The sequence below is a fragment of the Cupressus sempervirens genome, chromosome 9, assembly GCF_028749045.1.
Source record: "Cupressus sempervirens isolate cs-2001-9-10 chromosome 9, ASM2874904v1, whole genome shotgun sequence".
NCBI lineage: Eukaryota > Viridiplantae > Streptophyta > Pinopsida > Cupressales > Cupressaceae > Cupressus > Cupressus sempervirens.
This window is the reverse complement of record NC_143126.1, coordinates 539717826-539789914: the sequence shown is the minus strand read 5'-3', so window position 1 is coordinate 539789914 and position 72089 is coordinate 539717826. Positions and strand designations below refer to the sequence as shown.

The window sequence follows — 72089 nt, the reverse complement described above, 5'->3', positions numbered from 1 at the left end:
GAGGAGTTAAGTCTAGTTAGAATGACTAGCATTGAAAAGGCCACATGATGAAGACACAACCCAAGACAAAAATGAACACAATAGGAAAAGGGGAATATTATTATCAAAAGTAATCTACTACTACATTTACTACAATGAAAAATATACCTAAAGACATTCCCTATAGGCTTACAATGTTGTATGATCCTAGAGAAAAAAACCCTCCTCCAGTATCTTCTCCCAAACTCCACCAAAAACTTCCTTTACAATGCTAAAAATGTCCTTAAGTAAACCAAATTAGGTTTAGGATTAATAATACATTTTAGCATATGCCATTTGGTATCCACCTCCAAAATAGAAGGTTCTAGAAAATACATCAGAAGTTAGTGTAAAATTAGAAAAATCTAGAAATGGTAGTCCAACTTCCGGGAGGCATAACTTTTGGTCTAGGACTTCGATTGAGGAACTGTTTACATTTTTGAAAATTTGTCCAAGCGCTTTATAGCCCTATGGGTGAGTTTTTCTTGTTCCCCATTTTTGGGCCTATACGAGGCCATTTGGTTTCCCAAATTTGACTTTGAAGTGCTCTTAGGAGGTCTCCAGGCAACTTAAAACTGCAATAACTTTCAAATCGTAAAGCCTTTTGACCTAATTCCTTCTTTGGAGTGTTTTAAATTACAAGTATAATAATCCTCCAAATTACACCCTCTAACTCATTATAATTATGGCTCAATTACAAAAAAACCTATTTTCTAATTTGGCATGTATCCCAAGGTACTCAAAAATTCTAACCCAGAAAACCAATAGTGGAGCTATGAGAGTTGGAATCTTTATTTGACCCAAATGGGTATCCAAAAATGAAAACACTTTAAATGGAAACTAACACTAAGAATATTTTTGGGTGATGTAGGGTTGGCCTTACACCACTGGATGCTCTTGCATCATACATCCAAGGTAGATTGAAAAGTGACCCAGTAACTTTATAGCTGGTAGAGGAAAACCCAAATGGGCAACCTCTATTGTGGATATCCAAGTTAAGTCTTCTATTGGTTGTCTTTTCCACTTCATTGGGTATTCTTCATACTACCTATTTCTGGTACTCAACTACCCATAATTTCTTCAATCTCTTTCTTTGTAGAAGTAGGAATTGGACATGGCTCCAACATCAACTCCTCATCTGCATCATCATCATGATATTCTGTTAAGTCTACAATATTGAAAACAGGAGAAATGTGAATCCCATCATCATGCCTTCAAATGCCTTCAATGCCAAGGAAGGACAGATAGGAGAGTTGATGGTCAAGCAAGGGTTGCTCATGTGGATGATGATGAACCATCATCACATTCAGAGGATGCAAAAAGAGGAGAGGTTCTAGTTAATGAAAGGGTCTTACTGATCAGTGAGACTGAACTTAGACAAAGGAGTTTGTTTCATACTAGGTGCAAGTGCAAGGATAAATGTTGTGATGTGATTGTTGATGGTGGAAGTACTGACAACTTGGTGTTAGAGGAGATGGTTTCAAAGCTAAAGCTCAAAAGGGAGAAACACCCCCAATCCTATCATATTGCTTGGGTGTAGGATGATCATAAGGTCTTGGTTAGTGAGCAATGTTTGGTAAAGTTCAAGATTGGGAGTTACCATGAGGAGGCTCTTTGTGACATCATTCCAATGGATGTATACCATTTGTTGTTAGGAAGGTCGTGGTAGTTTGATAGGCATGCTATACATGATGGTCATGCAGATACATACTCTCTAGCAAAGGATATATTTCGCCACAAATTGAAGCCCTTGGTAAAGGAGGCTGAAAAGTTATGCAATAGTGCTAGGGTATGTCTTGTTAATGGAAGAAATTTTTTGGATGGCATGAAACATCAGCATATGTGTTATGCTTTAATTCCTAGAAAAGATAAGGAAGGTAGTAGTGAAATTCCACTTGAAGTTTTAGGGCTATTAAGTGAGTATGGAGATGTCATCTTTGATAATGTTCCAGAAGGGTTGCCTCCAATAAGGCAAATCAATCATCAAATAGATTTAGTCCCTGGAGCGAGTTTTCCTAACAAGGATGCTCATAGCATGACTCCTAATGAGACCAAGGAGCTAAACAGACAAGTTCAAGAGTTGTTGAGGAAAGGTTTGATTCAAGAGAGCTTGAGACCATGTGTAGTACCTGCAATATTGGCACCAAAGAAGGATGGAGAGTGGAGAATGTGTACAAACTCTAGGGTCATAAATAGAATAACCATCAAGTATTGGTTTCCTTTTCCAAGAATGGAAGATCTTATGGATTGTTTAGGTGGAGCTTAGTACTTCACAAAGATAGATCTCAAGAGTGGTTATCACCAAATATAGATACGAGAGGTAGATGAGTGGAAGACTGCATTCCAGACCAAGGAGGGTCTATATGAGTGGTACTTTTTGTTTAGCTTCTCCTTAACTTGCAAGGAAAACTAATATGCCTCTTCAATGCTAGTCATTCTAAATAGACTTAACTCCTAAATGCTAGGTCTTAACCCACTAAGGTAACGGGCAACCTTCTCCTTCTTTGCTTCTACATGTCGTGCCCTAATAAGGACTTGGTAAAATTCCTTTGTGTATTCCTGGATAGATTTTCCTTCTTGCTTTGACCCTTGCATCTTTTTGAAAAAATAAAGCTTGTAATCAACAAGAATGAACTGCTTCTTTAGTTTGTCCACCATGTGATCCCATCTTATGATTTTCTCCTTTCCTCTTCTATTTCTTTCCAAATGAATCTCTTACCACCATATTTTTGTATGGCCTTTCTTTTTTTCCTTTGTAAACTTAACCTATCAGGGTCCCTGATATCCTCATACTCAAAATATTCCTCTAGCTCATTGATCCAATCAATTAACTCATCCAGGTTTAGATTTCCAGAAAATATGTCGACGTCAATTTTAGGTCTTTTTCCAAGCTTGGAAATGGCCCTAAAAGGCTTTTCCTCTACCTATTTTAGGACTTCTCCATATCCTTCCTCTTCGTACCCAATATTTCCTTCTTCTTCATTTTATTCCTCACTTTCATCACCTATGGCAACTTTCATTCCTCTATGAATCTCCTCCTGCAATACCTGGACTTGTCTCTAGAGGGATCTAACCTTAGGAGTAACAACTCTGACCCTTCCACCATGCTCCCTTCATGAAGGCATCTTCTTGCATCAAAACCCACAACCACACAGTCCTGGTGCAAACTACCTCGCAGTTGGTGCTTTGTCTACACACTCAGGAAAACCTACTTTGATACCACTTGATGAAGACACAGTCCAAGACAAAAATGAATTCAACAAGAAAAGGGGAATACTATTATCAGAGATGACATCTCTATACTCACTTAATAGACCTTAAACTTCAAGTATAATTTCACTACTACCTTCCTTATCTTTTTTTGGAATTAAAGCATAACACATATGCTGATGTTTCATGCCATCTAGAAATTGTCTTCCATCAACAAGACATACCCTAGCACTACTCCATACCTTTTCACCCTCCTTTATCAAGGGCTTCAATTTATGGAAATCCTCCATCTATTGTTAGAGAGTATTTATTTGCATGACCATCATGTATAGCATGCCTATAAAACTGCTACGACCTTCCCAACAATAAATGGCAGACATCCATTGGAATGATGTCACAGAGAGCCTCATCATAGTAACTCTCAATCTTGAACTTTACCAAACATTGCTCACTAACAGGACCTTATGATCATCCTACACCCAAGAAATTTGATAGGGTTGGGGGTGTTTTCCCTCTTGAGCTTTAGCTTTGAAACCATATCCTCTAACACCAAGTTGTCAATGCTTCCACCATCAACAATCACATCACAACATTTACCCTTGCACTTGCAATTGGTACAAAACAAACTCCTCCTTTGTCCAGGTTTAGTCTCACCACTCAATAAAACCTTTTCTTTAACTAGAACCTCTCCTCTTGTTGCATCCTTTGAATGTGATGACTAAGTATCATCATCCACATGAGCAACCCTTGCTTGATCGTTAGCTCTCCTATCTGTCCTTCCTTGGTGTTGAGGGTATTTGAAGACACAATGACCTTCTTCATTACAATGAAAATAGGTACCACAGAAGCCTCCTCTTCCTGAACCTTGTCCATTTCCTCTACTTCTTCCTCTCCAATCTCCAAATTTTTGATCACAGGAGTGGTTGAAACTCTCATTCCTTTGATTTTGACTAGTACCCACATCTTCATTTTTCTTCTGGTTATCATTTTGGCCTCCAAATGACTTGCTACCACCCCTTCCTCCTTGATTGCACCCTCTTTGCCTTCCATCAAACTTTTATTTAACTTCTCCTCAACTCACAAGGCAAACTAGTATGCATCTTCAATGCTAGTCATTCTAACCAGACTTAACTCCTCCTAATGCTAGGTCTTAACCCACTAAGGTAATGGGCAACCTTCTCCTTGTTTTCTTTTGCATGCCCTGCCCTAACAAGGACTTGATAAAATTCCTCTATGTATTCCTTGATAGATTTTCTCACTTGCTTTAACGCTTGCATCTTTTTTAACAAATCAAGCTCATAATCAATAAGAATAAATTGCTTCTTTAGTTTGTACACCATGCAATCCCATCTTGTGATTTCCTCCTTTCCTATTATATTTCTTTCCAATTGAATCTCTTGCCATCAAATTTTGGCATGGCCTTTCATTTTGGCCTTCACAAACTTAACCCTATTAGGGTCCCCAATATCCTTATACTCAAAATATTCCTCCAGCTCATTGATCAAGTTGATCAACTCATCTGGGTTTAGATTTCTCGAAAACATGTCAATGTCAATTTTAGGTCTTTTTCTAAACTTGGAAATGGCCCTAAAAGGCTTCTCCATCTCCTTCCCCTTCCTCCCCAATATTTCCTTCTTCTTCATTTTCTTCCTCACTTTTGTCGCCTACGACAACATTCATCCCTCTATAGATCTCCTCCTGCAATGCCTTGACTTGTCTTTAGAGGCCTCTAACCTTAAGTGTAACAACTCTGACCCTTCCACCATGCTCCCTTCATGGTGGCATCTTCTTGTATCACAACCCACAATCGCATAGTCCTGGTGCAAACTACCTCACAGTCAGCATTCTATCTACACACTCAGGAAACCTTGTTTTGATACCACTTGATGAAGACACAACCTAAGACAAAAATGAATGCAATAGGAAAAGGGGAATATTATTATTAGAAGTGATTTGCTCCTACATTCAATATAATGAAAATAAACCCAAAGACATTCCCTATAGGCTTACAATGTTGTATGATCCTAGATTAAAAAAACCTTCCTTCAATACCTTCTCTCGAACTCCACCACAAACTACCTTTACAATGTGAGAAATATCCTTAAGTAAACCAAATTAGGTTTAAGGTCAGGAATACATTTTAGAATATGCCATTTCCCATCCACTTTCAAAACAGAATGTTCTAGAAGACACGTCAAAAGTCAGTGTAGAATTAGAAGAATCCAAAAATGGTAGTCCAACTTTCAAGAGGCATAACTTTTGATCTAGGACTCCCGTTGACAAACCGTTTACATTTTTGGAAAGCTCTCCAAGTGCTCTATAGCCTTGTAAAACAAAAATTCTTGTCCCCCATTTTTCAGGCCTATACAAGGTTGTTTAGTGCCTCAAATCTAACTTTGAAGTGCTCTTAGGAGTTCTCTAGGCAACTTAAAACTACAATAACTTTCAAATCGTAAAGCCTTTTGACCTGATTAAATTTTTGGAGTGTTTTAAATTACAAGTATGATCATCCCTCCAACTTAAACCCTCTAACTCATTATAATTATGGATCAATTACAAAATAACCTATCTTCTACATTGGCATGTATCCCAAGGTGCTCAAAAACTCTAACCCAAAAAATTGATAGTGGAGCTATGAGAGTTGCAATCTTTATTTGACTCAAATGGGTATCTAGAAATAAAAACACTTTAAATAGAAACTAACAATAATCATATTCCTAGGTGATACAGGATTGCCCTTACACCACTAGATGCTCCTGCATCAATGAGAATCACCTAGATCCAATGAGTGTTAAGTGTTTCATTTATTCTCATGAGAGATGGATTTGTGTTGAATCACTAGTCATGATACATGGGTAAATGAGTTTGACTCAAAAACCACATAGTTAAATCATGATAACAATATCTTAATTTGACTTGTTATGGAAACTATCTCCTACTTACTATATTTTGTTATGTCAAAATCATTTTTATTACTTCTATTTTCTGGTTGCAAAGTTAAATTTTCCTTATCCTGCTGCTTTTTTCAGAGCTCTCAAGCTATTTTTGCTTCTTTATTTTTGTTATACTCTAAATATGTTCAACATACCATTGTTATATTTGACATAAACTTTGATTTGTTCGAATGACCCCTCAAAATTATTTTAATGAATGGTTTCTATTAAAGAAAATAATGATATTTCAGATGAGTCATCTAAACAAGACAAAACATTTATTAGATTTTCGTGATCTTGAGATAACATTCTTCTATCATATTAAAAAAAAAAAATTGAAGTTTGATTTATTTAAATGACTCATTTAATCCATTCTAATTAATGAGTTCTATTAAATATGAACGTGTGATTTTAAATAAGTTATTTGAGCAAGACAAAACATTTCTTAGGTTTTCATAACCTTGAGATATCATTGTCCTATCATATTTAACCAACGAATGTTCAACCTTTTTTTGTTTAGGATTCATGAGAAACTATATTGATAGATGAATATTATTGAGAAATATAGTGTGATTTCAAATGATACATCTAAATCAATCAAAACTTAGAATGAACTACTTAACCTGAAATCCACTAGTCACAACAAGTATATAATATCCTATTTTTCATGATGAATAATAAAATTTATATCCAAGTTGTTGAAATTATATATATATATATATATATATACAGTAAATTTTTGGGATCTTTATATGATATTTATATTTCTTTTGTGTTATAAGATATAGTCTGTGGATATCAACTTGGAACATAACAACAATCGCACATTTGATGCCATGATTTTAAACATGGAAATCCTATACAGGAAAAAAACCACTCAGGATCGACAACCCATAAGATTTCACTCTTCTGAAGTGAGCTTTGTTAGGAGACAACATTGTTAAAAGTTTACATACACATTGTTAATGTGACCTGGTTATAGGATTTACACCAAAAGATGACCTAGACCTTATCACTCCTTGATCTTGTCTTAAGAGTAGTTTTCTCTAAAAGATTTACAAACATCATTAATTTATTTAACCATATAGGATTTCATAGACTTGTGATGAAGGGTGCTCCCTTTAATTTAATACCATAAACACATAACAAAAACAAATAAATAACATTAATTTGCAAAAACAAAATATGGGCTTCTTGTTATCACTGCAAATGTGGAATAACTAAATTCAAGATTACAATATGCTAATGCACATGGGCACCTTTATTATAGTAACATGCAAGACAAAGTTGCTAACTATCACCCAGAGTTGTCATAGACAATGTATGAGCATTTCTTAAATAGCCAATTTTATGTTGCTTGAGAAGGTTCTAGACACTCAAACTTAATACCTAGGGTCGACAGACCTTAACAATACATATAGAGTCGACCTAATACATTTTTGATAATTATTTTGGATGTTTTGGTCAGCCCAGCTTTGAAAGGCCATAACTCTCCAATCATTTCTTTGATTGTCTATTATAACCACTTTTCATAATCATAAGCTTCTGATCTACATGCTCAAATCAAGACAAGCACCTGTCCATTGAGTTTTCAAGCCCAATCTGAGCACGTTTAGGCCTTCAATAGTGAGCCTAAAGTTTTTATTAAAAAATTACTTACCAAAAATACATAATAAATCCATGAATACTCATATTATGGTACTGGGCATCAATTGGTAGGCTGATATATCTAAGATGAACATCCACCTCTGAAATTAGGACATTCTGAGCTCGTATGATTGATTTACTAAGTAGCAAGCCTTTAGAAACAACAACTCTATATTGAGACAACCCTTATTCAAGAAATAAAAAGGAAATATTTTTGGGTGATGCAAGATTGCTCTTACACCCAAGATGCTCCTGCATCAAACACTCAGGATAATTTGAGAAGTGACTTCGTCATGTCTTAGGTATTTAAAGGAAAACCAAGATGGCTAACCTCCTCCCTTGCTAGCCATGATGAATTTCTACTGGCCTCCCTTTCCATTTGACCAAGTATTCTTCATAAATTTATTTTTTGTACTTTTTCCAACATGACTATCCAATATCTCCTCAATTTCCTTTGTAGTTGAACTAGTTGTTGGAATACTCCATTGTGCTTCTACAACTTTATCTCCTTCATAATACTCTGTCAAATCTAAAATGTTAAATACAGGTGAAATATTCAATTCACCAAGTAACTGCACTTCATAGGCATTTCCAAAATCATGTCTTTTCACTATCTTGTATGGTCCAAACTTCTTCATTTTCAACATATTATATGTACCCACTGGAAAAAGCTCCTTTCTCAAATGAGCCATGCCTTCATCTCCAATATGAAGTTCCTTATACCTCATTTTCACATCTACCTTAGCCTTGTATTGTGTATTCATCTTGGTAATGTGCTTTCTCACCTCCTCTTGGATATTCTTCAAATATTCAACAAATTCTTCTGCTTCAGCACTACTTATCTCTCATTTATCCAACCGCCTCAATTCAAAAGTATTTCTAGGACTACTCCCAATACAATCTGGAATGGTGATTTACCAATACTTCTATTGACAAAATTATTCTATGCAATTTTTACCTGTGGTAAAATTAGATTCCATCCCTTTAGCTTATCTACAACCAAACATCTCAACAAATTTTCCAAACTCCTACTCACCACCTCTAGTTTTCCATCAGTCTATGGATGATGTGGTGAACTAAACTTCAAATCTGCCTTCAATTTCTTCCACAATGTATGCCAAAAATACCCAACAAATTTGGTATCTAGATATGAAACTATACTCTTTGGTAGACCATGTAGTCTCACCACTTCTTTGAAAAACAACTCTACCACATGAACTACATCTCTAGTCTTCTTGCAGGGATTGAAATGTACAATCTTTGAAAACCTATTAATCACCACAAAGAAAGAATCATGCCCTCACTGAGTCCTTGGTAATCCAAGAATGAAATCCATGTTGACATCTTCCCATGACTTCTTTGGTGTAGGTAATGGTTGATACAACCTTGTATTCGAATTCACTCCTTTTTCCATCTAACATACTCTGCAAATCAATACAAGCTTCTTCACATCTTGCTAAAATTGTGGCCAATAATAGTTCTTAGCAACCAAAGAAATGGTCTTATCTCTCCCAAAATCTCTAACCAATCCTCCACTATACTTCTCCTTGATGAGATTCTCTCTCATAGAACTCGTGGGAATGCACAAATGACTTCCTTTGAACATCATACCATCTTGGATTATGAAATCTAACCACTTTGTCCTATCAAGTGTAATAGGTTTTGTACAATCTTTCCAAGCTTCACCAAAATCAAGATGCTTTGGATACAAATTACTGAGTTCCTTGAACCCAACTACCTCATTCTGTATTTTTGTTAGCAAAAGTTGTCTTCTACCAAGAGCACCTACAACTTTGTTAGACTTTCTACACCTGTGTTTCAAAAAAAATGTATAACTCTGCAAAAACTCAACCCACTTCAAATGCCTTTGGTTTAATTTTTCTTGGCTATTCAAATATTGCAAAGCTTGATGATCAATACAAAACCAACTCCTTAGGAAGAATATAGTGTAACCAATTCTTCAATGCCTGAACTATAGCATAAAATTCTTGATTGTAAATAAAATATTTTCTTTTTCAGTCATTCAAGTTTACAGTGAAATAAGGAACATGTCTACCTTCTTGGCTCAAAACAACTCTTATTGCAGTACCACTAGCATCACAATCTACTTGTAACACATTATTAAAATCTGGAAGTGCTAAAACATGTTGCTTTGTAACTTTCCATTTCAATAGCTTAAAGCTCCTATCTTTTCCTATAATCCACTTAACTTTTTCCCTATTCCCCCCTCATTGTTTCAATCAAGGTTTCACAAATACTGCTAAAACCTCTTATGAACTTTCTATAAAAACTAGCCAGTCTATGAAAAGATCTTACCTCTGTAGCACTCTTTGGAGTAGGTCATTCAAGGATAGCCTTCACTTTCTCCCAGTCCATTTTTAGACCTTCTACTAAGACTATAAATGTCAAGTACATGAACTCCTTCACAAAATTGCACTTCTTTAGGTTTATGAGTAACTTTTCTTCCCTCAACTTATCAAAGACCTTTTGAATATGGATCAAATGCTCCTCCAATGTCTTACCAAAGATCAATATATCATCTAGGTAAACAATGACAAACTTACTCAAAAACTCTTTCAATACCTAATTCATGAGCCACATGAAAGTGCTTGGTGCATTGGTTAACCCAAAAGGCATGACTAACCACTCATACAATCCTTCCCTTATGTTGAAGGCAGTCTTCCACTCATCTCCTTGTTTGATGTGAATATGATGATACCCACTCTTTAGATCTATCTTTGTGAAATACACAACTCCACTCAAGTAGTCCATAATATCATCCATCCAAAGCAATGTAAATTTATACTTGATTGTTATCTTATTGACATCTCAAGAATCTATACACATCCTCCATTCTTCATTCTTCTTTGCTATTAATATTGTTGGTACAACACATGGACTCAAACTCTCTTGAATCAACCCCTTCTGCAACAACTCATGCACTTGTTTTTTCAACTCTTCACTTTCTATTGGTGTCATTCTATGTGCTGCCTTGTTTGGAAAACTGGCTCCTAGAATCAAATCCATCTACTGACAGATCTTCCTCACTAGGGTTAATCCATCAAGTACATTATCAGATATAATATTGAGAAACTCTCCCAACAAATCTTCAACTTCTGCAAGTACCTCCTCTACTTCTTCTTTACCATCTTTTGGGATTACAACAAAACACATATGTTCATGCTTCATACCTTGGAGAAACTCCTTTCCATCAACAAAACATATTTTGGTAGCACTACATAACTTTTATTCTTCCTACTTCAACAGATTCAACTTATGTTTCACTCTATCCTTTGTCAGAGTATAGGTATTTGCATGCCCCTCATGTACATCATGCCTATCAAACTAGCACAACCTACCCAACAACATATGACATATGTCCATAGGTATGACATTACAAAATACCTCATCCTAGTAGCTTTCAATCACTGACCATGACCTTGTGGTCATCTTGTAACAAGGCAATACAATATGGATGCACGTGTTTCTACCTCTTTAGTGTAAACTTTGTGACCATATTTTTTGAGACCAAATTGTCAGTACTTCCACCATTAATGATCACATCACAACACTTATCTTCACATTTGCACCTTGTGTGAAACAAGCTTCTTCTTTGGTGAGATTCATTCTCACCACTCAACAAGACTCCTATTAACTACAACTTCTCCTCTTTCAACATCTTTAGAATGAGATGATTTGACATCTTCATGAACATGTGCAACTCTGGCTTGGCCTTCTGTTGTTCGATTTGTCCTTCCTTAGCATTGGGAAGAGTCAAATGCTTTATGCCCTTCTTATCCACAGTGAAATAATTTTCCACAAAAACCTCCTCTTCTTGATCCTTTCCCTCTTCCTCTTCCTCTTTGATCTCTATTGTTCTGATCATAGAAATGATTGGGATTGTTTCCCCTCTGGTTCTAACTGCTACTACTTGCCTCATCCTTATTCTTTTCATCATCATTTTGGCCTCCACAAGAGCATCCGCTAGATCTTCCACCGTGACCTCTTCCACTATTCTTGTTGTCAAACATTTTTCTCAGCTTCACCTCAACTCTTAGGACAAATTGATATGCCTCCTCAATATTGGTCATTTGAAATAGCCTCATCTTCTCTTGAATGCTTCGCCTTAACCCATTAAGATAATGGACAACTTTCTCCTTATCAGCTTCTGCATGGCCGGTTCTAATGATAATTTGGTAGAACTCCTCAATATACCCTTGAACAAATATTCCTGTCTGCTTCAACCTTGCATTTTCTTTAGTAGATCAAGCTCATAATCCATGGGACTGAACTGTTGCTTCATTTTAGCTATCATTCAATCCCATCTAGTGATTTTTTCTTTCCCTCTTTTAGTTCACTCCAATTAGATCTCATGCCACTAGATCATCACATGACCAACCCTTTTAGTTTGGCCTTTGCAAACTTGACCCCGTTTAGATCTTCAATATCTTCATATTCAAAGTACTCTTCCAATTCATTAATCAAATCAATCAATTCCTCTAGGTTAAGATTTCCCAAAAATGTGGGAACATCAAACTTTAGGTCTTTTTCCAATCTTAGAAATGGCCTTAAAAAGCCTCTCTTCCTCTGATTTTAGAACTACCTCTACTTCAACATTTTCTTCTTCTTTATCATAATCCTCACTTTCATCTCTTATGACAAGATTTATGCCTTTGTGCATTTGTTCTTCTAATGCTTGCATCTTCTTCTAGAGGGCTCTAAAATCCTTAGGCAAAACACCTACAACTCTTCCACCACGCTTCTTCATGGAGGCATTTTTGCACTTCTGCTAAAACTTGAGTGCAAATTGCCTCACAATCGATGCTCTATCTACACATTCAACCCAAACGATAGTCTTGGTGCAACTGCCTCATAGTCAACAATCTATTTACGCAATCAGGAACTCCTGCTTTGATACCACTTGATGAAGGGTGCTCCCCTTAATAACATAAACACGTAACATAAACAAATAAATAACAATAATTTGTAATCACAAAATATGGGCCTCTTATTAACGCCACAAATGAAGAATTATAGAATTCAGGATTACAATATGCTAACCCACATGGCACATCCATTATAGTAATCTACAAGACAAACATGCAAACCATCACCTAGAGTTGTCCTAGACAATGTATAGGCATTCTTAAATAGGCAATTTTATGTTGCTTAGGAAGGTTCTAGACACTCAAACTTAATATCTAGGGTTGACAAACCCTAACAATACATATAGAGTCAGCCAAATACATTTTTGACATTTATTTGGGAGTTTTGGTCAAACCAACTTTAGAAGACCATAATTCTTGAACAATTGCTTTGATTGGCTATTATAACCACTTTTCAAAATCCTCAGCTTTTGATAAACAAGTTTAAATTGGTGCTTTGTCAAGTTTTCGAGCCTCATCTAGGCACATTTTGGCCTTCAACGATGAGCCTGAAATTTTTATACAAAAATCACACCCCAAAAATCTTCAATAAATCTATGAATATTCATGATATGACACTGAACGTCAACTAGTTGGCTAATATTTCCAAGATGAACGTCCACCTCTAAATTTAGGACATTCTAAGCTCATATGACTAGCTTACTAAGTAGCAAGCCCCCAAAAACAAAAACTCTACATTGAAACAACCCTTATTCAAGAAATAAAAATGAAATATTTTTGGGTGATGCAAGATTGCTCTTACACCTAGCATGCTCTTGCATCAACTTGTTAGGTCCACTTGGTTAAGAGATTTTTTCACTACAGTGACTAGAAAGTAATATTACAAATAAAATGTTAGGTTTAACACTACCTTGGTTGTTTAGATCTTTGTTCTATTCAATCTCTTTCTAATGTCTTTACTCTAATTTTTGTCTAGCTAATTCACACCTTTTCATTTTTACTTTGCACTTAACTTTGCTTTGATCTTCTCTTTATTCTGCTAAGTTCTCCTTGCTTCTTTTAGCTTATACTTCTTCAACAATTCACATCCATTCAACATTTAACCAACAACTGATCAACAACCAAAACTTGTTCCAAATCCTCCTTAAACAGTAGTCTCTTTGTTTACAGATTCTTCTAGGTTTTGTTGCTTAACCACAATCATCGATCTCAGGTTCATTACATTTAGTCACTTAGAAATTAGGACTTCTATATAACTTTGTGCTCATCTTTATCCTTCTTCATTCTCTATCATTAGATTGTCATTGCATTTTTCCAATTGTAGATCTTGTAAAGACTTCAACTTATGCTTTTGAACTTCTTGAATATTCTTTATTTTCACAAGTCGACCAAAGATTCCATCTTTTTTTATTTATTCTTCTTGTTGTTACTTGGTCAACATAACATTTCACTTGGGTAATACGTCACTTGGTCAATACTAAACTTACTTGGTTAACATTGATCTTTATCTTTTCCTTGTCAACTACTTGGTGACAACTGTAGTCACTCGGAAAACATTGTCTTCCTTCTTTCACCTTGTCACTCAATGTAGCTTGTATAACTCATTACATTACAAGATTACATGATTGTAAACTAATCAAACCAATATTACATTATCATTGTCCAACTCATTCAAGTGACCATTGAATACCATACTTATCAACTCTATCATCAACATACTTTCTTCAAATCCTCTTCATCAATCAAATGATTTGGCACTCTATTAAATTAGCATAATGTCTAATCAGCTAGGACTGGACATCAATGACAATATAACAACTTATATGACTCTTTTATATACATTCATAGCATTCTCAGTTGCATCATCAGTTGGGGCTAACAATCTCCCCCTTAAGCATTGATGACAACACATACCATATGATCTTACAATAAAAAACATTGCATAAGATAATCACATATATGCATTGACAATAATACAACTTTTCAGCTCATAACTCTTCATGCCAGAAAGCTCCATACTCAGTCTGTATCTTCAATAGTAACAATCTTCAACATGTCTCCCCCTTAGGATATGTTCTTCTTCTATTCAATAGCATCATCATTCACTCTAACACCAATCTTTCTCATTCACTTACTCCTTTGCATAAGCATCCTTATTGATTTTCTCCATCTCATACATATTCTATCTGTCTTGGTCATTTAATCCCTTTTGACTTAATCTACAATTTTCCTTGTATACCAATTCTCTCTCTCTTTATAGATTCACTCCCCCTTTGATAGCAATGTCAAAGGTAAATATAAATTCCAATGTGAAAATTATAAAACCTTGTAGTTATTCTTTTACCTTGCATGTACAATTTACATCATTTTTATCATAGTCATCTTCACAACTTCAAGAAACTCCTAAAGAGTGAACTCTTGCATCAACTCCACAAAGATATATATGATCATTCATGAATTTATGTAAAATGCATCTTATCTTAGTGAATGTTGGATATGGGAAGTATCCCCAGTTTACCTCTTAGATACTCAAAATCATTCTTAGGCAGTGACTTGGTAAATATATCTACAAATTGTTCTTTAACTTCACATATTCAAGCCTAACTTGTTTCTCTTATACTTGCTCCCTCAACTAATGATACTTGATTGATATATGCTTTATTTTTTCATGCATCACCGGATTCCTTGATATATTTATTGTGCTAGTGTTATCACAATAAAGAGTAAGAGGCTTGGTTATATCTCTTTTCATACCTTCCAATAATTTCTTAATCCAAATAATACTTAAACAATTGATTACAACAACATACTCATCTTCAATAGTAGATTGTGAAATACAACTTTGTTTGTTTCTTAACCATGTTACCAATCTTTCTCCTATAAAGAAATCACCACCACTTGTGTTTTTTCTATCATCCACATTACCAGTCCAATATATATCAGTATAGACTTTAACATTATAGTCATTATGTTGCTTATACCATTGGCCAAAATATTTGAATCCTTTTAGATATTAGAATATCCTCTTCACAATAGTTATGTTTGTTTCTTTTAGATTAGATGAAAACCTTGCAACAATTTCAACAACATGTGAAATATCTATTTGACTGTTCACAACATACTATAATTTACCAATCATTGATGTATATTGTGTTTCATTTACCTCTGCAATAATATCACCCTTTGATAATTTCACTCTGGTCACCATAGGTATACCGACTGATCTAGACTCGTCCATACCAAATGCCTTCAAGATATCATTTAAATACTTAGATTGAGTCACATATATACCATTCCTTGTTTGATGAACTTGTGTGATAAGGAAAAAATTGATCTCACCAAACATAGAAATCTCAAATTCCTTACTCATCTAATCAACAAATGTCTTACATAACATGTCATTTTCTCAAAATATAATGTCATCTAAAAATATTTCAATAATCAACACCATATTTTTAGATTCACCTTCCAAATATAGATTATTGTTCTCACTTGTTCTATCAAATCCAATCTTAACCAAATAAAAATGTAACCTTTCATACCATGTTGGTTGTGCTTGTTTTAAGGCCTTGTTCAATTATCAAACCATGCTCCTTTGATCAAGTTCAATGAATCCTTCTAGTTGTTCTATATAGACTTCTTCTTCAAGTATTTCATTAAAAAATATAGATTCAATATCCATTTGATAAACCTTGAATTTCTTGTAGGTAGCATAAGCCAAAAATTTTCTTACACCTTCCATTCTTGACACGGGTGAAAAAGTCTCATCATAATCTATTCCTTCTTCTTCTGCATAACCTTTGCAAACTAGTCTTACCTTGTTTCTCACCTCTTCTCCATTTTCATTTAGCTTATTTATGAAAATCCATTTTGTACCTATCACATTCTTATTTGTATGCCTCAATACTAATGTCCATGTGTTGTTATTTTCTATCTGGTTAATCTCTTCATTTACAACATTTATCCAATCTTCATTTTCTAGTACATCCTTAATTGTTCTTGGTTCAAAATTAGCTATCAAACATATGCTATATCTTAACTTACTTCTTGTCAATACTACAGTGCTTCTGTCTCTAATTATTTATTTAGGTGAATGATATTTTCTCACATATTTGGATAATACAAGTTCAAATCACTGATTCTCAACATTTTCTTCACCTGGTAGGGGGTTATTCCTACTCGGGTTATACTATCTAGTTCTTAGGTGACATAGTTTGTGACTCGGGTAACACTATCTGGTGCTTTGTAGTTCTTTGTTGTAACTCAGGTAGTGTATCTAGTGCCTCTTCATACATATACACAAACTTATTATAATCTTTAGGTTCCTTCTTGATGTCCATGTCATTCCTATTTGCAAACTCATTAACTCCCACATTTGCACTTTCAATCATTTTGTTAGTAGCTTTGTTCAGACATTTATAAGATTTACTCTTTGAATAGCTAAGGAATATACCTTCATCTCCTTTTGAATCAAATTTAACATCCTTGCATCCTTATGAGTATAACACCTACTTCCAAATATTTTGAAATAACTTACATTAGGTGTATGACCATACTAGAGTTCATAGGGTGTTTTGTTTTTTCTTTTCTTCAACTGAACTCAGTTGAGAGTATAGATAGTAGTGCCACCAGCTTCTCTCCAAAACATATGTGCAACATCTTTTTCAATCATCAATGCCCTTGCACAATCTATAATTGATCTATTTCTTCTCTCATCAATACCATTTTGTTGTAGTGTCCTCAGTCCAGACAATTTTCTCTTAATACCATACTCAGCACAAAAGTTTGAGAATTCAATAAACATGAACTCACCACCCCTATTAGATCTTAAACATTTAAATGATTTGCCAATTTATTTATCAACTCTAGCCTTATACCATTTGAAGATACCAAAAGCATGTGATTTCAACTTCATGAACATGACAACATCATTCTAGAATAATTATCAACAAACAAGATGAAATATATATCACCATAATTACTTTCCATACAAATAGGTCCACACAAGTTAGTATGCACTAGTTCCAAAACATCATTAAAAGTGTGTGTCTTTCTTGAAAATCTTGACTTTTTCATCTTACCGAGTTGACATTCTTTACACATAGCATTTTCAAGATTTAGCATATTTCATAAGCCTTTAACTCTTTTCTTTCTACTAACCTTCACCGTGTTCTCAAAATTCACGTGAAACAGCCTTTTATGCCACAACCATACATCTTCAACTTTAACAAACAAACACGTCTCAATTGTAGGATCAAGATAAAATAAGTTATCTTTACTTTGCATCTCAGTTCTAATTAGATTTCCTTCATCATCAAAGATCTTGACTTTTATGTTATGAAATTCCATCTTGTGACTTGAATTGTTCAATTGAGCAACATTCAAAAGATTATAATTTAATCCTTGTACCCAGTATGCATCATCATATCTAATTTTATCATTTTGCATTAGTGATCCTCTTCCTTTCACTTAACATGGAACATCATTACCTGACTTAGTAGTTCCACCATCATCAATTCCTTCAAATTTGTCAAACTTACTTAAATAAAAAATCATATGATGTGAACATCCACTATCTATAATCCATGAATCATTCTTGCTAAGATGTGAAATAAGGGCAATTTCATTCTCATACCTTTCTCCATTGAGATCATCCTTGATAGCAACTTATACTTATCTCAACTACCTCCTTCTCTTCATCCGTATTGGACTCAGTGTGCTCTTCTTCACTAATGTAGCATAGTTTCTTTCCTTTGTCCTTATCATCCTTGTTCTTCCTAACTTGTAATCTTTCTTTTAATTTCTGTCACTCTTACTTCTATTATCACACTTTCAAGTAATGCTTCAAGTTCATTGCACTTGAAATAAATCAGGGGTAATTTACATTTACCTCATGATAACCTTCTTGCAAGTAATGCTTCAAGTTCATCCAAATCATCTTTAGATTCATACTCACTTTCTTCCTTAATTTTCTTTTCTTTCTTTGAATTACCAATGCTCAGTGAAGACTTAAAAGCATTCCCAAGTGTGACCATACTATGTCATAATTTCTCTACTTAGATGCTATCAATTGGCCAACTAAACTATCAAGTGTCAAAACAATACCAAACATAGTTCTTACTTCTTGAATTGCAGAGACTTTTATAGCATAGATAGGCATAAGAGCTCTAATAACTTTACTTACAATTTCACTGTCACTAATAACACCTGTAGTAGATCTTATTGCATTCACAACCTCCTTGATTTGGTTCTCATACTATGCAACATTCTCACCTTCTTTCATTCTCATGTCATCATACTTGCCTCTAAGACTTTCAACTTTAGCTCTCAACACATTTGGATATCCATTGTGTACAACTATAAATTTGTTCCACATATGTTTAGCATTAATGTAGTTCTTGATATCATCAAAATTGACATTATTGAGGGAAAATGCAATCTCAATCATCAGACTATTGTGATTCCTCTTCTCAATCAGTTGTTCCACAATCATAGGAGCAACAAGAAGACTGTATTTATTGTCCAACTAGTGTGTTATATTATTTCTAATTCTAGATAAATGTAACCTCAGTCTTTCTCTCCATGAAAAAAACTTCTCTTTATCCATCTTTGGTACCTCTCTCTTATACATCTACAAATCTTTAGCTCAAGTTCCTTATAACTTCTTTCTCCAAGCATTGTGCTCTAATACCAAGTATTAGATAACTGTGAGGGGGGGGGGGGAGAGGAGGGGAGGATGGGGTGAATCAATTATGTTCAATTATCCTATAGTCCCTTCAAACACTTTAGTACCAAATCAAACTTCATAAGTATCATAAGTAATTACTCAAAAATCACATTCATCTTCATAAATAACTCTCATAATCAACTTACTTCAAATTGTAAACTCATTGTTCATTACTTTACCTAGTTGTTACCGAGTTGTACTAAGAAGTAAATACCATGAAAATCAACTTGCAACATAACAACAATCACACATTTGGCACCATGATTTTTAACATGGAAACTTTGTTAAGGGAAAAAACACCTGGGATTGACAACCCAAAAGTTTTCACTCTTCTAAAGTGAGCTATGCTAGGAGCCAACCTTGTTTAAGGTTTACCTATACATTGTTAATGACCCAGTTAAAGGATTTACACCAAAAGATCATCTAGACCTTATCACTCCTTGATACTATTTAAAGAGTGGCATGCTCTAAAAGACTTACAAACATCAGTAATCAATGTTACCATATAGGATTTCACAAACTTGTTAGGTCTGCTCAATTAAGATATTTTTTTGCTTCAACAATTAGAAAGTAACAATAAAAATAATTTGTTAGGTTTAGCACTACCTTTCTTGATCAGATATTTGTTCTACTCAATCTCTTTATGATCTCTTTCCTTTGATCTATGTCTGCTTGATTTACACCTTTTCACTTGCACTTTACTCTTAAGTATTATTTGATCTTCTCTCTTCTCTACTTGGTTCTCCTTGTTTCTTACAACTTCTTTTTTTTCAACAATTGACATCCATTCAACATTCAACCAATAACTAATGAACAACCATAACTTGTTTCAACTCCTCCTTAAATAGTAGTCTCTTTGCTTCCATATTCTTCCAAGTTTTGACACTTAACCACAATCATCAATCTCAAGTTCATTGCATTTAGTCACTTAGAAAGTAGAAATTTCATAGAACTTTGTGCTCATGCTTATCCTTCTTCAATCTCCATCATAATACCTTTATTGTATTTTTTTCAACTGTAGGTATTGTAACAAACTTTGATTTGTGCCTTGAACTTCTCGAACATTCTTTATTTTCACTAGAAGTCAACCTCAGATTCCATCTTTCTTTACTTTTTCTTTTTGATGTTACTCAGTGAACATACCATTTCACTCAGGTGATACATCACTTGATCATTACTAAACTTACTTGGTTAACATTGATCTTTATCTTTACGTTGTCAAGTGCTCAATGACAACTGTAGTCACTCGATGAACATTGTCTTCCTTCTTTCACCTTGTTAATCAGTGTATCTTGTATAGCTCATTACATTACAAGATTACATGATTGTTAAAAAAGCAAACCAACATTACATTATCATTGTCCAACTCATTCAAGTGTCCATTGAATACCATACTTAACAACTTTGTCATCAACATACTTTCTTCAAATCCTCTTCATCAATCAAATGATATGGCACTCTATTGAATTGGCATAATGTCTAATCAACTAAGATTGGACATCAATGACAATATACCAGATGATATGACTCTTTTACATACATTCATGGCATTCTTAGTTGCATTATCACTTGAGGCTAACACAAGTCCCCCAAGCTAGGTTTGGGGACTGGTTGTCAGTTCCTTGCTAGTATAAAACCATTTTTCCAAAGGCAGGGGCCTTCCTTTGGGTGGTCTTACATAAAAAGTGCCTCACAATCAAGAGACTTGATTTTTTGGCATACAAGACCCCTCATGGCGTGTTTTGTGCAAAAGGGATGAAGAGTCCATTGATCATCTCTTAATTTTACAGTGGCAATTGAATGTTGGGATTGGATTTAGAGTGAGTTACAATGACTCGGCCCTTGTTGGAAGGAGTTTTGCAACTTCATTGCTACCTTGCCCTAGGAAGCATCATATTTGGGTCAACATTTGGATTTCGACACCATAAATGATTGTGTAGCACCTCTAGAAGGAATGGAACTAACACATATCCATAGGTAAGGAAAAGCCCTCAACTAATGCCATAGTAGGCATACTGGAGGCTATTACTGAAATAACAAACAACATGACCACTATTAGGAGGCATTCTATATTCATGTGATGGGACAAAGTGTTGTGTCTAAGATGATTGAATCTAAAACTTCCTACCCCTCCTCCATTAAAATCCAAGGTTAACTGATCAATGGTTAAATGGAAGACTCCTAAGCTCTTCAAATGGAAACTCAACTTTGATCACACTACCAATAGTTACCTAGGGATTGGTGGTGTTGGTTGTAGCATTCAAGCTACTCAAGGTGTACTAGTTTGGGTAACTTCCAAGAGGTTGAATACTCACACTAACAATACAATGGAATTGAGGCCATTGCACTTGAGATTAAGCTTTGTCTAAAATTGGGCATTGATGAGGTTGAAATCGAAGGTGACTCATTGCTTTGCATCGATGCAATTTCCAAGGCGAATGCCAAAATTGGCACTTGTGTAAATGGTTTGATTTAATCAAGTCATCTCTTGCAAACCTTCAGAATTACCCCATTCAATATAATATAAGTATTAATTAGTAATATTCACAAAGAATAGATTTGTAAGTTTCTAAATTATATGGTTTATAAAGAAATATAAAATTCAAAAAAAATTTATGAATTAATAATATATCTCAAATTAAGAAAGATTCTAAGTTTATATATTGATACTAATAATTTAAATTGCTAAAAAAAGTTTTTTATAGTGTTTTAAAAATATTTTATATATTCAACTATAACAAATTTTGATGGTTTATAGTCGGTGATTACAAGACAGTGGTATATGTAGAAATCGAATCTAAATGGGTCTGGAAATCTCTGGATGGTATGGGTGTGGATGCTGAGATGATTAAAGGTTTTGAAAAACTTTTAGAAGATAGGAGGATTAAGCATTCAGAAAAGAGAGATGAACTCATTTGGGTAGACTCAAATGATGGAAAATATAGCGTGAAAAATGGTTATTGGGCTCTTCTAGATTCTAAAAAATGGGATACAGTGGATATTCCACTAAAACTCTACTAGGATTTTTCATGTCTTCCAAAAGCAAGATTCTTTTTATGGTTGGCTTTCCAAAATAGAATTTTGACTTTGGACAGGTTACGTAAACTTTGTTTTCAAGGTCCATCCAGAGGTGTTTTATGTAAACATAATAGTGAAGACATTGATCATATTTTATTTAACTATCCTTTTTACCAAAGTTGTTGGGAATGGCTTAGACTCAAGTTGGGATGGCCTTCTCCTTTCTCGAAATTGTTTCCTAAACTTCTCAAGGGATGACCCACTAACATGGTCAAGGGAGTTTATAATAAACTATGGAACGTTAGTCCTTCCATATTGGTTTGAGAAATTTGGAAGGAAAGGAATCGACGTATCTTCTGCAACATAGAATTGAAGCTTGAAGAGTTAATAATTAAAATGGAAGCTAGAATAGTGGAAAAAACTAATTTGCATCTTATTAACTCTCAAAAAGAAGAAGGCTCCTTCTCTTTTAACGATGGGAAAATGAAAAAGAATTGGACCAACTTGATAAATCCTCCTTTGTTCTATGCAAAGACTAGTAAGGAGGCAAGGGCAAATTGTAGATGGGATCCTCCACTGAAAGGATTGGCCAAACTCAACTTTGACAGTGCAACTAGAGGCAACCTAGGCACAACTGGCATTTGATGCATCATTAATGATGATTCAGGTCATTGGGTAGCCAAAAAAGTCATGTCTATTGAACCAACTTCCAACAATCTGGTATAATTAGAGGCTTTGTATCAAGGACTTCAGTTGTGCCATAAGTTAAGTTTATCTAAAGTTGTAATAGAAGGAGACTCTCCAATAATCTTAAATGTGATTAGAAAAGGAGCAACCCCTAATTGGGTGCTTAGTTCTAAATTAGAAGAAATTCTTGCACTTCTAGATGATTTGTAGATAGTAGGATCTATCATATTTTTTGGGAAGGTAATCAAAAAGCGGATTATTTAGCAAATTTGGGAGTGGATGGGGTCAATTCCTTGATCATCAAAGATGTATCAACCATTACGGGTTAATTTTGGTCACTTTGATCCTCAAGCTCCTTCATCCTTTATATCTATAAATATTTTCATGCTCAAATTTTGTCTTATATATACATTCATATATGCACACATATATACATATATATATATATATATATATATACACACACACACATTCATTTATTAAATACATTTATATATTCATATACTTATAATCTTACATTCTCTTATATCAATATTTAATACTTTTATATCGATACTCAATCTACTTACGATGGCTCTTGCTGGAGTTCCTAATCATTATTTTATACTCTAACTTTGATGGTAATATTTTAATCGATCCTCAGTATGAGTGTCTCTCATCATGAATTAGTGAGGGATATTTATTCGCATCTATCTCTTCTGCTACTTTTAGCCTTTTCCATGGTCATTTCATCATTTATTTGCTAAGGCCAGCTCAAGTTAAGATATTGAGGGTGACATCATTTGATGTCGTCATGACAAAATAGGTTTCTAGGACCTTCTTCTACCCACTTTTTCTTGAGGAGTCGCTTTCCATCACTGTCATTTGGTTATCTCTTTCCCTGAACATGGAATCAAATATTAGCATTTTTCATGCTACCGAGAACCAAACAATGGCATTTTGTGGAAATGTTAAACCATAAAGATGGAATAGGATTCTCTATCTGTTGGATGACATGTCCAGGATTGCCATTAGCAAATCCATTGGGAAGGTGTTTTTGACTACTAGTACACGTGGAGGACCAACAACAATATCATTGACTCTTTCATTGGTTGCATGGCAAGAGCAAAGGTTGAAGCGGGCGAGATAATTAGACTCTGTCGTGACATATTTGACCCAGTATGGAGAAAGGGGCTAGAGCAAGCAGTTAATAACATAGATGAAAAGTTCTAAATCCCTTTGCTAGAGAAATATATGAATCTTCCTCTAGGGTCTCTTGAATTAGAAATAGCTTATCGATGACCTTCATTGGTAATTTGTGAGAACTATGCTTTCTACCGTGAGTGGCCCAAGATGGAGGCAATCATTCAATTTCTACTTTGTTGGAGAGGAATTATAGTGGACGAAAGTAGAGGATGGTTAATAAATTACCTCAATCTTCTCAATGCATATATCTAGCCAGGTGTGGTCTTCGACAATCTTGATGCCCGAGACTTTTGCACTCTGAATTCATAGAAAACAAGTAGGGCAAAATCTAACTTCGAATTCCCCCCAAAATTTTCTATGGAGAACTCTAATGACATTTTTGAAGTGATCATGGTGTATTGGAAGTGAGTTGTTTTCAATGGCATCCTCCCAAAATTTTGCTCTATTTTGTGGATAGGGTTAGTAATAGGGCAGAAGATAGATGCCAGATATATTGTTGTTTATATGACAGGTATATGTTAAGATTAGTAGATAATGAGATTCCTCTATATGAACTTCATTCTCAAATGTTAGTAGATTATACTTGTAAAAAAAAGGAAAGATAAACTCTATCATATCATGTATATATACTATATGGAATATAAGAAGTCTAGCTATTAATTTTGCCTTTGGAGTATCTTGGATATGGACTCCCGCAAGGGTTAATATTTTTTAGGCATTATATGCATATCTTTTGAATTTTGGGGATTTCATGTTCTATTTTTGACAGGATTCACAACTAGATTAGATTTTAGGAATTTTATGTGGATGTCAATATCTCCAATGCATGTCCTCAAATAAGATATTATGAAATGTTAAGTGATTTTATTTCCTTTTATTTCTCAAATAATTGAGATAGATCGTACACACTAGCTACTATAGAGGTCATTTTTGTTTGTAGGGAAAAAATGTTTATGCAATAACAAGAATCAACATGATGACAACAAGTTGAATTCTGAAATTATGCATGTTGTTTAGTAGGATTCATCCTGGTCCTAAGCTCATTATTAGTATTACTATGATAATGATAGATATCTATTTGAGCAATGGTTAAATGATTAGTAAGGGTTCAAGATGTATGATTGATTATTGAAGCATTTGTTGACATGCTTTAATTTGATAATACTCATAGCAATATGATTTATGCTTATGTATGGTTGTTTTATTGTATATAACTAGTCTTTCACTTTAGTATACTAGATTTTACCATTTTGTATCAGATTTCTTGGGAAATAGGGAAGTGGTTTCTGTGATTTCGTATTTAGGAAGCTACTCTATTTTATCTATAGTTGACCAGAATTTAGGAGATAAATAGGGATGGTGGCCTTATATCTTTCCTTAACTATGTACTTTACATGTCACTCACAAGTTACTAGCTAAATTTAGTAGAATTTATTATGTAGTTGACTTAATACTATAGCATTCGATTGTAGGCTTCTATCCTCAGTTGGTATTCAGTTTTTGTTTTCAAGTCCTCTATTGCCATCTAGTTTCTTCACCTATTATGGCTTTGTTATTTTTAATAAGGGATCTCTGTGTTGGTATCTAAAATGTTGAGTTGTAGTTTAATGGTGTAGGCTAGAGAATGGAAAAATGGAATCGGGGTTGGATACTGTCATACTTGTTTGTTGGAATTGAGCATCCAAATCTAAATCTATATCTTGGTGTTGTTATTGTCATAATCTCAATTCTAGGCTATTAATCAATCTTTGGTCCTGATTAGGTCAGGCATAATTAGTTTTATGATCTTGATGTATATAGGTGTTTTTAATTGCATTTCTTGTAGTCCTATCTTTGTTTTTAATTAGGATTTATGTACTCTGATTTGCATTAGATGGAACATTAGCTTAATATATATCATTAACCAGTTTATTGGCAAGATAGTATGACAGGGATGAGCGCATTTAGTACCTATGCATAAACAAAAATGAAATAATGGAATCCCTAGCAAGAGGCATTGGTGGCTTCAAAGAATGATGTATTTGATTATCATTGTAAACAACTTTTTACCATGTAATGGATAATTAGATTTTTTTGACTGGGGTATGCCCCTTTTATGTTGTAATAATTTAGGATTGAGGTTCCTGGCTAGACTGGAGGTTTTCTTTCCCCATTCTTTCCTAATAGTGCTCGTTTGAATGATGGAATGCTATTGTAATTATTTTATTATTAATAATATAATATCATGGCCTTGGTCGTTTACCAATAAAAATAAATAAATAAATTTTGATGGTTTATTAATAAATTTAAATGTTATATTGACAATTTTATAAAAAAATTACAATTTATAGGATCCAAAAAAAAATGGCCTTCCATATACATCTCAAAAGTGGAAAAAAGGCTAATATGGCCATCCTGGTTGTTATGTTACCCCTTAGCTATTTCTTTTTCTTTATTCATTGTATGGCAACTACAAAATCCCAAAGCCAGAAAAGAGGATTGTAAACCAAACTTTTCTCGAATGGATTGCTTATTTCGTTGTTGCTCAGTTTATCACACTAGGGTTTCTCTTTTTACTTGGCCTACATTGTTGATATCTCATCCTCCTTATATATTGATCTCAAACTCTATATTGAAAATTTTAACAATAGAACTTGGAGGAAAACATACATTAATTTTCTCTTGGGTTCCCAAGTGGGGTGTGACACATTAAGAGTCCATGCAAACCAGATTTGTAGGAGCAAAAATATGACTTTGTTTTCTTTCTCACACGGATTTGTATGTTCAAACTCATATAGATCCAAATGGTCAATTAACTCTTTTATTTTCTCTACATGCATATATCTAAAAATGAAACAAGTTATATTAGAATTTTACTTTAAACAACACATGAAAACCATGTTTATTACCACCAAACTTACCATGCTTAAAGTTGCAAGAATATATTAAATGTAATTTGGCTTGATAGAAGAAATCGTGCCTAATCACAAGAGCAACAACTATTATGTCTTTAGGTTCAAAATTATGTTGTATATGGGCATTCAATCAAAAGTGCTCAAAGTAGGGTTTCCAAACAAGACTTTGTGTAGAATGTTGATTGAATCCTATCGAAGGAATCTTTCTTTTAATTTTCTTGAAACTCCTTTCCAATATAAAGTTGGAAAATGTAATTTCCCCATTTTTAGCAGGTTCCTATAGTTGGCTAGGTCAGTTCACCATCATGACCCTCGTGAGCTAACAATGAGATTTGAGGGTCTCAATTGTGTGGTTATAGGCTTTCCAACAACCTATGGTGTGTTTTTGCTCTGTTTGAGGGACATAATATTTATAGTAAGTCAATTTGTTGGTTCTGATGAGCTCAGTTGAGTTAGAGGAGTTTGGTGATGCTCTCAATTTTTATTTTGGGTTTTTGGTTTGAGCTCCAAGAATCTTGAGGGAGCATCTATTTATAGTAAGTCACCTTGTTAGGTTTATTCATCATCTTTCATAATTAGGATCACTTTTGTGTTGTCAAATTTCAATTCTGATACTGCTTCAACTATTTTCATAAGATAGGTGAATTATTATTTTTCATCTAAATACGTCAAGGTTGCTATTTTTGTTGGTGTTGTTTGTTGGTCACTTTAGTATCATAGCTCATTGGGACCATGACGAAATTTTTTAAATTATGGGAACAATAAACAGTGGCCTTATGTGTCAGAACATTAAGTTATGATGGAAAAGGTCATTTTCGAAGTCAAAAGCAACTAATAAATTATATTATAATGATATTTTATTATGTTTTAATGTTGTGTGTGGGAAGCTTCTTAAGTAAAGTTGTTACATCCCAATTTTTGACCTAACTTGAAATATAGCTGTTGACGTTTGCTTGAAGTCAATTGACAGTTTAATTTAATATAATCTGGCAAAACGGTAAGATAGTTGGTCGTTATGATTTCAAGTGAAGATGACATATTAGTTGATCGTTAATCACAAATTCATGATATTAAGATGAAAGGTAAACTATTATGATTATTTATGATTAAATGATATATAAATTAATTATGAAGAATTTCCTTATAGGAAGCATGTCGAAGGGGTGAAAGCATTGTTAGAAAAGAATTAGGTAGGACATCACCATCATTGGGAAGACGGGTAAAGGACCTAGCCAGAATACATCTGCAACACTTGCATGAGTTATTTAATAATTTAATTAAAATAATTGGGATAAAATATAAAACATATCTTAAAGGATTTTAAATTATCTTTTGTTGTGGTATTTTTAATAATTGTTTATAAACGTGCATTTATATATAAAAATGATTTGGCACCATTATCATTTAATAATTTAATAGTTGTACATTATAATAATGTTCGAATTATAATAATTGTATTATTATAATCTTCGAATTTTAATCTTCCAATTCTATTCCCTTCTTTTTATTATTCTTGCTTTTAACCGATTATTGTTGGCATGTTTAATAGAATTTATGTTTTTAAATTCATTTAGGCTTCTTGGGAATTAGAAATGAATCTTGTGACTATAGGTAGCCATAGAGACATGCTTACTCTATATTATGGACTTCCTTGACTGTCGACATCCATTCTTCTTCCTCTTTCAATATTCAATTCTCTTGGCAATCAAACCCTTGTTAGATATTCTCATAATTTGCAGAGTGAACCCGAGTTCATATTGTGCCCATCGATTGAATTCTATCAAGCTGTAGATCTTTGAGCTAGTAGGTGGAATCATACCAAACATCAAAGTTTTTTTATTCAGACTTTCGGCAGACTCACGTAAGGCCCCACTACAAACCGTGCACCCTTCTTCATATTCATTTCCTGCAAAGTTTGAACGTAGTATTATTTCTTAAGTCGACAGTTACTAAGTTAGTGACAATCCTCATAAAGAAGATGTTGTTTCATGTTATGCTTCCTAGTCATCGTGTAACGCTTATTGGATGGCATTCCATGGTCATTAATCATGCAACTAGAGAGTCGTATCTTTTGGACAAGAAGCATCTTGTTTCTTTTTTGTGTACTAACAAAAAGGCTCCAACAATACGTGTAAAAAAGCATTGTGATAATGCTCTATGTAAATTATCAAATTTTTGTTTCTATTCTATGCATTATCTTTATCGAACAAGAGACTATTTCCTCTAGCTACGGGAGCAAGGAGATGAGTTGGATAAAATCATGTAAGGCTTTTTGTGTTCTGAATCTGATTATTTTCCTAACACTTTATCAGATGGTGTCCTGCCTTATTCATTATGCTTTTGAAAGAATAAATAACCATAAGATTTCCCAGTAATGGATATGTAAGATGGAAATAAAATAAAATCCATGGATCAACAATCATGCCAGTGTTATCACCATTAATTATAGTACTTGTTTCGCTCCATGTAATTTTGTAGAAGTTTCTTTGTTTCTCATGATGGTTGTATAAATGTTTAAGTATTGAATAGCAAGTTATAAAGCAGAATGTAGATTTTGTATTAGAATATAGAATTTGTATCAAAACTTTGTTTGATAAGGAAATCATATCAATACAAGCTTATACAAAAGTATTTCCCATCTAACTCTAAGATAATGGATAGTACTCTTAGGAAGAACTAATAAATAGGTTACAAAGCAAATTTTTAATCTTTGCTAAGCCATAGACCCAGGTCAGATACGCTGAAATGGTTGTGAATATAAATGTTTCTGTACTCTTATGAAAGACAAGTATTATGAATCTTTTGTTGAAACTAAAGAAAATTTAGTATAGATCCTTAATCATTATGCCGAAGGATATTAGAATTAAAGAATCAATCCTAAAATCTTTAAAGAACATAATCATGTAACCACAAAGAGTGAAATGCTAGATGCATAACCTTCTTGTCTAATTGACAGAACTAGTTGTTCTGAGGATTCCAAACAATTGGGACTCACCCGACTATGTAGCCAAGAAGATAGGTGATGAGGTGTGAGAAAGGAATCATCAATAATGTGAATCAGTATCAGTTATGACATTTTAGTATTTATCATTTAATATGAATTAATTAATAGCTCATGTATATTCCTATTGTTGTGATCTCCTGCTGCCAAGTCGTATAGTGAGTTAATTACCAGGAAGCCCAGAGGATGGCATGATGACCCCTACCTATTCTGGGTAGGGAGGGCCTTTCTTGTTAGAGATCGTGTGGCGATATGTGGTGGTTTGAGGTTGGGTGGTTAAGCCCTTGACAATGTTTCACCTCTCTCAGGATATCAGACATGTGTCAGACAGATATAAGCTATGCATTCAATTGTTTATCAAAAATAGGCATTATCATTTTTATTTATGAGGAGGTAAGATTAGATTGAGTTAATTTACTGTTACTATTATTTTACACCTAGATGTAAGATATAGAATCATGGATTGTTTTTCATTTATATGCATATTAAATATAAGTATATTTCTAACCTTGAGTTACTATCACAGTTAAGCAATCAGAAGGAAAGGAATTTGAAGCCCTATTTGATTCCATCATCGTGAAAGCCCTAAATTGAATTTGTGGTCATGGAAGCCCTAAATTGAATCTGTGGTAGTGGAAGCCCTAAGTGATATAGCGGTAGCAAAAGCCCTAAATGAATTGATGGTAAATGATGCCCTAATTGATATAGTGGTATGTGATGCCCTACTTTAAAATATAGTGGTATTTAATTGTAATTATCATTTGATTTTGAGATAGTGGTTTTAGATGTTAGTCATGTGAAATTGTTAAAGTGTATTTGTGGATTAACTCGGGTAGTTGCAGAAGCATCCCTAGTTGATTTCAATCTTAGTTTTTTGAGGTATGTAGTTTTCAATTTTTGTAATAATTTCATTTGCTGGTACTTCAAGTTTTTAAGTTAAGAAATTTCATCTAATTGATTTTAACAGTAAATCTTATTCACATGAACATGAAATGATAGAATTGTCTTCCTATGAAACAAAGTAATAACTGTATTCTTTGAGTATGAAAGATGTTATTTTAGACCTAGTAAATCAGGATGTTTCAAAAGTTCATTTGGGAAACTTTGTGCCATTTGGAGATTATACATATGAGCCCATTTGATGAGTAAAGCATCCAATTATTTAATTATCTTTCTTTGTTGTCTTTGTGACACTTTTGAAGTTTTGGCTTTTGTGCCCTTATTGAAGCATAAGGGTTTGGGATTTGCGACTGAAGTGTTGTAGATTCAATTTTGAGAATTATTCTGAGACTGGTTGGCAAATTGTGGTGAGGTATATGATTTGTCATTCCTCTGACTATTGCTACTATTTCTAAGGAGAGGGTTTTAGCTCGTTGAATTTGTGAAGGAAATTGGAGGTATCATTGATAATTGCTCTTGTTATATAAAGGCACGTTTTGGGCATTTTACATCTTTGTTTCCTTGTGCCAACTTTTGTTGCATATTGGCATTGGGTTTTTTAATTGCTGGTGATATATATTTGGGTAACGTTGAATAGCATTTGTGTCTTTTTTATTCCCACACAACTATAGCTTTCAAATGTCATTATTGGCACTTTCCCAAGCTGCTGCAATCACAAATCTAAGCATCTAGAAATTGATCGGGGCTATGGTTTTAATGCCATTATCTGGATGCCTTGAAATTGATTGGGGGTTAGGTTTTAATGCCATTATCTGGGCATTTAAAGGGTCGCATTATTAGAGCCATTGTTGCTAACTACTGAAGGATGTGGGCCTTTCCTATATAGGCTGTGATTAGTGTCATTTAAAGCTAAAGGTGGAATGTGTTCAGTCTGCTGCAAATTGGAATTATATCAAAATTTTCAGGTTTCCCTTATATTCAATTGTAATTTTCAATTTGTGAAGCAATAAATTTGCAAGATAATAATTGCAAGATTGTTTAGAATTTGATATTTGGCATTAATATGTTTGAGTTATTTACTTGCATATTCAAGTATTTGATATGCACCAAAATATTCATATATTTTGAAAAAACACAAGATTGCAAGACATTTCAAAACAAAAACAATCTTATCCAACATTACAATAGTGTGAGCCAATCATGTTATTATAGAAAATGAATCTCACCTCAAACAAATGATTTTTTTTTTTCAAATTGAGTATAGTTGAGGACAACCGGTTGTAGCATGTAATCAAAATGACTCTCTTTTCTCACATGCATTTGAATCATTGACTTATTCAAATTTTGTCCTTAATTTGTATCCTTTTGTGACTATGGTTTCTGAGCAAGAGAATTGATGGCCTGCCTGATTTCATTCCTTTCAAGGTCATAGAACGTCTACAATACATGTTTTAGATGCATAAAAATAATTTTCTTTCTAAGAAAGAAAATTAAACTTCAATATGTCATATTTGCAAATATGTAATGGTGCTATAATCAATGTAATGTGAAGCTCTAATAAAAGAGCCAATGTGTAATACCTACATTATATTAAACTTACAAACAAAATTGAATGTAAATGCTTCTACTGTTTTGCCTCAAAATAATTTAATTTATGAACAAATCACATAACAATTTTAACCATCATTATTTTTGTTTTCCTCTCCAACAATTTTTTATGTTTTATAATATATACCTATGAAATTAAGAACAAACAATTTATCTAACAAAACCTTTTATTACTTAATTATACCAATTTAACTATTTTTTATTTTATTTTATTTTTTACATTTCCTTTTATATTACATCAAATGTTGAAAAAAATTATGAACAATGAGCTGAATTACTTTTATTTTTTAACTATTACAATACCCCTTCATCTTTTTTGAGTAAAGTGTTAGTTGTGATGTTATATTCCCCTCCGAGTATTTCATACCTCCTTATCCCATGATTTTTTTTATGTCAATTTAATCATTTTAATGCCTTTTATTTTATATTTTAAGATAAATATTAGTTTTCAATTTTTTAATTTATGAATAATTTAATATTTCTTTTGAACTAAATATTTACCAATTTAATATAAGGGTCATAAAAATAATATAAATTTGTTAAAAGTCATTAATAATTAGTAATATATGTCAAAAATTTCTAAGTTTATATATTGACGCTAATAATTTAAATTACTAAAACAAATTTATATTATGTTTTAAATATATTTTCAATTATAATAAATTTTAACATTTATTAACAAATTTAAATATAATATTGACCGAAAGTAAACGGCTAATACGCTGAGCTATTTCTTTTTCTTTATTCATTTTGGCAACTACAAAACCCCCAAAGCATCAAAATAGGACTGCAAACCCAGCTTATCTCGAATGGATTGCTTATTTCGCTGTTGCTCGGTTTATGACACCAGGGCTTCTCTTTTTACTCGACCTACATCGCTGCTATCTCATCTTCCTCCCATTTCCCTACATTCAATCGCTTTGACAACGCCTGAGTTTGCCTTCGTTAGGAATCCAGCAGTCCTCGTTTGCTCTAAAGTTTCATGGCGTATACCATGTGAAGCCATACCCACAAAGCAGTCACATTTAAACCCACAAATAGAAGAAGAAAGAGAGCGCCGCTATAATGCCATGACACACTTCTTGATTCAGGAATGCTGTTTTACTTCCTCTGAAATCACAGTACTGATAAGCAAAGACCTCAGCCTTTTCAGAAGAAAATCCACAGACAGAGCCCATCAGGTACTTAAGATGCTCAGAGACTGTGGATTCACTGTAGAGCAGGTAAAAAGAACAATTTTGAGCAGCCCGAATATTCTTAATCGCTCAGTTGGTGATACTTTGAAACCTGCAATTGAGTACTTGAAAACATTAGGGATGACTGAAGAAGATGTGAACTATATCATCTCCCACAATCCCAGAATTCTCAATTTCAGATTGGATGAAACTCTCGCTCCGAAAATCTTGTTTCTAATCAAGTTTTTTGGGTCAAAGACTAACCTATTTAAGGCTCTTAGAAAGGCACCTGGGATTGCGTCTTGTGATGTTGAACTAGTGAATAAAAAATTGAAGATTTTGGAAGACGCGGGCCTCCTAGAGCACGAGATCAAACAAATTCTTGTCAAGGATCCTCGATTCCTTTGTGCATCTGTACGTAAGATAGAGAAGAACATGAAGTTCTTGACATGTACTCTGGGGTTAAATCCAAATGTTGTGGTTAAATATCCCGTACTTTTCAACTTAAGTGTAGAGAAAAGGATGATGCCACGGTATAAAGTGTTTCAGCACCTTCATTCGTTGCGAGCTCGCCATGATCTTCCAATCGGTCTGATTACAAGTCTGATAATAAGTGAGGATGATTTCACTCGAAGGTTTCTATCCGGCAGTCCGGAGTTCGAAATGTTATATGAAATTTACAAGGGCAAGACGGCGGATGTTGAAGTACCTGAACTTTTACCAACTCACCAAAGATAATTTGGAATTGAATGGTGATTTGCAATGCATCAGGTAGCGTTTGTAAGGTATGTATCGTTGATTATACAGAGGTACTTGCATATATCCACTGAATCTACACATTCCTGCTATCCATTTTCGCCCGTTAATTGTGAAGAATTTTTATGGTTCTACCCTGAATTTAAACAGAACATTTATGTATGGTCTTGTATTAAAGCTGGATTACATTAAGTTCTGTTATAAACGATTCTTTACGTTTGGTGTAGAAATCATTGAATGTTCCTCGAAGATTTACCAGGTTCAATCTTGAATTTGCTGTTTTTTTAAAATAAATTCAACAAGATTACATCGATTACAATCATTTGAATAAACTCATACCAATTCTTGAAGTTACTTTTAGCTAAGCTGTCATAAAAGGGGAATTTATTCTGCCAAAATTACCATAAATAAAACCCAGTCCAAATCTCATTTTCGAGATTTCGAACTTGGTAGATGATGTTAAACACCATCATCCTCACCAATTCAACTTTGCATCTTAAATTAGTTGGGTCTTCTTTTTACTATCATATGTATTTTCATAATGCAATCATCAATGACCATGTTCTTAATGCAGTCCTCAACATTGATATCTGCAGTGAGTAGTGCATATAAGCAGATCGAGACAAATTATCGCGAGTGCGATCATCAAGATTCAACATTGATGTTTAAAATTATCGCGAGTGCGATCATCAAGATTCAACATTGATGTTTAAAATGAGTATTTACTTTAAAGTACAATACTCGAATCGGATATGATATTGTATAACTACAATGTTTATCTGTACGAATAAACTGTTTCGTATTGTGTTATTTTTGTCAAGGGAAAAGGTAATATGATTTGTAAATGGAAACAGCTCTGTGGTATCGGTTATAATTTCTTGAATTAAGTTTCCGTTTGGTTCCTGGAAGATGACAGGAATTGACTTTTTCAAAATCCAGATTTGAAATTTTTTGCCCTTGTTTCAAAATTGACAAAATGGAATTAGCATATCGGACTTCCAATTTTGCCTCAAAACCAGGTTTTCCAACTTCCTACTAGCAAGTAGGAATTGAAAATCAAAACTTGGTTATGTTTTTTAAGGAGTCTAAAAACAATAGATTGGACTACTTTTTGAAATTTACCTTCAACTCCAAGCTTACGCATAAAAATGGGTCTTCACATGCATCTTCCGAGTGAAACAAACGGTTCAAATAAAATCCCAAAAATCGGAATGAAGATTTGCAAAACCTTGATTTGGCTAAACCAAGGTTTGTAGAAATCCCGGTTTTTAAATTCCACGAACCAAACGAACACAGGGTTTTGAATCCCTAGTTATTATGATATTGACCACACTAACATATTATAAGTTACTTGGTGTACAGATGCCGATCTTTTATTTGCAAGTATTTAATTATAGCCATGGTACATGAACAAAAATAATTAATATCTTGTTTGTAGATAGGCTATCTTTTATGCAGTAAGCAGTTTTCAGTATTATACTTGCTTTATGAGCAACTACAAGCAGAGTTGCAGTCACTGTTCTTCATAATTGAAGTTTATTTTCCCAGCTTACAAGTGGAAGAAGGAATAATTAGATCTTGAAAAAAATGAGATATGTGTAGCTGTTGTGGGCTTCATTTGGTCATCAAAGCTGTTTTATGGAACAGCTTTTCATCTAAAATAGTGATCTACTATGTTACGTGTATACTCAAACTCTGTTCCTCACCCATACCAGGTGTATTTGAGTACGGGTTCGTTCGTCAGTATGATGGGTACATACCAGGGTGTAGCTGCATGCACCCAAGGCATTCAGTTCCAAAAACTAACAAAAAAGACATTTAATAACTTCTTTTGATCCATTCAAAGGCCTTAAATACCCCCCAAAAAACACCATTTTACCCAATTCAAAAGATATTTTACTCTCTTCATTCTTCTCAGTATGGTTTTCTAAAGGGCAGCTGATATATATTATGTGGCATATGACATAATATTGAAATTGTGAACCATCAGTTGGCATTTAATCTATTTGTCACTACACTTTTGGCATTTTGCATTGATCAAGGACGAATTATCATACTATCAAATGTATTTACTTTTACAATTCTATATATTTCTTTAAAGTTTTAACTATCTTCTGTTGATTTTTTTGAGAAAAAAACACAGCATAAAAACAAAATAGATAACACAGCACACAGAAATTACCCCTGGAAAGCCCTCTAACTTGAGGGTAAAAACCTAGCCACAACAGAATCACTTTATTAATGAAGAACATAAGTCTGATTTACACAGTAATAATAATCTCTCCACTGAATCTGCAGACACAAACAAGAATTCTTCTCTGATACAAAGAATGCTCTAATCAATACTCAAATTTAATGTCTCTGCAAATTAGAAGCCGAAACGGGCATTTTGGGTTGGGACACAGAAGTGGAAGCAGATACCTGTGGAGGCGGTTCCAGAGGTGGATGCTTGTGGAAGCCACCTAGAAGTGCTTCACAGGCATCTAGAGGCAAGTGAAAGCCTGTCACTCGCTTCCACTTGCCTCTAGATGCCTGGAAGCGCTTCCGGGTGGTTTTTCCATAGGCATCTGGGCATTTCTGGAAGCCTCTATTATGGTAAAATAATGAAAGTGTTATTTAACAAAGATCATGAATGATCAATATATACAAGATATAGGAGAATGTTTCTTTGATGAACTTGGGAGAGGAAATAAAAACAATCTTGTAGAGTGAAAAATAAAGTTTCTATAACGAACATAAGGAGTTTATAGAAACTAGAAACAATCTTATTACAAAAAGAGTGACCATTAGAGAAAGACGGAAGAGAGAGTAAATAGAAACTATCTAGTATCGTAATACCCTCCCTTAATGGTCAAATGGTCAATCTATCTTGAAAGAAATTAAATTTGCATGTCCTCAAAAAGCATAAAAGGATGAATCGTTGAATACTTGAAGATCATTGTCATTCTCTGCTTCCAAGTGTTGTAGTTCTTTTTGTTGAATCATTGATTGCCTTCTAAGAGAAGATTGGTGAGAGATGCCATTACATGCTTTCCAATGAAAAAGCGTGAAAAAAAGGCGATGACACGAACTTCGAGGCAGATTGATGGAAGACCCAAAAAATTTGAAGTCATTCAAAAGAGAGTTCAAAAAACCCACAAAGAATCTGAAATTAGATTTTGAATTTGTTGGCTCGAAATTCAAGGCACGAAAAAATGATGCACGCAGGAAAAATATATAGACCGACCTAGTTAAGATCTACAAAAACCCAAGTAGAATCTACAAAAAGTTTTTAAAATTGGCACGGAAAAGGAGAGTTTTGAAAGAAACCCTAGCCATTTAAAAAAAACAAAAATGATAGATTTGACTGTAAAAAGAATGGTGGAAAATGAAACTACTAGATGAAAATTAGAGATGGAGGGGTTTAAAACACCCTAGATGCCGTCCTTTGAAGAAGATGTGTAGAAAAAGTCAGCGGGAAAATGCCCAAAAAGAAGGCCACAAAATTGCAGAAAAAAAATTGAATGTTAACTCCCTAGTCGGGTTTGGAGGAAAGAAAAGATGCAAATTTTGAATACACAAGAGCAAATATTTCGAAAATTTTGAACTAATAATTTCAAAATGAATTTTTTTTTTAAGAGGCCAAGAATTTGCTCTGATACCATATTATGGTAAAATAATGAATGTGTTATTTAACAAAGATCATGAATGATCTATATATACAAGATACAAGGGAATGTTTCTATAATGAACAGGAGAGAAGAAATAGAAACATTCTTGTAGAGTGAAAAATAAAGTTTCCATAACAAATAGAATGAGTTTATGAAAACATTACAAAAAGAGTGACCATCAGAATAAGACAGAAGAGAGAGTAAATAGAAACTATATATATCGTAATACCACGGGCCTAGACTCATAAAAAAAAATTATTTCTTTTTTGCCGCTTGACTTATAATTTAGCACATGCAAATAAGAGTTTTAAAACCTATTTTTTGCTTCTAAACCCTATAACGGCCCTAAAAGAGGTCATTCAACCATTCTTCATCTCATTTTGTTTATAACTAGACTATCTTCTCATTTGATCTCCATTTTGACATTTTGGAGGCAAGGTGATTATTTTTGGAAAAGATTGTTCACGGGGCAAGAGATGGCTTATACAAAGGAGTTTGAAGCATTTGATCCCATTCTCCAGTTATTTAATAATTTTTTTTGAGATTTGGATGATTTTTTTCAAGTTTGTGAAGAAATTTTAAAAGTTTTTCTCATTATTTATTAAAAAAAAGAAATAAAGAAACAAGTTTGGCTATCTATATAAGTAGTTTTGTATCATATTTTTGCACTTTTATGCTTGATGTTCATAGTTATTTTCTAGTTTAAATTTATTTATATCTTGTTAAAGGCATAGCAAGAAATTAGATTGTATTGTGCAAGAATGACTGCCAATGGTAGTCAAAGTTTAGTGGGAGGGCAAGGAGCTGATAGTCTTAAAATTTATGTAGGATAACCTTTATGGAGACATACTACAAGAATCTCACATGTTTTTGGAGGTGGCTCATATATTTGGAAGTGTATTTATTGTCAAAGTTACAAAGGCAAAACATTCAATAGCTCATATTCTTAGGTCAAACTTTATTTTATGGGACCTGCTGGTAAAGGATTTGCAATGTGCAAAGGCACAAATGGGAAGGGGATGTCTAATGCACAAATAACTTCATTTGTAAAAGAACAAGAAGCTGCTGTAAATTGTTTAAAAGATCAGACCATAGTTTTTATCAACCTCTCTCTGTAAACAAGATAATGCTGTCACCCATTGAACCAATTGTATCCTCCAAACATCCTTTCTTGCAAGTACTTGTACTAGGAGGGGAAGAGGAAGAAGTAGAAACTACCATCCGCTAGAGAGATCCATTGGACATTGCATTTAAAATGGAGGCAACAAATCTTGCTGATCAAGCCAATGCATGTTGCCTCTATGCCAATGGTCTTCCTTTCAACTTGGTGAGATCTCCATAGTGAAAGGAAATGGTAGCAGCCATAAATAAAATACTGATTGATTACACAAGTCTCGGGTACGAAAATGTGCGAACCACTCTATCGCAAAAAGAGAATGATGCAGGAGCATCTTGGGTTTTCTTGCAATCCTGCATGTTTGAAGGGATTTTGGTTAAGTGTTGTGGAGCTTGGCAGATACTAGTGTTCGGCATACACTGGAAGCTCGACATGGTCTGGGAACTCGGCATAGTCTTTGGTTGCTCAACATGGTCTGGGGACTTGGCATGGTCTTTGGTTTCTCGGCATGGTTTGGGGACTTAGCATGGTCTTTGGTTGCTCAACATGGTCTGAGGAGCTCGGCCTTGCTCAGGAATTTGGTGCTTGTTGAAGGCTGTGTAACTAATTTTCCACAATGAGTTAGAAGATGAAAATTTTAGGGATTGAAGAGGGCCTAGAGTACTAACTACGATTCGAAGCACGAGTTCTAATTCCACTAGAGCTAGGAGATATCATGATTTTACTTAAATATCGATTTTGGGCATTTAATTGCTGTTGCAGGCTGACTTGTGGCATTTAATTTATGTATTTGTATTTAATTTGTGATCTGGGCCGATTTGTGGCTTAGATTGGTATAAGAGTTTTGGGGAATTCTTTAGTCATCATTCATCTATCGTGGAGAAGAGGAGGAGCTTGAAGAGCGAATTTGGAGAAGAGCTAGTAGCCGCGGCTTGGAAAACAAGGGGATTACTTAGTGGGCTTGCGAGCACAAGTTGAGATCTTCCTTGGGAGTTTCTACTAGAGTGAGGATCTGGACTAGCTAGTGTTTGGATTGGATCTTGAGGGATCTTGTAGAACTATTACTTGCTTTGTATTTGGCCATAACTGGGAAGGCCTTACAGCCCGACACATTGCATGTAATCAGTTATATTTTATGAATATATTATTGTAATTTGGTATCAGATCTTGCATTGTTGTTTCTTGTTGTTGTGTTTCCACTGTGTGGTTGTATAGCTAGGGGCTAGGACATCTCATTTGGGGATTCTCCTGCCTTGCACTATGTTAGGTGGTATCAGAGAAAAGGTTGTTCCTGAGTGTGTAGACAGATCGCCGAAGCTGTGACAGTTTGCACCAGGACTTGGGTTGACGAAGGTTGATCTTGCGGTTGATTGATCTTTTGGTTGGTGGATTTGTTGCTTAGGATTTGCTAAAATTTTGGAAGATGCCTCCCAAAAGATTGGACCCTAGGGCAGTTGCTGATCTTACTAATACTGTAGAAGAACGGATCTCAGAGAAGATGAGAGCAGAGTTGAGATCTGAGATTGCATTGATGAAGAGTGACATGATTGCTTAAATTGTAAGTGCTTTGGGTGGTGTACCTAGATATGTGGGTACTGAAGATGGTTATGAGGAAGCTGCTAAAGACTTTGAATTTGCTGAATCAAGTGGTGAGGCTATAACTGATCGTATGGAGAGACCTATGGGAAATAGGGTTGGTCAGTTTGCTCGACCTGAATCTCAATTGAAGCTGAAGCATCAGATGGAGGTTTCTAATTTTTTGTGTACTTTGAATCCTGAAGACTTGATTGATTGGATTGGTGAATTGGAAGACTACTTTGAGCTTGAGGATATTGAGGATCCACTCAGAGTAAGGTTGGCACAAACAAAGTTGAAAGGACATGCTACTCTTTGGTGGAAGGAACTGCAAAGAGACAGAGAAGAGGAAGGTGAAATGAGGATCACTAGATGGAAATTGATGGTGACTAAGTTGAAGGCTAAGTTTATTCCTGTTGATTATGAGCTTGAGTTGTTTAAAAGATTGTGGAATCTGAAGCAGAAGGATATGACTGTGAAAGATTACACAGAGTAGTCCTACAAGTTGACTATTTGGTCTGGGCTTAGAGAGTTATCGAAAGAGAAGGTAGCTCGGTACATCAATGGTTTGAGATTCAATATTCAAGATAAGGTTGGTATGCTAAATATTTCTTCAGTTGAGGATGCTTACTAGTATTCTTTGAGAGTAGAGGAGAAGCTAAAGAGAAAGAATCAAGGCAGTTCCTGAGGGAAGGAGAAGCAGGATAGTTCAACACAAGCTAAACCAAAAGTAGAAGGTGAACCAAAACCTGTTGAACAGAAAAGGAGGATAGGTGGAGGTGGGTTTAGAGGTAATTGTTTCAAGTGTGGTCAAGAAGGGCATAGATCTTTTGAATATTCGATTAGTAGGACAGCTGCTATTGTGAATGAGGTCAAAGTCTAGGACAGTCAGCCTGAACAAGGAGAGAGTTTGCTGGCTCGATGAGTATTGGTTGGTGAGAGGACATTCGATTCTTGTCAGAGGACTAGTTTGTTCAAAACTTGTTGTAAGTTTGGTGGTAAAGTCTGCAAAGTGATTGTGGATGGTGGTAGTACTGATAACCTTGTTGTTGAAGAGGTGGTTCAGAAACTTGGTTTGAAGAGAATGAGACATCCTTATCCTTATAGGATTGGCTTGTTGCAAGGTGAGCATGCTTTGGAAGTGAGGGAGCAATGCCTTGTTGATTTTTAGATTAGGTAGTGTAAGGATCAAGTGTTGTGTGATATTGTGGATATGAACAGTTGTCATGTGTTACTTAGTAGACCTTGGCAGTATGATTCCATGGCTGTGCATGATTGTGTTAGTAATGTGTTTACTGTTGAGAAAGGTGGTAGGAAGTTTTCCCTGATTCCTATGCAGAATGAAGAGCTCGGTAGGAGGAACCTGAGTATTGGCAGCCAAGTTGAGTTGGCAGATTCTGAGAAGGATGGAGATCAGCATGGAAAGAAGACCTATAGAACACCTGTGGTGGATGTGAAGAAGAAAAACAAGGGAAAGAGTGTACAAGTTGAGGACTCAGAGGATATGTATGTGAAGAACCAGTTTGAGATTTATGTGTTGAATCCCAGAAGATGTTCTTTTAGTTACTAGAACATCTTTTCAAACCTAGGGTGTCTGATGTAGGAGCATCTTGGGTTTTCTTGCAATCCTGCATGTTTGGAGGGATTTTGGTTAAGTTTTGTGGAGCTTGGCAGATACTGGTGTTTGGCATACACTGGAAGCTCGGCATGGTTTGGGAACTCAGCATGGTCTTTGGTTGCACGGCATGGATTGGGGAATTGGCATGGTCTTTTTTGTTTGCTCGACATGGTCTGGGAGGAGCTCAGCCTTGCTTAGGAATTTGGTGCCTGTTGAAGGCCGTGTAACTAATTTTTCACAATGAGTTAGAGGATGAAAATTTCAGGGATTAAAGAGGGCCTAGAGTACTAACTACGGTTCAAAGCATGAGTTCTAATTACACCGGAGCTAGGAGATATCACGATTTTACTTAGATATTGATTTTGGGCATTTAGTTGTTGTTGCAGGCTGACTTGTGGCATTTAATTTATTTATTTGTATTGAATTTGTGAATTGGGCCGACTTGTGACTTAGATTGGTATAAGTAGGGGTTGTGGGGAAGTCTTTAGTCATCATTATCCATCGTGGAGAAGAGGAGGATCTTGAAGAGCAAATTTGGAGAAGAGCTAGTAGCTGTGGCTTGGAAAACAAGGGGATTGCTTAGTGGGCTTGCGAGCACAAGTTGAGATCTTCCTTGGGGGTTTCTACCAGAGTGTGGATATGGACTAGCTAGTGTTTGGATTGGATATTGAGGGATCTTGCAGAACTATTACTTGCTTTGTATTTGGCTGTAATCGGGAAGGCCTTACAGCTTGACACATTGCATGTAATCAGTTATATTTTATGAATATATTATTGTAATTTGGTATCGGATCTTGCATTGTTGTTTCTTGTTGTTGTGTTTCTTCTATGTGGTTGTATAGATGGGGGCTAGGACATCTCCTTTGGGGATTCTCTTGCCTTGCACTTCATCAGAGAAGGCTTGTGTAGAGAAAGCTATTTAACCAATTAGATATTCATGGAAAACTTTGGGTGTTTCTATTGTTTCAGATGCATGGAAAGATATGAGACACCGACTATTGACTAATGTGATTGCAGTGTCACCCAAAGGGGTAATGTTTTTAAAAGCAATTGACAGTGAAGGGGAAGTGAAATATTCACAATTCATCCAAAATTCTCATTGAGGCCATAGAGATAGTGGGTAGTGAGAATGTAGTCCAAGTGATCACAAATAATCCCAAGACTTGTAGGGGTGCAAGGGCTTTGGTTAAGGGTTGATATGACCATATCTTTTGGACACCATGCATCATACATCCCTAAACTTGGTCATGCAACAGATTAGCATTTAGATTGGGTTAAGCAAATTTACTAAGAGGAGGAGGAGATACAAATGTTTGTGACGAATCATCACATGTCACAATTGATATTTAGATCATTCTCCAAATTAGAATTGTTGAAGGTAAGTTGTAATTACTTAATTTAACTTATTTATTTAATTTGAATATATTTTATGTCATGTTCAATCATCAAACTGTGTATAACTTTGCTTAATATTTATTGACATATTGTTTTGATTAACTTACTTAGGTGGCTGAAACCCGATTTGCATCTCATACTATTGTTATGAGATGACTTGTCAAGGTGCAAGGGGCATTAAGACAAATGGTTATTTCTAGCCAGTGGGGTACTAGAATGCTTTGAATTCAAAGATGGCACAAAAGGTCAAGGCATTGATCTTGGATGACAATTGGTGGGCACATGTGCAATTTGTATTAGATTTCACAAACCCTATCATGCCTATGCTTTGCTTTGCTAATATAAATCAACCTTGTTTGGGGATGTCTATGATGGCATATTACAATGGCAGAGAAAGTAAAACTTACTATACAAAAACATGAGAATGACCTCACAAAATGTGAAGCCTTATGCAATCAACTAGAAATAATCATTCATCATTGGTAAAAGATGATTACCCCATTGCACCTCCTTGCATATGCCTCATCTCCAAGGTACTATTGCAAAGAAGTACTTTGTATGCTAGATAGAATATCACCATATGCTGATGAAAAAGTTGCTAGTGTGTGCTACAAAGCTTTTGCAAGATTCTTCTTAGATAATGACATTCACAAAAAGTTAGGATTGAATTTGGCTTATTTGATTTGCGAGCAAAACTAAGTCAACTTGTAATAAAGGACCAATGGGACATGGGAGCTATCACATGGTGGTGCTTCTATGATCAACCATTTAAGCATCTACAACCTCTCACCTTCATAATCCTTTTGCAGTCAAGTAAGTTTTATTTGTTTATTGTTTACCAATTGTATTCTACAATTTTTTAAATTGCTTTACATTTTTTATGTTTTAAGTTAATAATTAATTTTGTTATTGTGAACATTGTCCAGGTTGCAAGTTCTTTTGTTGCTGAACAAAATTAGAGAACATACTCACTTTATCCACTTACTGAAGCGTAACTGGTTGGGCTCTAAAAAAGCTAAAGACTCGGTTCACATTCATACCAACTTGTGTCTTTGTCACGTAGGGAGAATCACTGTAGGGAAGGGGCACCCAAGCTTTTAGATGTAGAACCTGAGTGTGCAAACTTGGATGCAACGATTCAAGATCTTACTACAATCATGGATAATGATGCTGATAATATCATGATACATGGTGCGTCCAACACAAGTGGAAGCATTTTCGGTTCAAATGATCTTGAACTTGCGGCAATGGAGGAGTTGGAGATGTTGAGGATTTTTTTACAAATCCATATGATTCAGAGTCGGATTGATGAACATTTAATCATGAACTATATTTTGATTTTGTGATTGTGATGTTTTTTGATTTGCATTGGAATCGTGAACATAGACGTATATGATATGGCTTATAATCTTATTGAAGATTTGAATTTCAAATTTGAATATGTATTGGTGAAGTTTTAAGTATCATAGTATCAAATGTTTTAATTTTGTATATTTCTTTCATTTCTTTGCATATACATATACATATACAATGCAGCCAAACACATCCACATCCCCATAAAAAAATTTGCACATCCGTGCACCTACTTCTCACATCTGCGTTCGGATCCACATCTGAATCAGTATCTAAGCTCTCCAACAATGAATGAATAGTATAGTTGAACAACAAGCACAAAATATCAAGAACAAAAACCTTTAGGCACACAAGTGCCATGAATAAATAATATGTTTGCGCACATAAAGAGGTGAACCCTTCATTGCCAATGAAGCGACACCAATACAAGTGATTGCAAAACAAACGACTCTTCATTTATTTGAAGTGTCTGTCCATATGAAGATAACTGCTGATGAAGTAGAAACATTTGGACAGGCATTATAAAAAGAGATGGTATATGAGAATACTTGCTTCTACGACTGACATCATTTCTGCAGTTCACCAACAGTAAAAGATAACTCCTGCAGCTACATAACATCAACATGTTCCTTGGTGGTTTATGGACAAGGATGGGGGGTGACAGTTTATATATATGTTTTTTCAAATATATAAATGTATTATAGAGAGAAATGCCAATAACTGATAATGACAATATCAATACGAAAATAAATCATGAGAGCATTAGTATATCAGAATATAAAATTTCAATATAGCATTATAATAGTAGTCTTTAACATAAAAGATCCATAATCTATGAATATCTTAAAGTCACAAACATGTATTCAGAAGCCTTAAACATCACAACATGACTGACTATGAAACTATTTGGCTATCCATATCCAAAGACTTGAAATCATCTGAGTTACTATTCCCCTTTGGCAGAAGTGGATCATCCAACAGTAGCCACTATGACTAGTGCTACATAGTAAACATTTTCAAAGAAAATCAAGTACAATCATACAAAGAAATATAATGGTGCATCTTTTTAATCTGCAAAACTCAAGTATTAAAGTTTTCAAGAATAGTATTGAGACTTGGACTTGCATTGTTAAGTTTGGCTCATAAATAAAGATAAACAGCAATAAGGAAGGGCCAAAATCGAAACAAGAGACACGCTGGATTATCGTGTGGAAACCCTTCCAGATGAAGGGGAAAAACCGAACCACACAACATAAATATCACTTTATTGATCATAAAATGTTCAAGTGTACAATACTTTTCATTTGATGCAATATATATAACAAATAGAGAGACTCTTCACATTATAACCGAAGGTCTCTTCAATTTCCCAAAACATGACTCTTCGTATTACAAATGTATGCCTCTATGCATGATGTATGACACATGTCACTACATTTAATATTATCTCAATTATTTTTACAAATGTCCTCTTGAACTGAAGGTGACCATAACGGTTATAACGACCATATTCCTAAAGCTAGAGATAAAGTTCTCTATCGTAGCTACCATCTTCAACTGTCCCTCTTAGCGAGAGAGAGATCTTTAGCATAGCAATCACACATTGCTGCAACCCAAAAATGTCAATGATAAATTCTAATCACATAGATTCTCATAAAAAACATGTTATTTCAGAATAATGTAATTCATGTAATCACTCAACATGAAAAATCAAAGACTGCAAGAATCACAACTAGTTTGCATCACAGACTCTCTATAAGTGATGTTGTCATGGAATCTCTCAACATGAAAAGCCTGTAAGGCTCACAACCAGCTTACATCACAGACGCTCTCAACATGATGTTGTTATGGACTCTCTCAACATGACATCCAACTCTCATCATAGAATCACTCAACATGATGACATCACAAACTCTCTCTACATGATGCTTACTATGATTTCCCTCATGAGTGAAAGAGTTCTTCAAGCTGTCCTTACTACTTTATCATTTTCACATGAATAAGAATTCATAATCAACAAGAAAATTACCACAATAAGATAGTTGTTGTAACCTTCCTCCGAGGTAGAACATTTCCCTCTGAATCACAAGCTCCCTTTGAATCTCATGTCTAAATGTAAATATGCATCATCAATTCAATTAAGTAAGCAATCTCCCCATCTCATTGATTCTTGTTGCATCCGACAACTAAGAGCGATTAATAAAATCAATCTATCATAAAAAGATATGTAGAGATAAATATTCGAAAGTAATCAATACTTCTAGCTCTGTGACATAAATTCAATAATCATAGGATACTTATTTGTATGTAGTCCAGTCTCTCTTGATGTTCTTGTAATTGCGTATTCACAACATGCATAGCAATACTCATCTATAGATGATAAACAATGCATGAACAAGGCTTACAGAGAACTCCTCTCAATTAAGTTAAGAGACCCATAAGTAAGCATGCACTCTGTCGTCGGTAGAAATTGTAGCCGGCAGGGTGTTGTCATCGGTAAAGATTTTGTAGCCGACGGGTTCATGTCATCGGTAAAGATTTTGGTGGACGGGTAGATTAGGATTGTTTTGTAGCCGACGGACTCCTTCAGGAAGGTTTGGCAAAAAGTATTTATACCCCGTCTAGGATCATTGAAAATCATCTTATCGGATCTGATCTTATCCTATGCTTTGGATGTAATCTGTTGGCATATGCGAATAAAGGAGTACTACAGTTGCTGTTCGTGTTCATTATCTTTATGCATTAATCATTTCTTAATTAACCTATGCGGTAAACATTTGGCGCCATTGCCCAATGAACCTGGAAGGTGGGAGGAATGAAGATTAATGCCAAATCAGCTTAACAAGGATCGAAATAAGGTCAAGGGAAAAGATGGAATCCATATTGCGCAAGAAATTTTTTTTCTGGCACAACAAGCCGAACGCCGAAGGAGATTCCAGAAGATTGCTGACGGAAACAGGAGCGTAGAAGAATTGTTGGAGGAGACTCGACAGCGGGTGGAATTGGTGGAAGAAGCACGGGAGGAGTTTTTGAATTTGTGTTTGCCGAGGGAAGAGAATCCAGATGGAAGAGCATTGACTCACACGGCTCGGAGTGCCGATGGAGCAAGAGCGTGAACTCTTCGTTTGGGATACACTTCCGCAGGGGACAACTTCAAAAGATCCTTTTTTATCAACGTTCATAGCTATTGAGACCACGGGAGAACAGTCCGCTGGTGTGGGAGTGCAGACCGCCAATGTGGGAGAACAGTCCGCCGGTGCGGGAGTGCGGACCGCCGATGTGGGACACCAGTTCACCGGTGCGGGAGTGCAGACCGCCGGTGTGGGAGTGACCAGTGCTAGTGTTGCAGGACCGAGCAATGCCGGTTTACAAAATCCAATTGTGATGGCGGGACCAAAAGAAAAATTGCCGAAGTTCGATGGTGATGGTACGGCTGATCCCATTCGACACTGCAAAACATGTGAAACGATCTAGAGGGCAAATGGCATAACTGATGAAGACGACTGGATGAGGCAATTTTTGGCCACCCTACAGGGTGTGGCAATTAACTGGTTTACTAGTACAAATCTGCAGAAGCTAAACAGTTGGAATAATATTAAAAAGGATTTTCTCGCAGAATTTCAACTTTTGTGCGATGATAATGAAATTGTTGGCGAGATCTTCAATACCAAGTAGGGGAAGAATGAAACTGTCTGCATTTACGACAGGAAATTAAAAGATTTGATAAATAAAATGGAAAATAAGCCAACAGACGGACTTCAGAAAAGATGGTTCGTGGAAGTCTTACGACCGAAGTTGCGGAAGAAAATGAAAATTGTGCCGCCGTTGTCATACATGGAAGCGTACAACAGAGCATTAAACTTGGAAAGCGAGCAGAAGACGAAAAAGAATAGTTCCTCCGACTCAAATGATGACGACTCCTCAGGAGAGGATACCAGTGATGATAAAAATAGTAGCAGGAAGGTCTGCACCCTACAAAAGGACATGATCCACATGATGAAGGAGTTCAAAAACATGCAGAAGGAGACAACAGGAAGCGAGCTGTGGTGCATGGAATGTAAGACGAAAGGTCATACTAAAGGGTCTTGTCCAAACAACCAATTTTGCGAGATTTGCCAGATCATGGGACATTCCACAAAAGAATGTCCCTTCAACATAAAAACCAGAGGACCTCAACAGGTGTTTCTGGCAAGGCAGCTTCCACGTCAAGAGGGAACGGAAATGCAAACATTGATGGTGCCACTTCGGGTGGGTACAGGAATAATAGCAGAGGGCAAAACAACAATAACAATGCGAACAATAACAATAACAATGGCAACCGAAGTCGAATCTAGTATGATGCAAACGGACGGCCGATCGTGCAATGTTGAGCATGCAATTTGTGGGGCCACTTCGCCCAAGATTGTACAACGGCGAACACACCGAAACTGTCGGGATGGATGAAGAGGAGGTTCAGGCAATTACTCGGAGGCAAGCAAAGGTGTACCCAGACCCGGTGGAAGAAAAGAGGAAATTGGGGAAGCGCGGGCAAAAATTGAAAAGGCATCCCAGGCACCTCGACAAGGAACTCCGCAGAACAAAACATTGTACGACAGATCTTACAAACGGAGGTATTGGTCAAGATAAGCGACCTTCTCACAATGCCCCAGTTACAGACGACCATTCTGAATTATACACCGTTTTCGAAAGCAACGAAGGACACAGGAAGGGACAACAATGAAGCGACGACAACGGACTCAATGCTTCTGGCACTCACAACGGGAAGGCATCCGGCGGTCGTCAAGATGGGGATTTTGGAAAATGTTCTGACAGACACAATTGTCGACGGAGGGTCCAGCGTGAATGTGTTACCAGAGGATACCTGGAAGAAGTTGGGAAAGCTGACGTTGTGGCCACCTACATTCCAGTTGCTCATGGCAGACTAGCACGAGATCAAACCATTGGGAACCTTGAGGGCACAACTGGTAACTATTGGAACACAACCATTTTATTGGACTTCGTGGTCATTCCATTGAAAAGAAAAGGATATGATGCTATTCTGGGACGTAATTGGTTAATGCAAGTAAAAGTAAAACATGATTGGAAACGTAATACCCTATCAATGGAGCGCGGAGGCAAAAGATTCATAATTGACCTGCACACACAAATGGTAGGTGAGGAGGCAGCATCGTCAGATTCAGAAGGTGAAGGTGAAAGTGACGATGAAGGAAAGAGGAGAATGGTACCGGACGGAGTATTGAGACTAGGAGGATCGAATGATGACGACCTAGACTCGGTGAATGGCCTTTTCCACTGGCAGATAGAAGACTACGAACTGTTTCCGAATTGTAATATGTTAAGGGTCGGCGAAAGTGAGAAAACAGAGAAAAATGAATGTCCGAAGGAATATAGAGAAGCGGAAGAAGGAAAGGTGGTTACGGCTGAAGTTGAGTGGAAGAACATACACTCCGAACCTAGAAAAAGAAAGATCCCACTGTCCGGTACATGGTGAACGGACCGCATAGAAAGAAAAGAATACACCGCACCATAAAATTAATTGAAGGGAGTCGACAGCAAGGAAATAATCTAGATAAGCGACAACTGCAAGCATAGTGGGCCACGGAGGTGACACAGAACAAAAGTAAGGCATGGCATGATAAGCATCTCAAACTCAACAGGTTTCAGCCGAGGCAATTAATACTCAAGTACGATGGTCAGAATAAAATTAAACCAGAAAAGTTTAAGGTCAGATGGGTCGGACCATATCAGATCCGGGAGGTAGGCGACAATGGAGCAATAAAATTGTGGACCTTGGACGGGCAAGAAGTGCCTCAGGTAGTCAACGGGTCGGAACTGAAGATGTACCATGCAAAGAAAAGCTCATCGTCATTGCAGAATGACCAAGCCCGACAATCTCCCTTGTTGTCGCAGGTTGGTGAAGTTGGGATGGAAAATTGAGCAGTTGTATCTTTTGTTCAAAAAAAAAAAATTGAAAAAAAAGACTAAAAAGTTATTAAAAAAAAAAAAGTGAGGCAAAGTGTGCCCGCGGACTCATCTGCGGACTACTGCTCCGCGGGCAGGTTGTCCCGTGGACATCATGTTCCGTGGGTGGTCCCCCGGACACCCTTGCGGGCGCTTGTTGACTTTTCGTGGACATCGATTGGCTCCTGTGGATGATTTTGTAGTGGATGCTCCATCTTTTGCAGGCTGCTAGCGGTCTGTTGTTTCGCAGCTACCCTTGTGCTTTTGCCGTTGGTTTTCCTCTCCCGCGGGTGGCCTCATTCTCCCGCGGAACTTCTATATTGCCGCAGCATGGTACTTCTTTTCCGTGGAAGGCTTGCGAGCAGGTTAACTTATATCCCTGCGGGTTGCAGCATTCGTCATTCTGGGAAGGAGAAGACCTGTGGAAGACGTACAGTTTTGTTGGTAGTGTTTATTGTTGAGATAAAGTTGTTCATCGGGAGTGACTGGGAACGCCCTTACTATTCTGTCCACAGATGACTTCCTAGTTCCCGCAGGCAGTGTGTCCCTATTTTTGCAAGGTTATACTATGCTTCCACGGAGGTGTGTTGAGTTCGACGATCGATTAATCTCCCACGGATAGATCTTAAGGCAACAGTAAGGGAGCCATTCCATAGGTTAGGAACTGGAGAGGGAGAAGAAGATTGCAGTACACCGGTAGATGCAGAAGGGTGGCAGGAGGTTTTCTATTAAAAAAAAAAAAAAAAAACAACAGATTGAGGTAGTTCGAAATGAGTAACGGATGATGCCAAAGGGAAGGGGAAGCATCAGTGGTTGCCAAAAAGAGTGTGGAATCGAAAGAAAATCACAAAAATGGTGTGTTCCATGCAGTTTTGTGTGGGTTTTTGAGTGCTAATTTGGTCTTGGCGGCGAGGGGCGCTGCCCCTGACCCCGCCAGGGGCATTGCCCCTTGGACCCCTAGTCATTGCGGATATCAGTCGTGGGAAGTGTGACCAGTTGATGAGATAGGTATGGAGTGTCTGTGTACCAGAGGCACTTGGAGTAGGTGTTGGACATGAAGCTATCTTGGTGGATGCATAGAGAGCTCGGGAGGAGTTGATCATCCAGTTGAAGGCAGTTCAGCAATGCTTGACTCAGGGTACCCAGCAGTTGGAAGCAGAGAAAGCGACACAGGTGGCTATCAAGGTTAGCTTGATTAAGGAGACAGTATGGTGTTCATAGAGGCTATAGATGCAGACCAGTTAGTGTATTCTGTTTTGTTAATCTATCTTGGATATGTTGTAATTGTCGTCTGGAAATGACTTTTTTTCTTTTGGGGGGGATGATGTCGTCGGTAGAAACTATAGCTGACAGGGTGTTGTCGTCGGTAAAGATTTTCTAGCTGACGGGCCGATGGGTTCATGTCATCGGTAAAGATTTTGGCCGACAGGTAGATTAAGATTGTTTTGTAGCTGATGGACTCCTTCGGGAAGGTTTGGCGAAAAGTATTTATACCCCGTTTGGGATCATTGTAAATCATCTTATCAAATCTGATCTTATCCTCTGCTCTGGATGTAATCTGTTGGCATATGCGAATAAAGGAGTACTACGGTTGCTGTTCGTGTTCATTATCTGTGTGCATTAATCATTTCTTAATTAACCTATGCGGTAAACACACTCTTCACAAAACAAGAAAAATAATGATATGTACTCTAACCCTCGAGATGAATAAGTTGATGACAGTGAACACTGACATTTAGGACGAGATACTGAGAACCAAGCTGATGTTTGGCAGTACTGAAAAACCAACTGACAACTCCAACAGAACATATGGTAATATCTTCAATACCTCTAAGGAATTCCAAACCCAATTCTAGAATTATGTTCAACAAGTAGACGATCAACGGACAACTTATGCAAATAACCGCCGTCTTTTTTGATACATAGCATTCTAGAGATAAAAACCCTAGTGTATCTGTCCCCAATCTTGTCAATCCTAAATCCTTCATTATATTTCTTTCTTTGTTGTCTGGACTCAAATTCCATAGCTTGAGGCTGTAAGTTCGATCCATGGTACACCAAAACTAGACATTTGAACACCTACAAATTTCACGATAATTTCTTTTTTGAGGTGCTTAGCTATGATGCTCGCTACTGAGTACTGAGTACTTGGGTAGGTGGGTATGTGTCCTAGGGGTGTGGGTACGTGTATCCATGCAACCTTGGGAGTGACACTTGTTCTCTCTAATTTGCTTGGTCAGAGGCTAGCAGAGGTAATTGAAACTCTCTCAAAGAGTTTTATCTTTCCAAACAAGAAACTATACTAGCACTTGCACGTGACAATTGCACCAACAAAAAACTTTATGCAGTTCAACATATTAGAGGGTATAATTTGGCAACTGTATAAAAGATATATCAGTTTAATTTACCAATATTAAAATTGTTGTATTTCATATTTGATTATAATCAGTTGAAGGGATAATTTGTAACATATTCAATTTTATTTGCATGTAAATTCACAATATCCAACACATTGGAACATAGCATTATTGGACATATATCAAAAAGTTGTGCATGATCTTATGATAGACAAAATAAGGTTAATTTTTGTTAAATTGAGGAAATAAGTAGAAGAAACTATATTTAAGCGGATGAATTCTTGATGCAATGATATATAATTGTCAGCATCCACAAATACATCGTGAATGTGTGAAATTGTGAATGGTATTAGATTAGAAATAATTTTTGTAAAACATATAAACTTGAGATAGTAATGAAACTAATAGATTGAAAGATTTTATTGTAAGGTTCCATTAAATTTTTTATATGTTTGAAAAAAGTCAAGTTCAACTGTGATATTGGAATTTGTTTTTATGTTAATGTTTTGACCTAGACATATAGATAAACAACAATAACAGAGTATAAACAATACACAAAAGACAAAAAATTTATCCTAGGAAAACCCTTCCACTTGAAAGGAAAAACCCAGCCATACCAGCAAAATATCTCTTTTATTGATTGAGAAATGTTCATAGTTCAAGGCTTTCACTTTATTGATTTACAATAAACCAAGCAATCATATAAATAGATTACTTAAGATTCTTCATCTTACATAGGAAGGTCTCTTTGAGTCCAAAAGTAAGACCCTTCTATATTCAACATTTCACATTTTCATATGCATGCCTCTTCATATGACGTATGACACATGTCTTTCTACATCAAATTTAAGCACAAATATCTCTTTCATGTGAAGTTGACCATAACGGTCATAACAAACATATTTCCATTTTATAAGAGCAGAGATAAGGATCTCTATCACAGCTACAAACTTCAACACTCCCTCTTAGTAAGAGAGATTTTTAACGAGGCAGGCACACATAGCTACAACCAAAGATGTCAATAATATATTCTCATCACATAACATATGTTATCAGCATAACATTATTCACCATAATTGCTAAATAAGCACATAAAATTAGAGTCATGGAGTCACACAAATGATTTTCACCATGTCTACTCGTAGAGGGTGATCCATCATACCTATTCGTAGAGGGTAGAACAAGGGCTTTTTATCTCAAAACTTCTCCTAGAGAAGGATACATTTCCACCATGCCTACTCGCAGAGAGTGATCCACTATGTCTACTTGTAGAGGGTGGAACGAGGGCTTACACATCAGATTTCTCCTAGAGAAGAATGCATTTCCACCATTCCTACTCGTAAAGGATGGTCCACCATACTTGTAATGTTCCTGTTCTAGAGTTGCCTTATGAAGTCCTCTAGTATGCTTCAGGTAGTTCTACTTTGTGCCTCAGGCAGTTCTCCTCCACGCCTCGGGTAGTCTTTCTAGTTCCTCAGGATGTGTTTCGTATGGTGTCAATGTGCAGGATGGAAAGGCCGTATGGTACCTTATTGGCTGTACGGTGTGTTGGGGTATGATCGTATGGACAATGGGAGGCTATACGGTAGACAAGGCTAGGAAAATCGTATGGTGTCAAGGCCATACGACAGCTTCAGCCAAGGCTGTACGGGATCAGTCCGTATAGTAGCCTTGTTGTGACGGGGTACAGTTTGCAAGTCATGGCTTGTTAGGAAGTTACTGCCAATGGGCTGGGTACGATTCCGAAGATGAACAATATTTGATAAGAAATCAAGATATGCAAACAAGAGATACCAACAAAGTCGCTTCCCAAAAATATATATTGATATCAAATCAAGAAATATACAGATGGAATAGGGTGAGAGTCCCATTGAAATCGCGCAAGCCAAATAGGGAAGATCTTTCACTTCCAAAATGGCGAATGATCAAGAACTCCAACAAGAACTCGTAGTACATAGAAAATAATCCAAAAGCATGCCTAAAACAACCTACAAGAAGGCCTTATAAAGGGCTTCCGGGAAAGTTCCCAAAGGATTACAAAATAGCAATAAGCCGATAAGTACAAAAATAAGCAATGGGTTCGAGAGATTAAAAACATTGATTTTCGGCCACATAACAAAATATTATTATTTAATAATATTGGGGACATTACAGTCCTCCGTGCCCAAAAATTGCTTGCCCTAAAGCAATTGGAAACTTGGATGCTCTAGAATTTTCTTGCCTTCCCATGTGGCATCCTCGACAAGAAGATCCTTCCATCACACAAGAAAATCCTTAATGGTATGGGACCTGAGCTTCTTCTCCCGGACATTTATGATCTCTACTGGTTCTAAAATTAATTTCCCTTCTTCATCAATTAGAGGCAATTCCTTTGACACTGTGATAGGTTGTCCAATAACCTTCTTCAATGATGAAACATGAAAAACATTGTGGATTCGACTCCCCTTAGGAAGCTCCAATTCGTAGGCAACTTCTACTTTTCAAACCACTCTGTAGGGTCCGTAGAAACGTGGTTTTAGTTTCTCCTTACCAGACGACTTCTGGGAGGATTGTTTATACGGTTGAAGTCGAAGGTATACTAGATCACCCACCTCAAAACTTCTCTCAATTCGATGTCAGTCTACAAATATCTTTCGTTGATTTTGAGCCCTTTGCATATTTTCCTTGAGAGATCTCATGATATTTAAATTCTCCTGTAGCCAATCTTTAGCCTTCGGCGCACGACTATCTCCCAATGCCAAATCCATGAATGATGAAGGTTCATAACCATACAATGCTTTGAAGGGTGGCATGCCTATTGACATGTGATAGGTAGTGTTGTAACAATGCTCACCCAGATGCAACCAACGCACCCATTCCTTCTGCTACGCTGAAACATAATTCCTCAGATAGCCCTCTGACCATTTGTTCACAATCTCAGTTTGTCCATTTGATTGTGGATGTAGCTTGTACTTGGTGACAACTCCGTTCCCGCTAGTGTAAATAACTCCATCCAAAAATTGCTAAGGAAACGACTATCTTTGTCACTATATTTCGTGGAAGACCATGTAAACGAAAAACCTCACGAAAGAACAGCTCGACCACTTGTGATGTTTGGTACTCGGTGGAAATGGAAAAGAAATGGGCGTACTTGGTCAAACGATCAACCACGACAAAAATGCAGTCCTTCCCCTGAATTTTGGGTAACCCAGTGATGAAATCCATTAAAATGCTTTCCCACTTTTTATCAGGGATTGGCAATGGTTGGAGAAGTCCCGCAGGTAGGGTATACTCAGATTTGTTTTGCTGACAGGTAGAGCATTCCTATACATATTGTAAGATGTCATTCTTGAGGCCCTTCCATGTAAAACGTTCTTGTATTTGCCTGAAGGTTTTCAAGTATCTCGAACAAAGATCTATTTTGGAAAAATAGAGTGCACCATGCAACTCATCCAATAGTTCGTCGATCTTGGGGATGGGGTACCTATTTTTAATGGTTTTCTTGTTTAGTGCACGATAATCCACACACATTCGGAGGGTTCCATCCTTCTTCACCAAAACTACTGATGATGCAAAGGGACTAGAACTAGGCCTAATCCATCCTTTCTCTAGGAGTTCTTGGATCATTTTTTTATCTCCTCCTTAAACCCTTTTGGATGGTGGTAGGGTGTAGTGATGACGCGTTTGGCTCCTTCCTCCAATTCAATGATGTGCTCAAATCCTTTGTGTGGAGGGATACCTGGAGGGATGTTGATGAAGACTATACTATGCTTATCCAACACTGTGTGAAGGTCATCATCCCAATGGTCGATCTGTTGTCCTTTCATCAGTTTTGTTGATATCAAACATTGTGTTGCCCAAACAATGTCATCATGTCGAAGAATAGCTTCCATCCATTGTGCTGAGATTTCCTTGGGCCCTCCATTTGATATTCCCTTGAGGACCACCTTCTTTCCATCCACTTCGAATTTAAACTCGATTCCTTTGAAGCATTGCGTGTACTCGTCCAATGTTTCAATCCACTAGATGCCAAGAATTACTTCCATGTCATCTAGATCTACTACAAAGAAATCTTCGATCATCGTATGGTTTCCCATGGTAATGCTAAGTTGTTGGACCAAATGGGTACATGATAGGAGGTTTCCTCCAACTAGCTTGACTTGGAATCCTACATGTGTCTCCATAGTTAAACCTCTTCGTTCCACAAGTGATGAATTAATGAAATTAAGTGTGGCCCCACTATCCAGCATAACTATGACCAGTTGTCCTTGGAGAGTTCCTCGTACTCGAAAAATAGTACACCTCGGAGTGCCCGCAAGAGCAATGGTTCCTCCTTGACGTACTAGTGCAGCAATCCTCTTTACATGATTTATGTTTCCCTCTTTTGCAATTTGTTGATCATCTTCTTTGACTCGTGGTTCCTCATCCTCTTCACTGTCTGACATCACTTCTATGTAATGGATCTTCCCCTTCCCTAAGCATCAATGTCTTGGTTCCCATGATTCCTTACAATTAAAACATAGCTTCCTTCTCCTCAGATCCTGTCTCATAGCTTCATCTATTGACTGCTTCTTTGGAGGGGGCTGCTTGTCTTTCTCCTTCAAAATGATGGGTGGACTGGCATGTGAATAACCTTTAGATGAAGAAGTGGATGTTGCCATGTCTCGTACCTACTTGATTGCTGCCACAAGTGTGTCAAGGTTAAAACCCTTCACCCAACCCTTTAAGGGTTCGGTCAACCCATCCATGAATAAAACAAGTCTTCTCTCTGAAATGTCTATCACTAGTACGGATAGTCTCTGAAATTCTGTATTGTAGCTCTCTATTGATCCAGTTTGCTTTAGTTGTACCAACTCCTTGAAGTTAAGTTCTGGATCCCTTCCGTCAAAGCAGTCAATAAGTCTCTCCGTGAACTCGGCATATGAAGTGATTCGATTATGACTGAGGGTGACCATCCCATGGTGCCACCATTCATGGGTGATTCCCTCCAAGTGAAGTGCTACAAACTTGATAGCCTCTTCTTTAGGCATGGGGTTGAGTTGGAAGTATGTATCAGCCTTTTGAACCCATGCTCATGCTGATGTATGCCCAGATCCATCAAAGCATGATAAGTTTATCTTTCCAATCTTTCGTCTAATGTCATCATTGTAATTGCCTTGCCTCCTAGAATACCTCATCCGCAAATCCACATAATCCTTGAAAGACAATTCTACACCAAATCAGGCATCAAACTAGTCTTGACAAAATTGATCTTGCATTTCAAGGAAAGTAGGCTCTTGTTCCCTAGGTTGTTCCAACTGTCGGGGAAATGCTGGCATCATTGGTTGTGTGTGGGATCGCTCTATGTGAAGCCTTTCATTGACAAAATTGTCACCATGCCCATTGTGTCCTCCATTTGACCTTCCTTGTGCCAAAAGTTAGAGGGTCTCGCCAATTTGATCTTGCCCCTTTGCCAAGGTCTCACAGAGTTTTTGTTGTCCATTTAACAAGGTTTCATTGAGTTGTTGTTGTCCACTTGTTAGCTCCCTTAGAAGTTGCATCATTTCAACACTTGATTCACCCATTCTTCCTACTGATCGGGATCTTGGCGGCATCCAATATCACCAACAGGCTGGCAAGATCACCAGCTCTGATACCACTGTAATGTTCCTATTCTAGAGTTTCCTTATGAAGTCCCGTAGTATGCTTCAGGTAGTTCTCCTCTGTGCCTCAGGTAGTCTTTCCAGTGCCTCAAGATGTGTGTCGTACCGTGTCAATGTGCAGGATGGAAAGGCATATGGTACCTTATTGGCCGTACGGTGTGTTGGGGTATGACCGTACGGACAGTGGGAGGCCATACGGTAGACAAGGCCAAGAAGGCTACTCGGTGTCAAGGCTGTATGGGATCAGTTCGTATAGTAACCTTGTTGTGACAGGGTACAGTTTGCAAGTCGTGGCTTGTCAGGAAGTTACTACCAATGGGCTGGGTACAATTCCGAAGATGAACAATATTTGATAAGAAATCAAGATATGCAAACAAGAGATACCAACAAAGTTGCTCCACAAAAATATATATCGATATCAAATCAAGAAATATACAGATGGAATAGAGAGTCCCACCGAAACCGCGCAAGCCATATAGGGAAGATCTTTCACTTCTGAAATGGTGAGCGATCGAGAACTGCAACAGGAATTCGCAGTACATAGAAAATAATCCAAAAGCATGCCTAAAACAACCTACAAGAAGGCCTTATAAAGGGCTTGGGGAAACTTCCCAAAGGATTACAAAATAGCAATAAGCCGACAAGTACAAAAATAACCAATGGGCCCGAGAGATTAAAACATTAATTCTTGGCCACATAACAAAATATTATTATTTAATAATATTAGGGACATTACAATACCTACTCGCAAAGCGTGGAACAAGGGCTTTCACCTCAAACTTCTCCTAGAGAAGAATGCATTAACAATTGAGATTATCTCTCATCAAAGACTCCGTCTTAGCAAGGACAACTAGTTCATCCCAATAAAATATTAGATGCAACCTCTCTCATAACCTGAGTAGTCTCCCTCCACTATGTCTACTTGCAGAGGATGGAACGAGGTTGTGCGGTAGACAAGGCCAGGAAGGTTGCACGGTGTCAAGGCCGTACGACAGCTTCAGCCAAGGCTGAACAGGATCAGTCCATATGGTAGCCTTGTTGTGACGGGGTACAGTTTGCAAGTCGTGGCTTGTCAAGAAGTTACTACCGATGGGCTGGAAACGATTCTGAAGATGAACAATATTTGATAAGAAATCAAGATATGCAAACAAGAGATATCAACAAAGTCGCTCCACAAAAATATATATCGATATCAAATCAAGAAATATACAGACAGAATAGGGTGAGAGTCCCACCAAAGCCGCGTAAGCCAAATAGGGAAGATCTTTCACTTCCGAAATGGCGAACGGTCAAGAACTCCAACAGGAATTCGCAGTACATAGAAAATAATCCAAAAGCATGCCTAAAACAACTTACAAGAAGGCCTTATAAAGGGCTTGGGGAAACTTCTCAAAGGATTACAAAATAGCAATAAGCCGACAAGTACAAAAATAACCAATGGGCCCGAGAGATTAAAAACATTGATTCTTGGCCACATAACAAAGTATTATTATTTAATAATATTGGGGACATTACAATACCTACCCGTAGAGGGTGGAACAAGGGTTTTCACCTCAAACTTCTCCCAGAGAAGAATGCATTAACAATTGAGATTATCTCTCAACAAAGACTCCCTCTCAGCAAGGACAACTAGTTCATCACAATAAAATATTAGATGCAACCTCCCTCTGAACCTGAGTAGTCTCCCTCCACTATGTCTACTCGCAGAGGGTGGAACCAGGGCTTATACCTCAGACTTCTTCCAAAGAAGAATGCATTTCCACTATTCCTACTCGTAAAGGGTGGTCCACCATACCTACTCGTAGAGTGTGGAACAAGGGCTTTCACCTCAAGCTTCTCCCAGAGAAGAATGCATTAACAATTGAGATTATCTCTCAACAAAGACTCCCTCTCAGCAAGGACAACTAGTTCATCACAATAAAATCAGATGTAACCTCCCTCTAAACCCAAGTAGTCTCCCTCTGAATATATATCATCAAAGAAACATTTATCTCGTTGCTTCTTTGTTGCACTGAGAGCACATAGTGCCAGCTTGACATCATCGCCTTGCTAGATGCTCGCAGCCATCCCTCTGCTCCATAAAAACTCTTGATGCCAGTTTGACAACAATGCTTGATACCTCAAACTCTGGACTCACCATTACGACAATGGCGAATTTGACCAGAATGCAGACCTCATCAATGGGAAGAGAGAGGGTGATCACAGCCATCCTGGATATCAAAGGAAGCCAGTGAATTTTGAAAATTCCAGTCAATGAAAATGGATATCCTACACCCTCGTGAATTGACCTCTCATGATTGGAGACCCAATGTTTGAGCTGAAAAAGAAACTTAGCTTGAAGACTCAGCAAAATTGTAAGAAGTGTACCTTTTAATCACATGAGGGACCTCTTACGAGTCTTTGCTACACCACTTGAAACTCTGAATTTTTCTCTATTGACTCAGATCATGGAGGCAAAAACTCCTTCCAACAGACCCATAATAGAAGATAATTCAAAATGTAGAAATCTCTCTATCGTTAAAGAGGTGGAGACCATTATTCGTCAAATACTTGGCATGTACACGTTAAATGAGTAAGAATGTAATGTTTTAAACAATTCACCAAATGAGATGGCTGTAACAAATGCAATGGATAATGGTAGTACCAACAGTATTCAGGAAATTTTAATTTAAGGATAGATCTGTTACAAAATCTAATGGTAATAACAGGTTCTTCCCATATTCAATAACAATCCAATTGAAATGAATAATAGAGTGTGGACATATACAACTAAGAAACATCAAGAACCTGGTATTGCCGCCTCCATTGTTTGCTGTATGTATGAGGTTATCTGAATGGTGACCGATTCAGGTCTTTTCCTTAGTCTACCCTCCACAATCTGGAAATAATGCTGATGCCGCAGGATTAATCATAAACTGCCATCCGGGCCTGAGCAAGGTTGCACCATGTATTGAAACGAAACTGGCCTGGATTGAGTTACTACCAACTCTGCAATTAGTGCCAATAAGTCTGGATTAAATTTGCCCGCCTCCCAATACTTGCTAGACTTGTGCGATTTATAATATAATTTGCACCCCTTTCAAATAGTGTCCAAACTGAGTCCGCCTGGTGTAAATATGTATAATGCGCTAGGTCGCATGCAATATGGATCAGCTACGAAGGTGTTAGATTATGCTTCTAGTCCTCCTGCAATGATAATTTCGGATTTTTTTGCAGTCCATGAACAGTCCATACGAAATCCTCTGTGGTGGAAAATAAATAATTTGAGCCGCTTCCCAACCTCTTATTACTCTTAACACTTTCGGCTTGACTCCAGAAATGATGCAATTCGAGTTGTATATTGCTCCCAACCCTGGTTCGAAAATTCACATTTAACTCCTAGGCATTCAGGCTTGAGATTTTTTTTAATGATCCTTTAGACTCCACACAAGTGATGAAGGTGGTTCACAAAATGGTCGCTGGTGTTGGAGGTTAGCTCCAAAATTATTGTTTAAGGAAAACGCTGCTCCAGTAGAGATTATTGAATGGAAAATTGCCCTGATCTGTAGAATTTCAAATCTTCACTGATTTGCTGTAAACCCTGTTTGAAGGTGCCTTCCTGGATGTAGTGAAATGTTTGGAATAAAATCTCCTTACTTTCCTTGCCAACTTCAAACCCTCAAAAATCAATTCTCAAATTTGTCCACCATGAAATGGCTGAATACCATCTCCAATGAGCAACCCTTCGGAAGATATCTCACTTCTTCAGTTATGCAGATCCAAGGGAGTTTTCGTTCCCAAAGACCTAATGAAAATTTGCAGACCAAAGACCACAAATTGCTCCAATATAATTAGAAGTAGAATCCACAAAATCGCCTGTACAAATGGGTGCCTCCTGCCCTCTATTTATTCACCTTTTAAAGAAGTCACTAGGAGCTTCTAGAAACATCTTTATAAAATCTTATTATAATGCACTTTATTATTAAATAACTTTATAAAATTAAATAAATAACTTTATAAAATTAAAAGTGCAATCTCAATTCAAAATTAGAACATGTAGGCCCCCACTTACTGGATATAGGCTCAATTATAACTCTCCGAGAGCAATATGCAATCATCTAGCAACAGCATGACTCTCTCTCCAAAAATCATTTGCCTACGAGAGTCAATGATAGGCAAATCTACTGTAGGAATCATGTCACTAGAAAGGGGACATGACAAGATGATGAAAACAAACCAGAGCAATGAATATCTCATACACAGTAAATTCTGGCAAGTACTGAAGATCATCAAGCAAATAAACCGCTAAGCTTTTTATCAATTCTCTTCTATAAAACTACTGAGTTCCGCACATGATACCACTTGGATCATAAATTTTATGTAGCCCAAAAACACTGTGATCCACAGCTCGAACTTCAGTAAGTCGACTATCAGATGCCTAGTCATGATCATCATATGAATGCTTTAAATTTCATAGAGACCACTATTTGCAAGAAGATTGATCATTTGAAGGTATGTCCTCTTGATACAAGTGAGTCTAATGCAAAGCTTAATATACCAATCTGACTCTAACACGTACATCTTTATGAAACTCTTCTGAATATCAACAATAATGAAAGCCTATGACAAATAGTCATAAATGCACAGCGATAGGAGCGATAACTTTCTTTCAGTAAATTGTGAGCAGAAGAGGAGAGTTGGATTTAGCTGAATCGATCAACCTCTCCACAAGACCAGCATAGTCATAAAATAAGTAACGCACAGCTGAAGAAATTCTTTGATTCGCCTTTTATCAGTTACAGTTCAGCTAAATAATAACATCACATGCACAAGTGGATAGCATCCATCACTTTTATTCAACACGGCATGAAACACCCAGATATAGTAACCTTCTACTGTATTTTATATTTAGTCACTTGGCCTATTTTATACTTGCCAAACTTAAAACATTCAGCACATATATTTTAATAAATCAGAACTCTAAAGATGAAGAAGAGAGAGAGTTGAAGTGATGAAGGCGACAAGTTGAGAGATTCATATTCACGCGGCGAATAGAAGAACCTTAGCTCTACAATATGTTATTCAGAACATAGTTAAAAAAAACTGCGATATATCGCTAATATCATGAGATATTGCGAGCAAAATTGCCAGCCGATATAATCGCCAAATAAATCGCCAAGGATATTTTGAAAAAAATCGCACTGCATTTGGGATGAAAAATCACGATATTTACGATTTTTTGGTCAAAAAACCGCTGATTAAGTCAACTTGAAAAACAATAAAGTTTTAAAGAAAATGTTTAGAGTTTTTTAATTTTCCCATAGGCTGTGACGGCTAACAAAGGGCTGCAATGGCTGCTGAGGAAAGGTGCGATTACTGAGGACTATTAAGGCACACAGATTCAAACTGGTGAGAAAACGTAGAAGCACATATTCAAACACAGGAACTATTTCGATGATATGCCTCAAAGATGCCATCACATGGAGTGTTGATTGTAGAATACACACATAATGGTTTTGCTCTTCAACAGGTTATAGAAAACATTTTTGGAAATTAAATGTAAGTTTTTCTAAGTATGCTAAATTTTATCCCCAATGAATGACTTTGAAAGTCAACGCATAGTAGTCAAATTTCTTCATATACACATCGCTATTATGCTCCTTTATATACATCAACATCACTATATATATTTTTAATATTTATAGAGCTATAAGTTGTAAAGTTTTATAAGTAATGAATTGATGATCATGAGTTTATAGATAAGTTCATAATATACAAATTTTAATTTATTTGAATTGGTTTTGCAAATTTATGATACTGTATAATACAGATTTATAATTCAATTATACTATATATTAATACTAAAGTGGTATAATATTGTATATTTATTCTTAATGCTAATATGCATATGCATTGTTTATTAACAGCATTTATAACTTTATAACTTTATAGTGTTTATAAATTATAAATTCATTATAGAGAACAAATATATTTATTTATAGTCTTCACAATTATTTATTAATATATCTATAAAAATTATATATTTTCAAATGTTCAATAAAAATGCTGATTTATTGCCGAGTTTTGGCGATTCCGAGATCTTCAAAAATTTTGATCTAGCTGAGATATTGTCGATTGAGTTTTTCAGCTATGATCCAAAATGCTGTCCTTGCTGTAGCAGATATAAGCTATCTCCGCCCAGTTCTTCCAGTGATCCATCGCAACTCTTGAAAAGGTTGCTAAAGATGGCGAAGTTACATAAATAATACAAAGTCTCACAGAAGAACAACATACAACATATTTCTGAGATGAAATTCCCAGCATACATGAAAACAATTTCCTGTTGCAGGAGATGAAAAAACATATATTTAAAAAAAATATGCCACGACATATGACATTGTTAGGTAAAATCATGAAAAGAACATGAAATATGTCAAGGCAGAAGCATGTTCTTCCAAAGATTGCAGCTCAAACTTACTTCCATTCAAACGATGACACTCTGGCTCTGAATTGATGTAGAGGAAATAATCAACCAATAAAGTAGAAGAGCCGAAGAAATCGGTTCAGGAAAACCATCTGGAACCTTCGCCAGATCTCTTTTTGCAGCTATAAACACAACACTCTTATATTGAAATAGAAATTTGAGATATAAACACAGACAAATGGACAAAAGAGACTTCTTTAATGCTGCTATCAAACCTGGCTTTGATACCATGTTAATGTTTTGACCTAGAAATATAGATAACAGTAATAACAGACCATAAACAATACACAAAAGATTTATCTTGGGAAGACCCTTCCACTTGAAGGGAAAAACCCAAACACACCAGCAAAATATCTCTTTTATTGATCGAGAAATGTTCATAGTACAAGGCTTCCACTTGATTTACAATATACCAAACAATTATATAAATAGATTGCATAAGATTCTTCATCTTACACACGAAGGTCTCTTTGAGTCCCAAAAGTAAGACCCTTCATATTTCCACATATTCAACATTTCACATATCCATACACATGCCTCTTCGCATGACATATGACACGTCTTTCTGCATAATATTTAATCACAAATATCTCTTTCAGCTGAAGTTGACCATAATGGTCATAACAAACATATTTCCATTTTATAAGAGTAGAGATAAAGATCTGTATCACAGCTACAACCTTCAACATATTACTATAATGATTGTTGCGAGCTCTTGGTATAGGAATACGGCATTTGACTTGTCAATGCACAGATAGGTTTTTCCATAATTGATAGTTGTGCCAAGATAGCTCTAGAACTAATAGACATGTCATTAAAGAAAAGTTTTTTTTAGTTGGGGAAAGCTTCATACAATATCACAGATATTTCTATCAATAGCTTTGGCTCTATGATGCTCATCTCATCAACAAGGATGCATTTCACATACTTAATGTCTTCTTGAAATGCTATTAATGACTGCCCCTCTAATGATTATATCTATATTACATGGGGATGCACTCCTTATTTTTGGCCCTCTAGGAAACATCCCAGAAATGTGTCTGCTGTCATCCCACCGTCCCCATCCTCGAAACATTGTGCAACATTTTAAATTTTAACACGAGCCAATCTTTTTCTTAAGACAGAAAAGTAGAAACAAATCATAGTGGGCTTTGACATTAACTAATGGTTCTAAGCCGGCAGTTAAGTTGAATCTATGTTTCATGCATGCATCAAAATGTTGGAGTTGCAGGCTTATTTTATGTCTCAGACAAGACATTTTCTTATCTCATCATAAATGTTGTCATTGAAAGTTATACAAACATATGTTTACATACATACATACATACATATATATACATATACACACACATAGTTGTCCACTGCCGTCCCCCATGCCTGTCTCAAAAACATGGAATATAGGATTATATTTCTTTTTCGTTAGAATCTGAAGAGTTCGTATATTGACTTGAGACCTATATATTGAGCACACCAAGGAGCAGATTATGCTTATATTATACAGAACATTAATGAACATGGCTAATGCAATGGATCAAATGGGATTTTTCTATACGCGTCGTACCTTGAATGCTCATATCAATGGTTTCATGAAGGAATAATTGTTATATTATTAGTTAATATCAACCTTTGGCCGTACACTGATTGTGTGTGTTTTGAGGCCAATATGTTGGTGTGTGCATGGATTCTAGAGGCTAATTTAAATGCCTTCCATGTTAGTTGGGCCATGGCATCTATTGCAATTAATTTCATCGATGGAATGCACTCATTGGTAGATCAAGTCCTGTTTTTGTGCTATTTGTCTTTTGTACATGGATATTAAGGTTGATTTAGGATCCATAAAATTAGTGATGGGCACAGTCCTATCCAAAGCTTATTCTATTTTATTTTCGTAAAATTTGAACTTGTTAACTATCAAAATCTTTCATCTGTATGAGGTCTAACCTTCTTGATTTTAAAAGTTCTTATTTCTGCCACGAATAGGCATAGGTATATGCTTTATGAATGTGATGCAAAAATGATTATTTCTCTCACATTTTTAAATATGAACTTTTGTCTTCTGCTAAGATAACATTCAAAACATATTACTTCATGATTTACCTCGGTTTTTGCTTCTGTGTAAGCTACACCTACCTTTTCGGTATATACATGAATTGTACACAATGAATCACATATTTCTCTTTATAAATAAATATGTTAAAGAGTTTTATTTTAGGAGTAAGCCTCACTAATTACTGCCTGTAAGGAATTGGGATATCACATGATTACTAAATATGTTCTATTCACAATTTGCTACTAATGTTCCCTAATATATAAAGTAAATGTCTATGGGATTCAAAAAAATTAAAATTCATTAACCAAAATGTAAGTTGTCAGCTTTGTTTTTGGTAAAATGTTTGAATCTGATATTAAATTATTTTTTCTTAGAACATTATGTGCATTGAAGACCATTTCTATTTCTTTTAGCAAGGGAAGATAGGTAATATCATAGTTCAAAACATCGCAGATATGTCTATCATAAATGATCTTATTGTGATATTTTCTGCTGGCTGATAAAACATGTCAAATTCGCATGGATACTTAGTACAGGTAAGTTTAAAAAATATCACACAGATTAGTTTGACATCTATCGGTAATAAATCACTTATTTATCGTGATAAGTACAAAAAAATGCATTTATATAGTTAGTGCATTAAATTGACTTCGTTTTTCACTTTTACCATTTGCATTTGTCTGAAAGTTACTAAAACCTTCTTTTATGTAAGTAGGATGCTGATAATAATGGTGGGAAGTTGGCTTCACACCCGTTCTGGCCTGCCTGCCAATAATTTATCTATTGTGTCCACCAAGCAGAATGTACTATATCTCCTGTGCTTTGATGGACGTCTTTTGTAACTAAATCCAAAGTTCTCATTTCGACTTAGGCAGATAGGATGTTGCGAAATTTAAATTACACATTATCCACGCTCATGTTAGTTATGTGTACATTGCATATATATTTGCCACTGGTACTAATTGTAACATTTGACAAACATTCTCATTTTTTACACTCTGGCGGATGACCTTGATCTGTTTCAAAGGTTCATATTATGGATACCTCGTAAGCATGAGATCATTATTCTGCGACATTGTTTTACACAGTTCACACATTTGTCCTGTGATTTCACACTTTGCAGATATGTCTATTGAAACATTTCAAAATTTTAGTATTGGCATGGACAGAGTATTGTTCTATTAGATTTCTGGGAATGATTGTGTAAGTTTTTTTATAGAAATCTAATAGAACATTATATACGGATTGTGGAAATCTGATAGCTTTGATGGACAGAGTATGTTCAGCAAACATTTTTTGTAAAATTTGGCTTGTAATCTGTTCAAAAATTCCTCAAGTCTTTGCATTTAATGAGATTACATATCACTGAGACTAGTTGTTAAACCGGTTCAATCACTATGTTTATGTTTCCACATTTTATTTACCAGAGCAGTTATCACTTAGGTAGATAGTGCATTTATATATATCTAGACTGGCTTGTTTGGTTTGTTTACCATTTACTGACTCATTAGATGCATCTCCTTATTGACTTTTGCAAAAGAATGCATTTCTAATTAAATTTTTAGCAATTTTTCAAGTTCTCGATATTTTCTTGAGAAGTTCAAACTTTAGCTCTGATATTTGCCGATATCTTTTTTTTTTTCTGCCCTTGGTTATAAGTTGCCAATAACGATATTTTGAACTATAGGTAATATAGCCTATATTCCTCTAAAGAAAAGTGATTTATTAATAAGTTGGTAATATTAATCATAAGAATTTCAAGAAGCGAGATCAAATTCCTGTCCTGTCCTCTGCTTCTGCTATCTTCGTTCCAATATGAACAGTTAAATTCAACAATATTCCTTATATTCTTTGACTCAAAACCATCTCTTTGAAGAAACCTTACAAAAATTGATGGTCCATCAAAATAATTACCCTTCTCATCTGTGTCTCCTTCCAACCATTAACAAGAACATTGAGGGGTAGAATGAAGAGAGATGTTGATGTTTGAGTTTTGGAAGAAGGTAGCACCACACGCCACACGGATGACTTTCAGACTAGACTGCTGAGACTTCGCTACAACTTGTATTTAATGAAATTCAAGGCAGCGAGAGGTAACATTCTAATGCATTCTAGCTACAAATTTAGATATTTTTGTGTTCATTTGATATTTATGGCTGAAAGATTTGACTGCAGATTTCATTTTGAATACCACTGTGACTGTTTGCAAGTAGCAGACAGCTTGCACTAAGGATTTCCCTGTGGTTCAGCAGCACCTGGGTGCATCCACAATCAGGACAACCAAAAACAGTTTATCTGTTACAATTTTGGTTTGTCACAGTTTGGCATATTCTTGGGAAATTCTGAGCAGTGGGTTTGCAACAGTAACATGGGTGGTGTTATTCAAGACATAGCAAGTGAAGCAGTATTGGTATCAATATTAGCTGCATGAGACAGAGTTTTAAAGAGAATTGGTGCGAGATCTCTTAGCAAGCTCGTCATATTTGTATCTGATGAAACACATTCTCAATTGAAAAGGTTTATAGAATTGCAGGAATAGGCAAAAAATACGTTAGAATGTTGTGAACAGATTCTTCTACTAATGATGCCCTTTCTCTTGACATTGTTTGCAAGTACATAGTAGTGGACATAAGAAGTTTTAAGGAATAAGGCATCGGACTCTAAGCTAGTGATAGGTTACAGAGATTGGCAAATGGGACTGTTAAGACAAAGAAATGACAGCTAATTACATTTCTTTATAAAAGAGAAAGGAAAAATGCATTGTTTATTTTTAAGGTCGATGGCAACCATTTTGTTTCCAATCAAATTGGAAGGCAAAGAAACACTTATATTTTCTTAAAACAATTCAGCTTCATCTTGAAATAAGATAAGATAATATAATATTAATGTCCAACAAGAGACCACAACCCGGGTCTATGGGACTAGGAGCTTACAACCAAGAAGATAGCCTCAAATGAAACACCAAACAGTGCCGATAAAAGAGCAAGCACAAACCTAAAATAGAAGATGAAGAAGAGAGCACGAGTCACCTTGAACATGATTACAGTTTAGGGATCCTTCCTCGAAGGGAAGGACAACAATGAATGAGATGGATAGGGGTGACCAGGGGCTCTGTTCTGTCGCTGAGTGGTGCGGGAGGAGTGTCACTGGCGAAGAGGAATATTAACTTAAAATGAAAGCTGACCAAAATAGGCATCAATGGAAATGAAACTCCTCAAAATGAAAACAAATTGCAAAAAGCTGAAACGAATGGAGCACTATAACAAGCAGGACTTAATGATGCAACAAAGTGGGTGTGTAGGGAGGAAAGTTAGAAGCTTGTGTGTAGAAACAGTGTTGAGAAAGCACTGGGTGCACAAGGGAAGAATTGCCTAGTTGAGTAAGGGTTGCGATAGAATGAAAAGGGCAAGTAGCAGACAAAGGTAGATGCTAGATCTGGTTATCAACATTACATGGGAAACTGCTAAATTTGAGAGCTAAGGCAATGTGAGAGGACATTGATAGGCCCATATTGAATTAATAATAAGTTGCACATTTTATGTATGTTTGCTAAAACATTTGAATGTAAGTAAAAGCTATTTTCCCTTTATAGTGATTCTATGTGCGATACACCGAAGGACAGAGAGTCTATGTATCTATTGGGTAATTGTAAAATTTGATTTTTAAGGTTCTAGTTTGTAGTCTTACATCACTTTGAGCATTTTTTTTTGGGCAAAGTTTATGGGGAACAAGACAAGTTTTCCTGCATGCACTTATGTCTAGGTGACCTATAAATGCTTAAATGGAGAGTTACACCCGCTCTTGGGCTTGAGACAAGTTTGTCGTCCAATTGTAGACTGGAAAGTCCACTTAAGAAGCCTATTAGCTAATGATCTCTCATCAACACACACTTTATCAGCATAGCTAGCATCAACGACACATATTGGGAGAACAACCTCTATCATGATGCTCACCATCGAAGGTTGTACCAATTATGTGCAATTGCTAGGGCATTTTCTTATGTTGGAATCATTCATGAGAAGTTTGCCCTTCTAGCTTACCAATCCCATTTGGATTTGACAAGGAGCCAACAGGAAAAGTAATAGGTATGTATCACAATGGGTACCTGGAACCACCAACCAAGTAAAGGCTTTTTGGTACATGAACAACTAATCTTTTATTGTTATAGTGACATCTAATCCAATATGTGCAAATGGAATGGCTAGTTATTTTGTGATTTTGTTAAGGTTGTTGTGAATTATCCAGGGATTTATCGAGTTGTGAAAATTCTCCTTGTCAAGTTTA

At 36.0% G+C, this 72089-nt stretch overlaps 1 protein-coding gene across 4 annotated transcripts; it reads left to right on the top strand.

The window, feature by feature from the left end:
- Positions 1-33459: 33459 nt before the first annotated feature.
- LOC149539749 (uncharacterized) lies at positions 33460-68961 on the top strand. Of its 4 annotated transcripts, none has more exons than XM_089800948.1 (2): positions 33460-34674; positions 68521-68961. In XM_089800948.1, the coding sequence occupies exon 1, from the start codon at positions 33524-33526 to the stop codon at positions 34625-34627; it is 1104 nt and encodes a 367-aa protein (XP_089657074.1). In that variant the 5' UTR covers positions 33460-33523; the 3' UTR covers positions 34628-34674; positions 68521-68961. The 4 variants fall into 4 exon arrangements, with proteins under 4 accessions (XP_089657074.1, XP_089657078.1, XP_089657076.1 ...); XM_089800952.1 differs by lacking the exon at positions 68521-68961 and adding an exon at positions 68259-68331; XM_089800950.1 differs by lacking the exon at positions 68521-68961 and adding an exon at positions 44927-45463.
- Positions 68962-72089: the final 3128 nt, after the last annotated feature.

Excerpts from the sequence above, each read along its gene's own strand:
- LOC149539749 (XM_089800948.1), top strand. The coding sequence starts at position 33,524 with ATGGATTGCTTATTTCGCTGTTGCTCGGTTTATGACACCAGGGCTTCT.